The sequence below is a fragment of the Bos javanicus genome, chromosome 4 (assembly GCF_032452875.1).
Source record: "Bos javanicus breed banteng chromosome 4, ARS-OSU_banteng_1.0, whole genome shotgun sequence".
Taxonomy (NCBI): Eukaryota; Metazoa; Chordata; class Mammalia; order Artiodactyla; family Bovidae; genus Bos; species Bos javanicus.
In genome coordinates, this window is record NC_083871.1 from 107987691 (window position 1) to 108059779 (window position 72089).

The 72089-nt window shown below is 40.5% G+C and overlaps 4 protein-coding genes and 1 non-coding gene across 5 annotated transcripts; all 5 read left to right on the plus strand.

The window, feature by feature from the left end:
• Positions 1-653: 653 nt before the first annotated feature.
• Positions 654-1586, plus strand: LOC133246867 (olfactory receptor 2A12). The gene has a single exon (XM_061415444.1). The coding sequence runs from the start codon at positions 654-656 to the stop codon at positions 1584-1586; it is 933 nt and encodes a 310-aa protein (XP_061271428.1).
• A 19795-nt stretch (positions 1587-21381) lies between these two features.
• Positions 21382-21454, plus strand: TRNAG-UCC (transfer RNA glycine (anticodon UCC)). Its single transcript has one exon. It is a non-coding gene; the product is annotated as a tRNA-Gly (tRNA).
• Positions 21455-31284: 9830 nt separating this feature from the next.
• On the plus strand, positions 31285-32563 carry LOC133246868 (olfactory receptor 2A12-like). The gene has a single exon (XM_061415445.1). It carries the CDS (start codon positions 31383-31385, stop codon positions 32415-32417), a length of 1035 nt encoding a protein of 344 aa, XP_061271429.1. The 5' UTR covers positions 31285-31382; the 3' UTR covers positions 32418-32563.
• Positions 32564-43855: 11292 nt separating this feature from the next.
• LOC133246869 (olfactory receptor 2A14-like) lies at positions 43856-44834 on the plus strand. Its single transcript, XM_061415446.1, has one exon. The coding sequence runs from the start codon at positions 43902-43904 to the stop codon at positions 44832-44834; it is 933 nt and encodes a 310-aa protein (XP_061271430.1). The 5' UTR covers positions 43856-43901.
• A 14310-nt stretch (positions 44835-59144) lies between these two features.
• On the plus strand, positions 59145-60503 carry LOC133246870 (olfactory receptor 2A2-like). Its single transcript, XM_061415447.1, has one exon. It carries the CDS (start codon positions 59145-59147, stop codon positions 60072-60074), a length of 930 nt encoding a protein of 309 aa, XP_061271431.1. The 3' UTR covers positions 60075-60503.
• The last annotated feature ends 11586 nt before the right edge of the window (positions 60504-72089 follow it).

Below are 72089 nucleotides of genomic sequence, written 5' to 3' on the forward strand. Positions count from 1 at the left end.
CCACATACCAGGTGAGTTCCAGGTATGATTCTCTGATTTCATACTTGGACCATATCATGTTTCTGATTAATTTCTGTTTGAAGAATTGTCTCACTTTAAACTCTGGTTGTGTATTTGGGGGGGTTGTCATTTTATATTTTATTTCTATGTGTTTGAAGTACAGGAGAACCTAAGAACTCATCTTGAGGATGAATATTTACTTTCTCCTTAATAAAATATAAATCAATAGTTTAAGTATACTGATAAAATTGTTCAGCATCATTAAACTTCATTTTCTGTGAGAAAATAGAGATTAGTGAAAATAGTGGTAAATGAAACAATCTGCCACCATCTTCTCATTAGCTTCAGCTATCAAATTTTAAGAAATGACAAATATTTTATTTTTTGAAAAAAAGACAGAGATCCCAATTTTTATGCAAAATCTACTAATTTAAAAAATTGATCAATAACTAAAATTTTAAAAATTTCAATAAAGGCAAATTATCTAATCAATACCACAGGACTTTGGGCTGATTGGATATAGGAATTACTGATTTGTGGCCTCTGGCATAAATTCTCACTTTGTATGAGTATATCAACTTTTTTCCTTCTCTGCCCCTTAGCTCTAAAATTTCTGTCCCAAGTGCAGCATTTTATTTATCTGTCAAAAGAGCATGGGAAGCAATCAGACATGGATCTCAGAAGTCATCCTGCTGGGATTCCAAGTTGACCCAGAACTTGAAGTTTTCCTCTTTGGCCTCTTCTTGTTATTCTACAGCCTCACGCTGCTGGGGAATGGGGTCATCCTGGGGCTCATCTGCCTGGACTCCAGACTGCACACCCCGATGTACTTCTTCCTGTCACACCTGGCCATCGTTGACATGGCCTATGCCTCAAGCACTGTCCCTAAGATGCTGGCGAATCTTATACTGCAGAAGAAAACCATCTCTTTTGCTCCATGCATACTTCAGACTTTTCTGTATTTGGCATTTGCAGTCACAGAGTGTCTGAGTCTGGTGGTGATGTCCTACGATCGGTACGTGGCCATCTGCCACCCCCTGTACTACTCGGTCCTCATGAGCTGGAGAGTGTGCACAGTCCTGGCTGCCACATGCTGGATTTTCAGCTTCCTCTTGGCTCTGGTCCATATTTCTCTCATTCTGAGGCTACCCTTTTGTGGACCACAAAAAATAAACCACTTTTTCTGTCAAATCATATCAGTATTCAAATTGGCCTGTGCCGACACCAGACTCAACCAAATCGTCCTCTTTGTAGGCTCCGTGTTTGTCTTAGTCGGGCCCCTCTGCCTGGTGCTGGGCTCCTATGTGCGCATCCTGGCCGCCATCCTGAGGATCCAGTCCCCTGAGGGCCGCAGGAAGGCCTTCTCCACCTGCTCCTCCCACCTCTGCGTGGTCGGGCTCTTCTTTGGCACTGCCATCGTCATGTACTTGGCGCCCAAGTCCAGCCATTCTCAAGAACAAAGGAAGATTCTGTCATTGTTTTACAGTCTTTTCAACCCTATGCTGAATCCCTTAATCTACAGTTTGAGGAATGCAGAGGTGAAGGGTGCCCTGAGGAGATTTCTGGAGAAGAAGAAATCCTTGTGAGAGATGGTTTGAAGTATGGTGTGTGAGCCTGTCCTTGTGACTCTGAACCTTGAATGTCTTTTTGAGTCCTTTAACAAACCCTGTACTCTTTATTTTTGGAATTCTTATAAAATGAGAAAATAAGTATCTTTACTGTTTAAGCTCTTGATAGTAGCCCTGAATTAAACAGTATGAAATAGAAAACACAGTCTAATCCTATTCATGAATACAAATGCAAATATCTTAAAATATTAGTAAAACAAGTCCATAAAAAGTAAATTATGATAAAGTTTTTATCCTGAAAAGTAAATAATTGTTTAACTTTCAATGAAAAAAAAATTGTCACATTAACAAAATATACAATGAAGAAATTGACAAAATTTAACATCAGTTAATGGTAAAACTCTTTTCAAACTAAAGATTTACCGCCAAAATATAAATAAAACAATCAGAATAATAAATTAACTTATTAATGTAATCCATAGTTAAAATGAAATTTTATAAAATGTCACCATAAGTAACAAATTTAAAATGCTTAGAAATAAATCTAACAAAAGATGTACAAAAGTATAAAGAGACAATTAGAAAAATTATTGAGGCCCTATGGTAACTAAATATACATATATATGATATGAGATATATCAGGCTCTTGAATTGAGAGACATAATATTGTAAATATTTAGTGTCTCCAAATTGATGAATATATTCAGTGTAATTCTAATAAATATCTTACAATATCTCAGAAATGTGTGGGTATCTGCAGAACTTGAAAAGCTGATTCTAAAATATGAAGAGCAACAGCTAGACCAAGCACCATTAAAAAGGATGAAGTACAAGGTGGGAGGATTTTATAACAAAATGTACTATAAAGTGCAAATAAGTAAAACAGTGTAGTCTTTATCCAGGGATTCACCAATAAACAAACTGGAAAAAAAAAAGTAAGGAAGCTGACTCATGACTTTATAAACAGTTGCTATATGAGTCCATATATGACATAGAATATCACTGGGGAAAGGAAGGGCTTTGCAGGAAATACTTCTGGTACTATTGACTAACCATTAGATGCTCAAGCATGCTAAAAAACCATTCCTAGCATTTTCAAGTCCTAAGTGTCAAAGGCAAAACTATAAAGCTTTTAAAGTTAAAAAAAAAAAAGTATGAAAGGGAAGGATTTTTAAACCAATATACAAATGAGCCACCAGAGAAAACATTGATAAATTTGACTAGACTGGAATTAAAAATATCTATTAATCAGCAAAAAGCTTAAAAAGACTGAGAAGACAAGACGGAGATTCCTATTTTACTGGATCTTCTAATTCATCAGGTCTCAAACATCATAGACTTCAAATTTCTTCCTCACAGACCAGCATATTTCAGAGTCCCACTTGTCAGAACTAGGTGAGTTTCTATCACATATCTCTGAAGTGTCTCTTTTTCATGACATTTTTAAGTATCTGAAGTTTTCCTCCTTTGTATTTGCTCATAGGTTTATTTACAGTTTACAGTCTCTAACATACAAAATCACTATCACCATAAGTATCCCCTTTGTCTTCCTCATAGCTGTGTCTGTAGTAACTAGAGCAGAACAAGACACAGAGAAAGTCCTCCTTAAATCTCTGTAGACAAACTGACCAATAGGCATCCCCATGTTTTCTTCTTAAAACCAAGGAGCACTCAAGTTAGGGGAGAGACAAATACATTTTTATTTTAAACTTTTAAATCTCATTTTTTAAACATGAGAAGACCAAGGAATAGAGAGGCTGAGTAATTTATCCAGAGTCATTGTTGAGGTAGCATATGAAAAAGTTGGTGCTAATGTTGTAGCCATGTGTTCTGGGAAACAAACTCACTCAGAAGGACAGTGCAGATAGTGGAGTGCAGTTTATTACACTGGTGGGCCCAAGGCAGAGTCTCCTCTTAGCCAAGGACCCTGACCAACTTTTGTGAAATCCTTAAGTGTACTGCTGAAGCCCACATCCCCACATTCCTTGAACCTAGCCTGGAAAGTGTTAAAGGGAGATACAATCAGATTACAGCCATGATTCCTAATCAGAAGGGTCAGCTGGTTATACACTGTAGCCTACACCAGTGGGTGCCATAAAGATTACAAAGGTGATTGACTACGTTTGGGATTACTAGATTCTTTTTGGCAATGGGAATTCTTGGTATGGAATCTGGTGTTTATCAGCCTGGGAGGCCGGTTTGGCCGTAGGTATGTTATCCCCATGGCTACCAGGCACATGGTCCAAAGCTCACTGAAAGTGCAAGATAGAGTTTCCTTCTTTTCCAAGATGGAATCAGCTCAGCCTGTTCCTTTCCTCCCTCATTCCCCACCCTCTTGATGCTCCCAACTTCCAGTGTGAGCATCACTCATCAGGATGTACTGCATTTTAGGTTTCTTGCTATATATTTGGGTAAATGAATTTAGCCTCCGTGATACAAAGTCAACAACACATTGGAGAATACAAGGTCCACATAACAGAATAAACAGAACAACTATAACAATGGTTAATATAGTTTTCACCAATCACCCTTTACCCATGATAGAATAGAAGTCCAAAAAGGAAGATTATCATCAGACATAGCTTTTACCTGACCTTTCATGTCATCTAGGGTGGCTGATATATAGCCAGATAAATCAGGAATATATACACAGCATTCAACTTTAATTATACCACAGGTCCCTCCTTGTGCTGAAACTATGGTTAATCTCAAGATGATACCAGCAAGTCCTTGTAGCAGCGGTTGATTGCAGAGCTTTATCTCTTCTTCTTTAAGATGATCTTGGTTTCATGGGGATCAGTGGGGTCCTTTTGTGTAGTCCATTCAGTGTCCTCTGAGTCTGTGTGGCATGCTTTCTTCAGCCTTATCTGTGGATCCAGGGAGTGACACCTGTAACTTTAACTGCTATAGGGCTGGTTAGAACAACAGTACATGGACCCTTCCAATGTGGGGCCAAGGAGTCATGTTTCCAGTCCTTGACCTACACCTGAGCCCCAGGCACAAATTCGTGAATCTGTTCCCCAAAGGGGAATGGCACCTTTTCTTGTACAAACTTAGTTACCTGATTTATTATCTTACCCAGTTGTTCCATCTGCTGTGAAATCTCATCTCCCCTTACCTGAGGCAAATTTGTTGACACCTGTTTTACAATGGGAGGGGGCCTCCCAGACACAATTTTGTATGGAGAATAGCCATGGAACCATGGGTCATCTTGAGTCTGGGCAGAGCCTTTGGAAGCAAGTCCACCGGGGAGCAGTCAGTCTCTATGATCCACTTGGAAAGTGTTTCTTTGAAGTGTCTGGTTGGTTCGTTCCACCATCCCAGAACTATGGGGCCTATATGCCATATGTAATTTCCACTTGATATTTAGAGCTTTACATACCTGTTGAATTAAGTCAGCTACAAAGGCAGGGCGTTGTCTGATCCTATACTGGTTGGAAACCCAATCTGGGGATTATTTCTCAAAGCAGACAGTGAGCCACTTCATTTGCTTTTTCAGTTGGGGTGGGGAAGGCCTCCACCCATCCTGAGAAGGTACATACCATGAGTGTCAGCAGGGTTTACAGTCCACTTAGAGTGCCTTTTAACTGTATTCCTGGAGGTTTTTGTTCATGTCCCGGGGCAGCATTGCCCTTTTTCATTTTTGGTGGCCCTTTCTGCTTCAGCCAGCTGGTCTTGGGCCAGGGTATACTGTGGGAGAGTTAAAGTTAACTCAGGCATTTTTGAGAGTACAAAGGTTCTGAAAGATGCCTCCCCCCCTCCACCCACCAGCAGGCCCAGATTTCTCAGCCACGTGTTTTACGGCTTTATCTGCTAGTCGGTTTCCCCTCGTTTGTGGGGTGTCTTCCTTTTGGTGACCCCAACAATGCATCACTGCTACCTTTTCAAGTTCCCATACAGCACCTAATGGAGTTGAGATTTCTTCGTTTTTAATGTCCTTTCTGTTGGCTGTCAGAGGACCTTGCTCTTTATATAAAGCCCCGTGTACATGTAAAGTAGCAAAAGCATACCTGGAGTCTGTGTAAATGTTTGTCTTCTTGCCTTTTGAGAGCTGGAGGGCCCGGATTAGACACATATTTCGGCCCGTTGAGCAGACCAGTGTGATGGCAGAGAGCGAGCCTCAACGATGGCTTCTTCCGTGACTACTGCGTATCCCAACAGTCGTCGTCCTTGTTTCGCCAGGCTGGTGCCTTTGTGTACAGGACCCACTCTGGGTCCGGGATTGGCTGGTATCTCAAGTCAGGTCTGCTGGCATAAACTTCTTCTAGGATTTCCTTGCAATCATGTGAGGGCCCACCTTCTCCCACAGGAAGGAGAGTGGCTGGATTCAGGGCCTGACAAGGCTCAATAGTAACGTGGGGCTTCTCACATAACAGTCCCTGGTATTGAGTAATCTGGGATGTCGACAGCCATTTAGGGGGGTCCCCTCACAGGAGAGTGTTGACCTCATGTGGGACTTTTACGATCAAATCTTGGCCTGAAGTCAGCTTGGTTGCCTCCTGGACCAGTAAGGCAACCATAGCAACTGTCCGTAAGCATCCCGGCCATCCAGGGGCAACATTGTCCAGCCAATTTGAGAGATAAGCCACGGGTCTGTCCTGTGTCCCCATAGTCTGGGACAACACTCCCGTAGCCACCTTGTCCTTTTCAGTCATGTAAAGAGTCAGCAGCTTAGCAAGGTCTGGCAGGCCCAAGGCGGGTGTGGATGTAATTGTACCGGGTTTGAGGGTTTGAGTTCTATTACCAGTGGGACTTGTTTTGCAAGCCTGGGTGGGGGGCGGGGGGGGTGGTGGTGGTGGTTGTCTTCCGCCCAGACCTCAGGGAATTGTTGAGTTAACTCTCTCTCTCAACTGGTCAGCTTGTTCAGTTTCCCTTCTGGGAGATCGTGCAATCTCCATTCATCTTGAGGGGTTACTGAGAGGAAGAGTAAATAGGTGGTTGAGCCCACTTGAAGAGTGGGTATTTCGTGGGGGGGGGAAGGTCACTCGTGCCCCCAATTTAGACAGCAAGTCTCTTCCAAACTAAGGTACTGGGCATTCAGGGATGTATAAAAATTCATGAGTTGCCAGTCAGAATCGCTGCGATCCAAAAGTCTACAAGCAATAAATGCTGGAGAGGGTGTGGAGAAAAGGGAACCCTCTTACACTGTTGGTGGGAATGCAAACTAGTATAGCCACTATGGAGAACAGTGTGGAGATTCCTTAAAAAACTGGAAATAGAACTGCCTTATGATCCAGCAATCCCACTGCTGGGCATACACACTGAGGAAACCAGAATTGAAAGAGACACGTGTACCCCAATGTTCATCGCAGCACTGTAAATAATAGCCAGGACATGGAAGCAACCTAGATGTCCATCAGCAGATGAATGGATAAGAAAGCAGTAGTACATATACACAATGGAGTATTACTCAGCCATTAAAAAGAATGCATTTGAATCAGTTCTAATGAGGTGGATGAAACTGGAGCCTATTATACAGAATGAAGTAAGCCAGAAAGAAAAACACCAATACAGTATACTAACGCATATATATGGAATTTAGAAAGATGGTAACAATACCCCTGTGTACGAGACAGCAAAAGAGACACTGATGTACAGAACAGTCTTTTGGACTCTGTGGGAGGGGGAGAGGGTGGAATGATTTGGGAGAATGGCATTGAAATACATATAATATCATATATGGAATGAGTCGCCAGTCCAGGTTCAATGCACGATACTGGATGCTTGGGGCTGCTGCACTGGGATGACCCAGAGGGATGGTATGGGGAGGGAGGATGGAGGAGGGTTCAGGATGGGGAATACATGTATACCTGTGGCGGATTCATTTTGATATTTGGCAAAACCAATACAATATTGTAAAGTTTAAAAATGAAATAAAATTTTAAAAAAATTCATGAGTCCCTTGGTGTCCCCCGATCTGACATTTTCGGGGTAGGCTAGAGACACAAAGGCTGCATTTATCACCACCTGAGACCCAGCAGGCTCTGGATCTATAAAGTCTATAGGTCTCGCACAGTCTTTTATAGAACTCAGAGGGTGATTCACTTTCCCTTTGAATCACTTCAGAGGGTTTTACCATATTCATAGGTTTTTGGGCCCCGCTCTTGAGACCTTGTAAAATGGCTGCCTGATATCTCTCCAGGTGGCCCCTCCCTTCCTCTGTGTTACAGTCCCAGCTGGGCCTCTCATCGCGGGTGGCTCGTTCTGCCTACCGCTGCGGGTTTGCAGTACCCTCAGGTGCCATTTCTCTTAACCATTTTCTGGCCTCTGTTAGGATCCTGTGTCTTTCCTTAGTGCTGAAAAGGGAGACTAGTAGTTGGATTATGTCATCCCATGTAGGGTGGTGGGCTTGAAAAATAGTCTCCATTAGCCTAATCATGGCTTGTGGCTCCCCGGAGTACAGTGGAGCATGTCTCTGCCAGTTTAATATATCTGTAGAGGAAAATGGCTGGCAATACTAGGCTACAGGGGGCTGATGGTAGCGCCCCCATGCATCCTGAACTGGAGGCTGTTGTAGCTCTCTGAGGGGCATCTGTATTGGTGTTCTTTCCCCCTGTTCCTTGGTGGAGTGCAGCCTCTGTCTAATTCCTGTGTTTTCTTCCCCCTTCCCATCAGTACTCTCCAGGAGAGGTGGATACAATCTAGGTGATCCGGTTGAGGTGGAATCCTGGGGGCGTTGACCAGAAGTCTCCATTGCTGGGATAGGAGCCTGCTGAAATGGTGGCTCTGCGATCTCTGGGAGAGCTGGTGGAGGAGCAGGGGCTGCTGCAGGAACTTCACCTGGCCCTGGATCGGTCAGCAAGGCAGCCTCCGGTCCTGGTGGTGCGCTGGGCAGTGGGCATGTCATCGTCCAGTATGGGGTAGGTCATCCCCATCCAAATCCTCTAGAATTTCTTTTTTATCGTCAGTCAATTTTTGTGCCATTAATATTTTTCCCTTTCCCTTCTGGATACAAAACCTCATCCAAGGAGGAGGGTCTTGAGCTAACCCTAGCCATGAGTCAATATATGGATATTGATCCGGGTGTCCCAGCTCTCCTGTGACTACTGTGTAGACTGCTTCCACTATTTTTAAGTTCACAGTGTCCTCTGGTGGCCATCCTACTCCCACAGGGGGCCATTCAACCTCACAGAGTATGTGGAGGTGGTTAGGTGCCATCTTCACCCCATAGTCTCCTCTAAATCCCTTCTTTAAATTTTTCATCATGCACTCCAATACAGTTGCCTTAGATTCATTTCCTCCCATCTTGCTTACCTTCTCGGACCTTCTTCTACTTTTCCTTCTCGTCTGTCTATGAAGTTCTCAGTACCCTATGTTCTTCTGATATTTCCACTCAATGAAACACTTAAATTGCCATTCCACCTCCTTCGTAATTGGGGTGAGAAGAGCCTTACCTGCCAGACCCCAGAGAGAGAAGGGGAATCGGCATGTCTTCACCTGCCGGTTGGCATGGTCAAACCAGAACACCACGTGATCCAAGACTGTTTCTCCCTTAGCTTTTAAAGTATGTTCTGCCTTGGTGGGCTTGATCAGGTGTGGATGAAAAGACAGACGGGTTAAATAGCCCACGTCCCAGGCTGTCTCTGGAAAAGCCAATTCATACCCACTTATGTATCCCCCTTCCCTCCTTCTAGCCTGACAATTCTGAGGGGCTCAAGAATTTCACGGCAGATGGGACACTTCCTAGGGGAGGGAATAATACAAGCATACAAAGACCAAGTTTCTTCTCCTAACAATCCCCTGGCGATTGCTTGGTAATAATTTTCCCCAAGATGGCATGGACACCACCTTCTAAATGACATTCACAAATTCCCTTCCTAAGCCCTAAAACACTCATCAACCTGTGTACCAAGCAATTGTCTCCACCTGCCTATTCCAGTCTCTTGCAGGTCCTTGCCCCTTCTAGTCCCTCCCAGGGGGGTGATTAGGCCCCTTCTTCCACCCTACTGGGTGAGTTCATCCTCACCTGAGCACTAAATTCCCCTGCTGTCGTCCACTAACTGCTAACTTGAAAGGTCTGGGTGTTGAGAAGCAGAATCCTTCCAGAAGGGCAAGGTGCCTTCCCCCGTCTAGAAGATTTGAGTCGCAAGGCCTTGGAGTAGTCCCAAATGGGACTTGTCTCCTCAAAGTGAGGAGTTTTCTGGTCAATGCACCAAAAGTTGTAGCCACGCGTTCCAGGAGACAAATTCACTCAGAGGGACAATGCAGATAGTGGAGTGCAGCTTATTACACTGGTGGGCCCAAGGCAGAGTCTCCTCTTAGCCAAGGACCCCGACTGACTTTTGTGAAAACCTTATATACCTTAAGTGTACTGCTTAAGCCCACATCCCCAAATTCCTTAAACCTAGCCTGGAAAGTGTTAAAGGGGGATACAATCAGGTTACAGCCATGATTCCTAATCAGAAGGATCAGCTGGTTATACATTGTAGCCTACACCAATGGGTGCCATAAAGATTACAAAGGTGATTTACTACATAGGGGATTATTGCATTCTTTTTGGTGATGGGAAATCTTGGTATGGCATCTGATTTTTATCAGTCCAGGAGGCCAGTTCAGCTACAGGTATGTTATCCCCATGGCTACCAGGCACATGGTCTAAAGCTCACTGAAAGTGCAAGAGGGAGTTTCCTTCTTTTTCAAGATGGAATTAGCTCAGCCTGTTCCTTTCCTCCCTCACTAAAACATGGGTAATCTAGATCCAGACCCTGTATTCTTAATCTAAATATATATGAAAGTGTGCTACTGCTGCTAAGTCGCTTCAGTCGTGTCCGACTCTGTGCGACCCCATAGACGGCAGCCCACCAGGTTCCCCCGTCCCTGGGATTCTCCAGGCAAGAACACTGGAGTGGGTTGCCATTTCCTTCTCCAATGCATGAAAGTGAAAAGTGAAAGTGAAGTCGCTAAGTCGTGCCTGACTCTTAGTGACCCCATGGACTGATATGCAAGTGTAGTTTACACCAAGAATCCAATGATTCCACACGATACATAGATATTTCTCTCTTCTGTCCCAAGGAGAAAGAGTTAGCAAAAATTACCAAAGGAGAATAAAGATAAGACAAAAGTAGAAAGAAAATAAGATATTTAATTCCCAAAACAATCTTCAAGAAAGAAAGCAGTATGAATATATTTATGGGAGCAATGTGGTTGATAAACTATATTCAGATGTTTTGGTGGTAGAACTTTTCTGGCATAACAATATTTAAAATTTATAAAGAAGCAAAGAGAAAGAAAGAAATAGAGGAAAACAGTAGAATGGGAAAGACTAGAGATCTCCTCAAGAAAATTAGAGATACCAAGGGAACATTTCATACAAAGATGGGCACTATAAAGGACATAAATGGTATGGACCTAGAAGAAGCAGAAGATATTAAGAAGAGGTGGCAAGAATACACAGAAGAACTATACAAAAAACATCTTCATGATTCAGATAACCATGATGGTGTGATCACTTACCTAGAGCCAGACATACCGGAATATAAAGTCAAGCGGGCCTTAGGAAGTTCAGTTCAGTTCAGTCACTCAGTCGTGTCTGACTCTTTGCGACCCCATGAATCGCAGCATGCCAGGCTTCCCTGTCCATCACCAACTCCTGGAGTTCACCCAGACTCACGTCCATTGAGTTAGTGATGCCATCCAGCCATCTCATCCTCTGTAGTCCCCTTCTCCTCTTGCCCCCAATCCCTCCCAGCATCAGAGTCTTTTCCAATGAGTCAACTCTTCGCATGAGGTGGCCAAAGTACTGGAGTTTCAGCTTTAGCATCATTCCTTCCAAAGAAATCCCAGGGCTGATCTCCTTCAGAATGGACTGGTTGGATCTCCTTGCAGTCCAAGGGACTCTCAAGAGTCTTCTCCAACACCACAGTTCAAAAGCATCAATTCTTCGGCACACAGCCTTCTTCACATTAGGAAGCATGACCACAAACAAAGTTAGTGGAGCTGATGGAATTCCAGTTGAGGTATTTCAAATGCCAAAAGATGATGCTGTTAAAGTGCTACACTCAATATGTCAGCAAATTTGGAAAACTCAGCAGTGGCCACAGGACTGGAAAAGGTCAGTTTTCATTCCAATCCCAAAGAAAGGCAATACCAAAGAATGTTCAAACTACCGCACAATTAAACTCATCTCACAGACTAACAAAGTAATGCTCAAAATTCTCCAGGCCAGGCTTCAACAGTGTATAAACCGTTAACTTTCAGATGTTCAATCTGGATTTATAAAATGCAGAGGAACCAGAGATCAAATTGCCAACATCCATTGGATCATCAAAAAAGCAAGAGAGTTCCAAGAAAACATCTACTTTTGCTTTATTGACTACACCAAAGCCTTTAACTGTGTGGATCACAACAAACTGTGGAAAATTCTGAAAGAGATGGGAATACCAGACCACCTTACCTGCCTCCTGAGAAATCTGTATGCAGGTCAAGAAGCAACAGTTAGAACCAGACATGGAACAACAGACTGGCTCCAAATTGGGAAAAGAGTACATCAGGGCAGTATATTGTCACCCTGCTTATTAAACTTCTATGCAGAGTACACCATGTGAAATGCTGGGCTGGATGAAGCACAAGCTGAAATCAAGATTGCCAGGGGAAATATCAATAACTTCAGATATGCAGATGACACTACCCTTGTGGTAGAAAGTGAAGAGGAAATGAAGAGCCTCTTGATGAAAGTGAAAGAGGAGAGTGGAAAACCTAGCTTAAAACTCAACATTCAAAAAACTAAGATCATGGCATCTGGTCCCATCACTTCATGGCAAATAGATGGGGAAACAATGGAAACAGTGATAGAGTATTTTGGGGGGCTCAAAAATCACTGCAGATGGTGACTGCAGCCATGAAATTAAAAGATACTTCCTCCTTGGAAGAAAAGCTATGACCAACCTAGACATTATACTTAAAAGCAGAGACATCACTTGGCTGACAAAGTTCTGTCTAGTCAAAGCAATGGTTTTTCCAGTAGTCACGTATTGATGTGAGAGTTGAACTATAAAGAAAGCTGAGTGCCAAAGAATTGATGCTTTTGAATGGTGGTGTTGGACAAGACTCTTGAGAGTCCCTTGGACTTCAAGGAAATCCAACCAGTCCATCCTAAAGGAAATCAGTCCTGAAAATTCATTGGAAGAACTGATGTTGAAGCTGAAGCTCCAATACTTTGGCCACCTGATGTGAAGAACTGACTCCTTGGAAAAGACCCTGATGCTGGAAAAGATTGAAGGTAGAAGGAAAAGGGGATGACAGAGAATGAGATGGTTGGATGTCATCAGCGACTCAATAGACATGAGTTTGAGCAAGCTCTGGGAGTTGGTGATGGATAGGAAAGCCTGGCATGCTCCAGTCCATGGGGTTCCAGAATCAGACACAACTGAGTGACTGAACTGAATTGAAAGAGAAAGTCTTTTTGTATGTCTTTCTCTTCTCATCAGGAAAGAATTTTCCAGAACTGTTTCTTCTCAGCAGATTTTTCGTTGTATTCCATTGGCCAAATTGGGTCAAATAGCTATCTCTAAACAAACACTGAAAAAGAGGATGAAATTGAGAGCTTAGTTTATATCAGTTCCCTGTGACTCGGGGGTTTCCTTGGTGGCTCAGATGGTAAAGAATCCGCCTGCAATGCAGGAGACCTGGCTTCAATCCCTGGGTCGGGAAGCTCCCCTGGAAAAGGAAATGGCAACCCACTCCAGTATTCTTGCCTGGAGAATCCCATGGACAGAGGGAACTTGGTGGGCTACAGTCCACGGGGTTGCAGTGTCAGACACGACTTAATGACAAAGCACAGGCAGGCTTGTGACTCATTGAGGCCCCTTTCTCTGATAACTTCACCACCGAATACCTGAAGATCATTGCTAGGACAGCAAAAAGGGATAATTGCCATAGGGCAGACAACTGGCAGTATCTGCTAACCAGTTTCAGTTCTGAAGCAAACTTTCTTAAATCTTGAGTAGAAAATTGAAATGTGCTAATGTTCTCATCTTTCAGTTTTAGAGATCTAGTTGATACTCTCTCAAAATAAGGCAGTATGGTTAGAGACCTAACGGCTACAATCTAAATACAATGAAGAATTATACTTATATCAAGAAGATTGATTTAAGAATTTTTGTAGTAAATTAAGCATTTTAGTTTCATAATAGATATTTTTGTAGTAAATTAAGCATTTTAGTTTCATAACAGATATTTTTGTAGTAAATTAAGCATTTTAGTTTCATAATAGATATTTTTGTAGTAAATTAAGCATTTTAGTTTCATAATAGATATTTTTCCTTCTGCTATATTAAATATATATATACATGCAAGGGGAGCCTGGTGGGCTGCCATGTATGGGGTTGCACAGAGTTGGACACGACTAAAATGACTTAGCAGCAGCAGCAGCAGCAGCAGCATGCATATATATTAAAAAAGTATGAGGAACATGAACCAATTTTTATAAAAATAATTTCTCATTATCTGTTTACCTTTTTCTGTTTATATTTTTCTAAGACCAAAAGAAATGTAGGATTCTAGTAACCAAATGTGTGACTGATATGGTTGTAATTCTCTAAATTGCTTATTTTCATATTCAGAAAATATTCCCTTTACACATAAAAATGTCAAATTACTGTTCTAAAATATCCTATGATTATATGGTGTTAAATTATTCATCCATCTGTCCTATTAGCCTGGAGTCTGTACATATTCATGAAGAAATCACTGAGATGCTGAGCTGTTAATCCTAATGGCTAGTTTAGGTGATCTGATATGGAACACTTTTAGATTTTTCCTTAGAACTTTTCAGAATTGCTTTATTTTGTATTATGGAGCTTATGTCCTTTTTACAATAAAAACATTACATTTTTTTCCCCTAAAAGTGGGTGGAGAGAGAGAAAGGTAAAGAATGGTGGAGAATTTAAAGAAAGAAGGCAAGGTGAATGCAACCTTCCTGTTTACTCCTAGGATGTGAGTCAGAGGAATGCAGGTTTTGGCTCTCTGGATCAGTGATGTCCCTTAATGCCTTAACCTAAAGGGTGCCTGATGTTAATGGTACATGATAAACACTTGATAAGGGTTAGCACCAACTCTGCAGCTTCTGAGTAAAGTGCAACATGGTGTGTGTTCCCATTAATCAGCCCAATGAAGGAGGAGAAATCCCTGAAGACATCCATGGTTGTTAGAGCACCATGCTCTAACATGGGGGTTGAAGTGGGGGTTGAAGCAGCACCCTCACTTGAAGCCCATTCACCCACAGCACATCAGCCATGACAGCAAATTTGACTAGAAAACCTTTTATTAAGCAATATTTTCTGTCACATGATTTTCTAAGCAAGAAGTATGGAGGGATTAAAGGCTTACAGCTGCAAGTAATAAAAGTGATGTTAACCAGTTCCCTACTTTTTCCCCCCTCTGCTTGGATTCTTTGTGCCAATGGCTAAGACTTTCCACACTTTACCACCCTCCTCAGCCACCTCTGATAATATACCCATCTCTGCAGAGATTCTATTTTCCTTCTGTCTGGATTGGATGCTTTCTAGGCACTTCATCTGCCTTTATTATGTATTGTACTCCTTAGTATTTTAATCTCATATATTTCTCTTTCCTGGTTTATTCCTTTGTTTTCATGGAGCACATCCTACAATAGCTTCCTCTGGTTAAAAAGGTGTTGCATGACAGAAGTTATGGTAAAGAGAGTCATCAACACTTATAATTTCTCATCATTTCTTATAACATTTATCTTTCTTCAAATACCCCATTGAAACAGTACATGCTAAAAGGACTTTAAAAATAAGAAAGAACTCAATCTTGTGTAGGGAGAATTTCTGTCTCAGAGATAGCAGAACAATAAAATGATATTTAGGTGCAGCTGTAGATATGTATTTAACTGTAATCTGAAAACAGTTTTATCTCTAAATTGACTTTCATTTAATAGGTGTCCATTAATGGGTGTTCTTTAGAAGGAATGATGCTAAAGGTGAAACTCCAGTACTTTGGCCGCCTCATGCGAAGAGTTGACTCATTGGAAAAGACTCTGATAATGGGAGGGATTGGGGGCAGGAGGAGAAGGGGACGACAGAGGATGAGATGGCTGGATCACTGACTCAATGGACATGAGTCTGAGTGAAGTCTGGGAGTTGGTGATGGACAGGGAGGCCTGGGGTACTGCAATTCATGGGGTCGCAAAGAGTCAGACATGACTGAGCGACTGAACTCAACTGAACTGAACTGAATGACTGAGCCAATTATGCTTTATAATATTTATTCTTACTAAAATATAAAATATTGATGAATATGCTGCTGCTGCTGCTGCTAAGTCACTTCAGTCGTGTCCAACTCTGTGTGACCCCATAGACAGCAGCCCACCAGGCTTCCCCGTCCCTGGGATTCTCCAGGCAAGAACACTGGAGTGGGTTGCCATTTCCTTCTCCAATGCATGAAAGTGAAAAGTGAAAGTGAAGTCTCTCAGTATGTCTGACTCTAGCGACCCCATGGACTGCAGCCTACCAGGCTCCTCTGTCCACAGGATTTTCCAGGCAAAAGTATTGGAGTGGGATGCCACTGCCTCCTCCAATTGATGAATATAAATATTAAATAAATACATGAAGTCTAAGACTTTTCAGAATAAATATTTTTGCCCTAGCCAATTCAAATATTAAGTAAAAAAAAAAAAATGGAGACAGATGGTTATACCTTTTTGTATCCACAAAGCTACAATAACTGTCACCATACTGTCTTCATCAAAATAAATAACATTATAATTGTGCTCAGTCATGTCCAACTTTTTGCAACCCTATGGACTGTAGCCCACCAGGTTCCTCTTGTCCATGTTATTTTTCAGGCAAGAATACTGGAGCGGGTTGCCATTTCCCTCCTCCAGGGGATCTTCCCAACCTATTGATTCAAACCCATGTCTCGTTGTCTCCTGTATTGGCAGGCAGATTCTATACCACTAGCGCCACCTGGGAGGCTCTAAATTCAGAGGCTCTATCTGACTGTTGGTGAAGAAAGTTTGTTTTTCTGTAATAATCTGGCTTCCTTATAAAATATAGGAAAGATAGTAAAATTACTAAAATGTAAAAAGAAATTAAACATAACCTTAAAGGATGCAATCAGTGTTTTTAGTAGACCAGAAAAAGGGAGTCCAATTTGGTCTGAGATAGTTGAAGAGGCTTCATGAGTGTTTTGAAGGATTAGTATTGTGTTTGGAGTCAAGTGGGTAATACAAGGATAAAATTGACTTGAAACAAGGAATAAGAATTTGAGAGCAGAAGTACTGGGGAATTTCCTGGGGCTTCCTTGGTGGCTCAGATAGTAAAGAATCTGCCTGCAATGCAGGAGACTGGGGTTCAATTCCTGGGTCAGGAAAATCCCCTGGAGTAGGAGATGGCAACCCGCTCTGGTATTCTTGCCTGGAGAATCCATGGACAGAGGAGCCTGAAAGTCTACAGACCATGGGTTCACAAAAAGTCAGACACAACTGAGTGACTAACACTTTCACTTTCACTGGGGAGAAGTGCTTGAATGGATAGAGTGTGCATTAGAGAATAAGGAAGTAAGTAGACTGAGGCTCTACTGGACACACAAGATTACCAGAAGAAAAAAAAGATAACCCCAATTTGCCTCCTCTTAAATATGTTTTTGTCTGCTCTCTAATACATTAAATATATCTTTTATGTTAAAGTGCTCCATCCAATCCAGTTTAAGAACTAAGACCCTCTAGAAAACTGAATTAAGATCAAAACCTAGAAAGTTAGGTCTGTAAGAGCTTTGTAATCATCAAACAGTATCACTTAGTGCATCAGAAGGAGAACAATTGAGAGAGACAGAGAGATTAAAAGAAAAGTGTATGTTTCAACTGTATGGCCTTAATCTGCAATGAAGAGATAAAAATGTAGCTCTAAAATCTAGAGATGTTTGAAAAGGAGGGCCAATTAAAGAAGGTTAAGGAGAGGTATAGCTAAGCTGCCAAGTCAAATATTTGAAAGTGATAAAAGTGCAGTGATTACTTGGCAATATTTTCTACATTGGGGATGACTGTCTCCCTGAGATGATGTCTTAACAGGGTCCATAGCACCCCTCCCATGAGAGATCGAGAAATCACAGCTTCTCCTTTACGAACAGGAGGAGTTAGAGGTAGAACTACTTTGAGTTTAACAACATAAGCATTGAGACAAATTAATGTATGACATGATCTTGACTTTTTTTTTTTTTTAATTTTCTGAGCCGAGTCCAACATAGTAGAGTGACATCTGGGCCTCACTCAATCTCAGGAAAACACAAATACACACAAACAAACAAATGCCAAACAAGACCCATGATAATTCCAATGGCATCCTTAAAGAACGAAATGAATAAACACGGGAAATGCTTTCACTGGCTCACTCACTGATGGGAAAGCAGCAGACACTTTAATTCTCTCCAGGGAGGACATGAGTAGAGCTGAAACACAGGCTTCTGTCCCCTGATCATTTTTCCTGTCTTTAGGGAAGGGGTTGGGTCCAAATGATAGAAAAAGCCTTCACTTGCAGGAGCACGTCTATCATACAGGTCTGTGTCTGGGCTTCACCTCTCTAGGAGGCCCCCGTGGAGGAGAACAATCCTAGCCTACCCTCCGTGTGAAGTCTCCTCTCAACCAGAGGCCACGTTGAAGAGGACAGCACAGATTCCACATGGTAAGAGGGTTCATTAGTCATGAGAAAGCTTGGCAGGTGGAAACAGGAAAGGGAGAGTGAATGAAATCACTGCCTTCAGGAGTCAGAGACTCAAAGCCTTCCCCATGTCCTAAGCCTAACTTTAGACTGTGGTGCTGAGGGTATTTCTAGGGACCCCCACCTAGTGCCATTGCGCTTCCTTTGTGCTCAGCTGGTAAAGAATCCGCCCACAATGCAGGAGACCTGGGTTCGATCCCTGGGTTGGGAAGATGCCCTGGAGAAGGGAAAGGTTCCCCACTCCAGTATTCTGGCCTGGAGAATTCCATGGACTGAATAGTCCACAGGGTTGCAAAGAGTCGGACACGACTGAGCAACTTTCACTTTCGCTCATGTTACCTAGCACCATGCTGTGGCCTTGATGCCTCTGACCTTCCAGGATGCCTGTCCATGTCCCTTCATCATCCTTCTGAGGCAGCTCCTGGGTTTGTCACGACCGTGTCAGACAAGAGGGGTAGGCTCCATGTAGGACAGGATCTGGCTAAAGGGCTACAGAGGGCATCGGAGGACACATGGCCCATGCGCCTCTTCTCCGCAGAAAACACCCTGAAGGCAGAGGCCAGTGGTTCGCTTACCCAGTGTCTCCTGGAATATAGATTCTGTTCCTTATTTCAGCAGGGAAGTGTTATGATCTCTAACCTGCCTCTTTATGAAATTAGATCCAGAATTCACTCTCCAATATTGACTTCCACTCCTTATAGTAAATATTTAAATGCTAAGGTGGCTTATGTGAGTTAACTCATTTAACTTTTCAAACATCCTATGAGTTAAGGTTTATCTACCCCAATTTGCAGCTGCAGAAATGAAAGGACAGAGAGGAACAAAGAGATCACCAACCTAGCCTACCACAAAGCCAGGACTTGAACCCATGCAGTCAGGACTGGAGTCCGTGTCTGCCTTTTTTTTTTTTTTTTTAAACTAGCTACCCATGAAGATTAAGCTGTGTTGACATTACTAACAGAGAGAGTAACTAATATCTGAGTAATTGTGAAAATTGGACAAATCTCTACTTCCTCAGTGCTTCGGCTTTGACAACCCCAAGGCACATATTCTGAGAGAGTGATCTACAGAAACATTTAATTTGAGTCAGTGTGGTATTCTAAATTAAGATTTACTTTCTTTCACATTGGTATTTTGGCATAGCAGAACTGCAGTTTAACTATTAAAACCCTCATTTTCTTCTTCAATCCAGAAGTGAGGTTACTTTCAAGGATTCTTCTATTTTTTTAAATCTATTCTAAGTTTAATTATAAAACTCATAATATAAAAAATTAATAGAAATAAGAGTAAAGTGGTGTGTTTTCTATTTAAAATAAAAAATAACCCAAACAAGCAAGATAAATATGAAAGAATGTACATACCATAATTTTGTTGCCTCTTTATATTTAATTTATATTCCCAGTGATTTTATATTCTCTTGGAATTGTGGTCCCTTTAATACAATTAGTAAAAGCTAACATTTATTTCTGGCTTCCCTGGTGACTCAGTGGGTAAGAATCCACCTGCAATGCAGGAGACACATGTTCGATCCCTGGGTCGGGAAGATCCCCTGGAGAAGGAAACGGTAACCCACTCCAGTATCCTTGCATGGCAAATACCCCCACTCCAGTATTCTTGCATGGCAAATACCAAGGCTAAGGGAGCCTGGTCAGCTACAGTCCTTGAGGTCACGAAAGAATCAGACATGACTTAACAACTAAACCGCCATCACCCAACATTTATTTAACTCCTACTGTGTACCTGCTTAACAGTATTTATTCTTATATCAGTCCCTTAGACCTTGCTGTCACCATCTTCCAGATGAAAACAATGATGCTGAGAATCAGTGACTCAGGCTCAGTGGTCCCCCTGCAGAGAGGGCAGTGGTGGGCTGACCAGTGCCGCTGGCCCTGCTCTTTTCACCCCTTTTCAGGGATTTTGCTCTTTTCAGTTCCTGCTGATTTTCATGCTATGGAAGAACAGAGCGATGTATCCATGAGACTTTTTGTATCATTCTGTGCATTGACGACTTTTCCTTAAGGGACAGCAAGATGGACACTTTTTAAAGGCATCTTCATTTCAGGTGTTTGTATCTCTATTTTATCTGTCACAGGCTTTCTCTCACAGGAAAAAAACTCTATAGATTCTTGAACTGTGAAATTCAAAATGCAAAACCATACCAATATTTAAAGGGAGAAAAATCAATTTCACCTTATGCTACATTTTTCTGCTTTTCTTGTCCTGACAAACGAGTTGATCAACAACTATTGTGTGTAGACAGCCACCATGGCAGTGCTGTTGCCTCTTGACTTTGCTATAAAACTGTGAGAAGCGCACTTGACATCGGTGGTTTGTCTAAATTTCACACCTGATGAAAAATGTTGTGTCATAATTCGTTCTATTTGTCTCCTTATTTGTTGCTGCCTCTTGAAAATAGGTTTCTTCTAAGATAATAATTTCTTTAAAATTTCTCTTGCCAAAAATATTGCATGTACAAGTGTAATTTCAGATTGTTTGAATTACCAGCTTGGATTCGTCCAACAATTCTAATCATTTGGGAAAGGGAGGCTCATGACTTGCCTATCCCTGTGTCTGCTACCTTAGGTCCCTGGTCTGGGTACAGTAGGAGCACAGATGCTCACAGCACAGCTGAGCCCGCTGGGCTTTTCCCCTGTTGCTCTCCCAGGACCCATCATACTCACAGCACAGCTGAGCCCGCTGGGCTTTTCCCCTGTTGCTCTCCCAGGACCCATCTCAGGCCCACACAGGCTTCCCTGGCCCAGAGCCTGACTCAGCCTGTCTGTCCTTCAGGTTCTTACTCACACTTCCCCTGCCATAGGCCTCCCATGACTCATTCAAACACTCTCCTTGGAAAGAAATACACAGTTTCCTGTGTATTTATTAGCCCTAACACCTGAATATGAGACTATTTCTGAAGTAATTTTTAAAATTTTGATTATTACTTTTGTTCCTTCTTATTCAAAATGAACCTTAAAAAAAAATATCACAAGAAGTTCATCCTGCAGGCGTCCCAGAGACTAAGAGCTCTGAAACCCTCCTCTTCAGCTTGAATCAGTGAGAGCAATCCGCACAGTACTTGGTGTCTCCCCAAAGTGCCATACTCCATCCTGTCATTACATTTGTATTGTCCAGGGACTTCCCTGGCAGTCCAGTGGTTAAGACTCTGCATTTCCACTGCAGGGGGCCCAGGTTCAATCCCTAGTCAGGGAACTAAGATACCACATCCTGCAATGCTGCACAGAGCAGTCCAAAGATTTTTTAAATTTGTATTGTCCTGGAAATTGGCAGTTTCCCATTTCATATTTCCTAATGGGACTTGGACTGTGAAGAAAGTTGAGTGCCAAAGAATTGATGCTTTTGAATTGTGGTGTTGGAGAAGACTCTTGAGAGTCCCTTGGATTGCAAGGAGATCCAACCAGTCCATTCTAAAGGAGATCAGTCCTGGGTGTTCTTTGGAAGGAATGATGCTAAAGCTGAAACTCCAATACTTTGGCCACCTCATGTGAAGAGTTGACTCATTGGAAAAGACTCTGATGCTGGGAGGGATTGGGGGCAGGAGGAGAAGGGGATGACAGAGGATGAGATGGCTGGATGGCATCACCAACTCGATGGACGTGAGTTTGAGTGAACTCCGGGAGTTGGTGACGGACAGGGACGCCTGGCATGCTGTGATTCATGGGATTGCAAAGAGTTGGACATGACTGAGCTACTGAACTGAACTGAACTGAATGGGACTAATTCAACTAGAATATATATCCTTTGATTATGCTCTGTATGTGTGAATTTTAAAATAAATCTGTTAAGAAGAAGCCAAACAATTTCTATCAGCTCAAATAAGATCAATTCCATAACAGCTCAATGACTTGGTAAGATATTTTATTGACTATAATTTGCTGCTATTTGGGAAACTCGAGTGAAGTGAATACTCATAACTTTGGAAATTAGTGTAAGAGAAACACCAAATCTGTGTAGGCGTAGACACAGAAGTTCACATGCAGGAGGGTAAATGTCTCTGAAATTTGCAATTTTATAGCACTCTGATCAAATGTGTCTTCTAGTGAGCATATTGGTTAATCCCAGGAATATAAATAAGAGGCGTTCACAGAGGCAAACCCTGGCCTGTGTCATTCGAGTGGTATGCAGGGAAAGTGGAGGCTTTCATGAGTCCATCTGAAATACATGGTCCCTCTAGCAAGCAGTTTGATACTAAGTGACTTTTTCTAAGTAATTGATATAAAAATTCCTGGACTAGAGGACTGCTAAATTCCCTGTAACTTCTCATTCTGAATTTACATGTATTGGTTTTATTATTGTTTTCAATGTTTTGGTTTCTAAATCTGAAATCCCCAGAAGTTACCTTACAGATGAAAAAGGGCATTGAAATCTACTTTGCATGACAAAGGTCACTTTCTTTGATCTGTGCAACAACAAAACTTAGCCTTGTCTGTGCTCCTCCTCATAATTGGTTGATGTTGCAATAATTTTCAAGCTGATTTATAATCTATTTCTCCTTTTATTCAATAGAAGATCTTGATCTTTTTCTGTATTTGGACAATTCAGGAAAAAAAAATCTCTAAAGAAAAATGAGATTGAGGTTTTCAATTTCCCCTTTCTTGCCAAAAGTTAACTATATCATAATGTTATGACTTATTCCTCCCTTTTGAAGCTCTAAGAAAATCTACTCAAACTTGAGATTTTGGTTATACTTGGTATTAGCTGTTTTCAGCAGGAATAATGTACAACTTTAGCCTTATATTGTTATTGTTGTTGTTCAGTCACTAAGTCATGTCTGACTCTTTGTGACCCCATGGACCACACCACGCCAGGCTCCTCTGTGTTCATTGTCTTCCAGAGTTTGCTCAAATTCATGTTCATTGCATTGGTGATGCTATCTATCTCATCCTCTGCTGCTTTCTTTTCCTTTTCCTTCAGTCTTTCTAGCATCAGGATCTTTTCCAATGAGTAAGTTCTTCACATCAGGTGGGCAGAGAGTTAGAGCTTCGGCTTCAGCATCAGTTCTTCCAAAGAATATTCAGGGATGATTTCCTTTAGGATGGACTGGTTTGATTCCCTTGCTGTCCAAGGGACTCTCAAGAGTCTTCTCCAGCACCACAGTTCAAAAGCATCCATTCTTCAGCACTCAGCCTTCTTTTTGATCCAACTCTCACATTCATACATGACTACTGGAAAAACTATAGCTTTGACTATACCGATCTATATTGGCAAAGTGATATATTTGCTTTTTAATACATTGTCTAAATTTGTCATAGCTTTCCTTCCAAGGAGCAATCAATTGTCTTTTAACTTCATGGCTGCAGTCACCATCTGCAGAGATTTTGGAGCCCAAGAAGAGAAAATCTGTCACTGCTCCCACTTTTTCCCCTTCTACTTGCCATAAAGTGATGAGACCAAATGCCTTGATCTTAGTTTTTTGAGTGTTGAGCTTTAAGCCAGCTTTTTCACTCTCCTCATTTACCCTCATAAAGAAGCTTTTTAGTTTCTCTTCACTTTCTGTCTTCAGAGTGATATCATCTGCATATCTGAACTTGTTGATATTTCTCCCAGAAATCTTATTTCCAGCTTGTGAGTCATCGAGCCTGGCATTTCACCTGATGTATTCCTCATAGATGTTAAATAAGCAAGACAGAATATATAGCCTTGATGTACTCCTTTCCCAATTTTGAATCAGTCAGTTGATCCATGTAAGGTTCTAACTGTTGCTTCTTGACCCACATTCAGGTTAATCAGGAGACAGGTAAGATGGTCTGGGAACCTGGGAACATGTCTTTAAGAACTTTCCACAGTTTGTTGTGATCCAGATAGTCAAAGGCATTCAGTTCAGTTCAGTTCAGTCGCTCAGTCATGTCCAACTATTTGCGACCCCATGAATTACAGCATGCCAGGCCTCCTGTCCATCACCACCTCCTGGAGTTTACTGAAACTCATGTGCTTCGAGTCGGTGATGCCATCCAGCCATCTCATCCTCTGTTGTCCCCTTCTCCTCCTGCCCCCAATCCCTCCCAGCATCAGGGTCTGTTCCAATGAGTCAACTCTTTGCATGAGATGGCCAAAGTACTGGAGTTTCAGCTTTAGCATCATTCCTTCCAAAGAAATCCCAGGGCTGATCTCCTTCAGAATGGACTGGTTGGATCTCCTTACAATCCAAGGGACTCTCAAGAGTCTTCTCCAACACCACAGTTCAAAAGCATCAATTCTTCAGTGCTCAGCTTTCTTCGAGTCCAACTCACATCCATACATGATCACTGGAAAAACCATAGCCTTGACTAGATGGACTTTTGTTGGCAAAGTAATGTCTCTGCTTTTTATATGCTATCTAGGTTGGTCATAACTTTCCTTCCAAGGAGTAAGCATCTTTTAATTGTATGGCTGCAATCACCATCTGCAGTGATTTTGGAGCTAATAAAAATAAAGTCTGACACTGTTTCCACTGTTTCCCCATCTATTTCCTGTAAAGAGATGGGACTAGATGCCATGATCTTAGTTTTCTGAATGTTGAGCTTTAAGCCAACTTTTTCACTCTCCTCTTTCACTTTCATCAAGAGGCTTTTTGGTACCTCTTCACTTTCTGCCATAAGGGTGGTGTCATCTGCATATCTGAGATTATTGATATTTCTCCTGGCAATCTTGATTCCAGCTTGTGCTTCCTCCAGCCCAGCATTTTTCATGATGTACTCTGCATATAAGTTAAATGAGCAAGATGACAATATACAGCTTTGACATACTCCTTTTCCTATTTGGAACCAGTCTGTTGTTCCATGTCCAGTTCTAACTGTTGCTTCCTGACCTGCATACAGGTTTCTCAAGAGGCAGGTCAGGTAGTCTGGTATTCCCATCTCTTTCAGAATTTTCCACAGTTTATTGTGATCCACACAGTCAAAGGCTTTGGCATAGTCAATAAAGCAGAAATAGATGTTTTTCTGGAACTCCCTTGCTTTTTCGATAATCCAGTGGATGTTGGCAATTTGGTCTCTGGTTCCTCTGCCTTTTCTAAAACCAGCTTGAACATCTGGAAGTTCACAGTTCATGTATTGCTGAAGCCTGGCTTGGAGAATTTTGAGCATTACTTTACTAGCGTGTGAGATGAGTGCAGTTGTGCGGTAGTTTGAGCATTCTTTGGCATTGCCTTTCTTTGGGATTGGAATGAAAACTGACCTCTTCCAGTCCTGTGGCCACTGCTGAATTTTCCAGGTTTGCTGTCATATTGAGTGCAGCACTTTCACAGCATCATCTTTTAGGATTTGAAATAGCTCAACTGGGATTCCATCACCTCCACTAGTTTTGTTTGTAGTGATGCTTTCTAAGGCCCACTTGACTTCACATTCCAGGATGTCTGGCTCTAGGTGAGTGATCAAACCATCATGATTATCTGGGTCATGAAGATCTTTTTTGTACAGTTCTTCTGTGTATTCTTGCCACCTCTTCTCAATATCTTCTGCTTCTGTTAGGTCCATACCATTTCTGTCTTTTATCGAGCCCATCTTTGCATGAAATATTCCCTTGGTATCTCTAATTTTCTTGAAGAGATCTCTAGTCTTTCCCATTCTGTTGTTTTCCTCTATTTCTTTGCATTGATCGCTGAGGAAGGCTTTCCTATCTTTTCTTGTTATTCTTTGGAACTCTGCATTCAGATGCTTATATCTTTCCTTTTCTCCTTTGCTTTTTGCTTCTCTTCTTTTCACAGCTATTTGTAAGGCCTCCTCACACAGCCATTTTGCTTTTTTGCATTTCATTTTCATGGGGATGGTCTTGATCCCTGTCTCCTGTACAATGTCACGAGCCTCCGTCCATAGTTCATTGGGCACTCTGTCTATCAGATCTAGTCCCTTAAATCTATTTCTCACTTCCACTGTATAGTCATAAGGGATTTGATTTAGGTCATACCTGAAGGGTCTAGTGGTTTTCCCTACTTTCTTCAATTTAAGTCTGAATTTGGCAATAAGGAGTTCATGATCTGAGCCACAGTCAGCTCTAGTTCTTGTTTTTGCTGACTGTATGGAGCTTCTCCATCTTTGGCTGCAAAGAATATAATCAATCTGATTTCAGTGTTGACCATCTGGTTATGTCCATGTGTAAGAGTCTTCTCTTGTGTTGTTGGAAGAGAGTGTTTGCTATGACTAGTGTGTTCTCTTGGCAAAACTCTATTAGCCATTGCCATGCTTCATTCCATACTCCAAGGCCAAATTTGCCTGTTACTCCAGGTGTTTCTTGACTTCCTACTTTTGCATTCAAGTCCCCTGTAATGAAAAGGACATCTTTTTGGGTGTTAGTTTTAAAAGGTCTTGTAGGTCTTCATAGAATCGTTCAACTTCAGCTTCTTCAGTGTTACTGGTTGGGGCATAGGCTTGGATTACTGTGATATTGAATGGTTTGCCTTGGAAACGAACAGAGATCATTCTGTCATTTTTGAGATTGCATCCAAGTACTGCATTTTGGACTCTTTTGTTGACCATGATGGCTACTCTGTTTCTTCTATGGGATTCCTGCGCACAGTAGTAGATATAATGGTCATCTGAGTTAAATTCACCCATTCCAGTCCATTTTAGTTCACTGATTCCTAGAATGTTGACGTTCACTCTTGCCATCTCCTGTTTGACCACTTCCAATTTGCCTTGATTCATGGACCTGACATTCCAGGTTCCTATGCAATATTGCTCTTTACAGCATTGGACCTTGTTTCTATCACCAGTCACATCCATAACTGGGTATTCTTTTTGCTTTGGCTCCATCCCTTCATTCTTTCTGGAGTTATTTCTTCACTGATCTCCAGTAGCATATTGGGCACCTACTGACCTGGGGAGTTCCTCTTTAAGTATCCTATCATTTTGCCTTTTCATACTGTTCATGGGGTTCTCAAGGCAAGAATACTGAAGTGGTTTGCCATTCCCTTTTCCAGTGCACCATATTCTGTCAGACCTCTCCACCATGACCTTTCCATCTTGGGTGGCCCCACACAGCATGGCTTAGTTTCACTGAGTTAGACCAGGCTGTAGTCCGTGTGATCAGATTGGCTAGTTTTCTGTGATTATGGCGCAGAAGTGCACCGACCATGACGGACCGTGCAGAAGCATGGCCAAGATGAGCTACCCCTCACGCAAGGTCAGGGGTGGCGGCCGAGAGGAGCAACCCCACGTCCAAGGAGTGGCGGCTGCGCGGGCGCAGGACGGCCAAGAGGAGCTACTCCACATTCAAGGTCAGGAGGGGCGGTCATGAGGAGATACCCCTCGTCCAAGGTAAAGAGCAGTGGCTGCGCTTTGCTGGAGCAGCCATGAAGAGATACCCTACGTCCAAGGTAAGAGAAACCCAAGTAAGATGGTAGGTGTTGCCAGAGGGCATCAGAGGGCAGTCACACTGAAACCATACTCACAGAAACCTAGCCAAAGGCATTAGCGTAGTCAATAAAGCAGAAGTAGATGTTCTTGTGAAATTCCCTTGCTTTTTCTATGATCCAGCAAATGTTGGCAATTTGATCTCTGGTTCCTCTGCCTTTTCTAAATCCAGCTTGTATATCTGGAATTTCTCAGTTTGCATATTGCTGAAGCCTAGCTTGAAGGATTTTGAGCATAACCTTGCTAGCATGTGAAATGAGCGCAATTGTTTGGTAATGGGAACATTCTCTGGCATTGCCCTTCTTTAGGATTGGAGTGAAAACTGACCTCTTCTAGTCCTGTGGCCACTGCTGAATTTTCCAAATTTGCTGACCTATTAAGTACAGCACTTTAACAGCATCATCTTTTAGGATTTGAAATAGTTCAACTGGAATTCCATTACTTTGTTTGTAGTGATGCTTCTTAAGGCCCACTTGACTTCACATTCCAGGATGTCTGATTTTAGGTTAGTGACTATACCATCATGGTTTTCCAGGTCATTAAGACCTTTTTTGTATAGTTTTGTGTATTCTTTCCACCTCTTCTTAATATCTTCTGCTTCTGATAAGTCTTTACTGTTTCTGTCCTTTATCTTGCCTGTCCTTGCATGAAATGTTCCCTTGATAACTCCAGTTTTCTTGAAGAGATCTCTAGTCATTCCCATTCTATTGTTTTCCTCTATTTTTTTGCATTGTCCATTTAAGGTCTTCACACCTCTCTCTGCTATGCTCTGGAACTGTGCATTCAGTTGAGTAGATCTTTCCCTTTCTCCCTTGCTTTTCATTTCTCTTCTTTTCTCGGCTGTTTGTAAAGCCTCATCAGACAACCATATTGCCTTCTTGCGTTTTTTTTCCCTTTGGTATGGTTTGGTTACTTCCTCCTGTATAATGTTACAAACCTCTGTCCGTAGTTCTTCAGGCACTCTGTCTACCAAATTTAATCCCTTGAATCTATTATTCATCACCTCCACTGTATAATCATAAAGGATTTATTCAAGTCATACCTGAATGGCCTAGTGGTTTCCCCTACTTTCTTCAATTTAAACCTGAATTTTGCCATAAAGAGCTCATGGTCTGAGCCTCAGTCAGCTCCAGTTCTTATTTTTGCTGACTGTGTAGAGCTTCTCCATCTTGGGCTGCAAATAATATAATCGATCTAATTTCAATGTTGACCTTTTGGTGATATCCATGTGTAGCGTCCCCTCTTGAATTGTTGGAAAATGTTGTTTACTATGATCAGTGTGTTCTCTTGACAAAACTCTGTTAGCCTTTGCCCTGCTTCATTTTGTACTCCAAGGCCAAACTTGCCTGTTACTCCAGGTTTCCCCAGATATCCGACTTTTTGTATTTTAACCCTCTGTGATGAAAAGGACGTCTTTTTGGTGCCAGTTCTAGAAGATCTTGTAGGTCTTTATAGAACCAGTCAACTTACATTAAATGATAGATTTTAAAAAAATGAATGTCTTATTTTATCCTGTGATAATGCACAGGTTTATTAAAAAACAAACAAACTACAGTAAACAAACAATACATACAAAATGTAAGACCCTCCATAATGCTATTCTCTAGAGTTAATTAATTGAGATTTCATGTGTAACTTAAAGAATCTTCCTACATATATCTGAAGAGGCCCTAAAGACATATTATGTATAGATATGTTTGTATTTTAAAATATAAATAGAATCATATTACACATACATCCTTTGACTTTATGTGGAAAAAATTTCATTCCACCCTATAAAGATCTGTATTATCCTTTTTAATGCATGAGAGGATGAGATTGTTGGATAGCGTCCCCAGTTCAATGGACTTGAACTTGGGCAAGCTCCAGGAGATAGTGAGGGACAGAAAAGCCTGGCATGCTGCAGTTCATGGGGTCACAAAGAGTCAGACATGATTTAGTGATTAACCAACAGCCATGGTATTATATATCATACAATTTGCCAAAATTTCAGTTCATCTCCAGCTTTCAAACTTTATATCAATTCTAAATTTTCGAAACTATAAACTGGATAACAGTGAATAATTCCAACCTCTTGGTTCACTACGTTTCGTGTACATTAGACTGTTTTCTGTTTCCATTACTCACCAAGTCCTTCCTACCCAACACTTCGCCTTTACTATTCCCCGTGCAGGAAGCAGTCCACTTTGGCTGTTGTCAGGCGGCACTTCCTTTACCACTTAGACTCTACCCATGTGTCTCCTCTTTAAGAAGCGTTCTCCTGACAATCCCAGCTAAAGGAGCCTCTCCAAGCCAAGTCACTTGCTACTAGTTTTCCCTGTTCTTTTTCTTTCATAATGCCTTTTCATCAACACCTATTTTATGTTTTTTGTACTTTTGGTGTTTTAAGGGTGGTGATTAACCACGACATCTCTTTGCTCCATGTCAGGCTGTCTCTGGAAAAAATGTGAGGAAATGTAAAGAGACAGCACCTGTTTACAAGGCTTCTCAGTGTAATGTTGCCATCCATCCCTTTCATGACCATGCTCCTGTGGATAGACCTAGGCACTGCCCAGGACGAGCTCCCTAGAGAGAACTAACCAATGGATGCTCCAGCTGATCCTACTCCCTGTGACTGACTCAGAATCCAAAAGAACAGCAGTAGGTGGTCAGCATGGTAACAGGTGATGAGGAAGGGATTCAGGAGATATCATGGCAATAATACTGCAACAACTAAAGATTCTTTTCACAACAGAATCTCAAATTTGCCTCTGTATTACATTATAAAGGGAAAAGAGAAAAGAGGTGAATAATATGTAATTAAAAAGCAGGGGTCAAAATGAATTGGTGTTTTTCCTTCTGGCTTACTTCACTCTGTATAATAGGCTCCAGTTTCATCCACCTCATTAGAACTGATTCAAATGTATTCTTTGTGATGGATTCATTTTGATATTTGGCAAAACTAATACAATTATGTAAAGTTTAAAAATAAAATTAAAATTACAAAAAAAAAAAAAAAAAGCAGGGGTCATCTTTAAACACACCCACAGAGAATGTAAATTCATTTTCACCTTTTGAATTTCATACTTAGGCTGCAGAAATGTCGCCATGCTTAACTGAATTTAAGACAATATGTGTGCCTGTGTTCATCTACTCTGATAATTTTTCACTTATGCTTAAATTTCAGGATCAGGTGCTGATAAAAAAATAAATAAGACAGTACAAATAAAATTGCAAACTCTGGAGATGGGAAAGAAATGGCAGAAGATGCTTCTATGGAATAATTAGTCCACTGTTGAGAGGAGTTTTATGCAAAGTTTGAAATACTACAAAATTTAGAGGTTATTTAATAAGGGAATTCAAATCTGAAATAAGTGGATAGAAAAGCATATGAGAAGGTAAGTGGAAAAATAAGCAACATGTAAATAACAAAGTATCATAAACACTTTATTTCTTGAACCAAGAAGATAAGCAAGATTAGGAAATGAAACTACCTCTTACTACATATGGACTGTCAGGGTTGTCTCTCTTCTAAGCACATTAATAATCAACACTCACACCTTTGAAGGGAAGCCAGGATACTTGAATTTTACTAAACAGTGCACGTCTGTATTTGTGTGTATACTATTACACAGAGTATATAATAATGCATTTATCATGTTATCATATATTTTATTATCTGTATTTTACATATCTTAGTATCCATTGGTAAAAGGGGAATTTGTTTCTGATTTGTATGATCACACCAAGTTTGTGTATATAGTGTATCTAAAAATAAGTTATAGAAAACCCACTCAAAGTAATACATCCAAATGCTCATTTTGTTACACTCAGAAGGTATTTTGTGTCTTGATTTCCCTACAACTCTGACTGTCCTATTGAAGCCTTGGGCTTCTCTGTTTCTAGCCAGGAGCATGGGAAGCAACCAGACATGGATCACAGAAGTCACCCTCCTGGGATTCCAGGTCGATTCAGCACTGGAGTTTTTCCTCTTTGGACTTTTCTCTCTCTTCTACACCCTCACCCTTCTGGGGAATGGAGTCATCCTGGGGCTTATCTGCTTAGACTCAAGACTTCACACCCCCATGTACTTCTTTCTCTCACACTTGGCCATCATTGACATATCCTATGCCTCCAACAATGTCCCCAAGATGCTGGCAAATCTTGTGAGTCAGAAAACAACCATCTCCTTTGTTCCTTGCATTATGCAGACATTTTTGTATCTGGCTTTTGCTGCTGCAGAGTGCCTGATTTTGGTGGTGATGTCCTATGACAGGTATGTGGCCATCTGCCACCCCCTCCATTACACTTTCATCATGAGCTGGAGAGTATGCACTGTCCTGACCAGCGCTTCCTGGGCATTTAGCTTTCTCTGGGATCTTGTGCATTTAGTTCTCATCCTGAAGCTGCCCTTCTGTGGGCCTCATGAAATCAACCACTTCTTTTGTGAAATCCTGTCTGTCCTCAAGTTGGCTTGTGCCGATACTTGGCTGAACCAAATTATCATCGTTGCATCCTGTGTTTGCATTTTAGTCGGGCCCCTCTGCCTGGTGCTGGGCTCCTATGTGCAGATCCTGGCCGCCATCCTGAGGATCCAGTCCGCTGAGGGCCGCAGGAAGGCCTTCTCCACCTGCTCCTCCCACCTCTGTGTGGTCGGGCTCTTCTTTGGCAGTGCCATCGTCTTGTACATGACCCCCAGATCCAGCCATTCTCAGGAACAAAGGAAGATTCTGTCATTGTTTTACAGCCTTTTCAACCCTATGTTGAATCCCTTAATCTACAGTTTGAGGAATGCAGAGGTGAAGGGTGCCCTGAGAAAAATTCTGGGGAAGAAGAGGTCAGTGTGAGGGATGGTTTGGAGTGTCCTGTGTGAGTCTGTCTTCATGACTCTGGACCTTTGAATGCTCTTTTGAAACCATTAATTTAACAAATTAGCACCCTTTATCTTCAACATTTTTAAAAACTGAGAAAATAAATACTCATATTTAGTCATTGATAGCAAACCTGAAGTAAACATCATAAATAAGAAAGTTATAATCTAATCCTATTCTTTAACACAGGTGCAAGTATCTTAAAATATTAGTCAATCAAGTAATAAAAAGATACTAAATTATGATACAATTTTTATCTCTAAAATGCAAAAATTGCGTAACTTTCAAAGCAAGAAAAAAATTGGCCCATTAACAAATTAAAGTATCCATTGTCAGTAGATCAAAGCAAGTGTTTGACAAAATTTAACATCAGTTCATGATAAAGCTCTTTACAACCTAGCATAACAATAAACATTCCTAGAAAAAGATTTATCAAAAAACCCCAGTACCATAAACATTCACATATCAGACATTATACTTAATGGTAAAATGCTAGTATCTTTCTCCATAAAATAAAAAATAAATAAAATAAGATGTACACCATCACCACTTGTTTTTCTTATTTTTCAGATTTTTGTTAGAGATATTGATGTGTACAGTTAAACAAAAAGAAGAGATATATATGTATGTGGGTATCTGTCATGTGAGGTACCCACATGAGAAGGAGTAAGTAAATTATGTTGTTTTTGTTGTGTGGCTAAGTTATGTCTAACTCTTTTGTGACCTCATGGACTGTAGCCCTCCAGGCTCCTCTGTCCATGGGATTTCCCAGGGAAGAATACTGGAGTGGATTGCCATTTTCTTCTCCAGGGGATCTTCTTGACCCAGCGATTGAACCTGGATCTCCTGCATTGACAGGTGGATTGTTTACCACCGAGGCACCAGGAAGTCCAAATGAATTGTGATCATATGCAAATAGTGTAATGGCATTTGTAGGAAATCCAAACGAATCTTTTTGTATATTAGTGAAATTATGAGAAATTTAAACAAGAAAACTTGATATAAGATCAATATAAACATCTATTATAGATTTATATAACAAATAATTAAAATGAATTTTTTCCAAAATGCTACCATTAAAAGCAGGACTTAATTTTTAAATGTTTAGGACTATATCTAAGAGTGCATGCTTAGTCACTCAGTCATGTCCAACTCTTTGCGACCCTGTGGACAATAGCCCACCAGGCTCCTCTCTTCATGGGCATTCTCCAGGCAAGACTACTGGAGTGGGTTGCCATGCCCTCCTCCAGGGGGTCTTCCCAACCCAGGGATTAAACCCAGGTCTCCCGCATTGGTGGCAGATTCTTTACCATCTGAGTACTAAATCTATAAAGAGACAATTAGAAAAATTTATTGAGGCACTGTGCTAACTAAACAGATATGAAATGTGAGATATGCCAAGTTTTCAGATTGAGAAACGTAATGTTTAAACGATTCAAGCTCCCCAAGCTGATTAACATATTTAATGTTGCTGCTGCTGCTGCTAAGTCACTTCAGTCGTGTCCAACTCTGTGTGACCCCAGGGATGGCAGCCCACCAGGCTCCCCCGTCCCTGGGATTCTCTAGGCAAGAACACTGGAGTGGGTTGCCATTTCCTTCTCCAATGCAGGAAAGTGAAAAGTGAAAGTGAAGTCGCTCAGTCGTATCCGATTCTTCGAGACCCCATGGGCTGCAGCCTACCAGGCTCGTCCGTCCATGGGATTTTCCAGGCAAGAGTACTGGAGTGGGGTGCCATTGCCAATGTTAGTGTCTTACAATAGCCCAGTGGAGCATGTGAGTATGAGCAGAACACTTTAGAATTCGACAAGCTGATTCTAACATACTTGCTGCCATGGCTAGTCCAAACACATTTAAAAAAGACTAAGTATAAGGTGAGAGGATTGATTCTCCAGATCACAGTATCTGCTACAGAGAGCCAATAAGTAAAATAGTGCGGTCTTCATCCTCGGGTTGACAAATAAACAAACTGAAAAGAGCACAGATGCTGATGTCTATGATTGGAAACTGGCTGTATGAACCGTGTGGCATGGTAGACCACTGGGGAAAGGGAGGGGTGTTGCAGAAAACAGCTCTGGCACCACTGAGTAACCATGCGGATATTCAGTCATGCATGAAAAAACTCAGTCCCAGTGTTTTTAAGACCTAAGTGGCAAAGGCAAATTTATAAAGCTTTTAGGAAATATGGAAGGGAAAGATTTTTAAATTAATATACAAAGTTGTTAGTCTCCAGAGAAACACTAATACATTTGAATTGATTGATTTAAATAGATGAAGAATGCATGTTAATCAACAAGGAGCATAAAAAGAATGAGAAGACATGGAATTGTCTTCAACCAGACTTCTGATTTATCAGGTCTCAAACATCACTTCCTCAAAAACCAGTGTATTTCAGAGTCTTACTTGTCTTGACCAGGTAATTTTCCATGGTAGCTCAGCTGGTAAAGAATCCACCGGCAATGCAGGAGACCCTGGTTCGATCCCTAGATCAAGAACATCCCCTGGAGAAGGAAACAGCTACTTACTCCAGTATTCTTCTTGCCTGGAGAATACCATGGACAGAGGATCCTGGCAGGCCCCAGTCCATGGGTTGCAAAGAGCTGGACACAACTGAACATCTAATTTTTCAGTCCAATATGTCTTTTTTCCATAGCATTATACGTTAACTGAGGTTATCCTCCCTGTAAAGTTACTATTTTTAACATGAAAGATCACTGTCAGCATTAAATTTGCCTTCCTCATTGCTGTGTTCATCATATCTAGAGCAAAACTAAGCACAGACAAGGCTCTCAGGAAATCTTTGTTGACTAACTGACCAATAGCCATCACCAGAAAAGTGTAAGCACATCCTTTGTCTCCTATATTTTTTATATTAAAAAAAATTTTATATTGGAGTATAGTTTTTAAAATTTTTTAAAATTTTTAATTGAAGGATAATTGCTTTACAGTATTGTGTTCAGTTCAGTCTCTCAGTTGTGTCCGACTCTTTGTGCCCCATGAATTGCAGCACACCAGGCCTCCCTGTCCATCACCAGCTCCTGGAGTTCACTCAAACTCACGTCCATTGAGTCAGTGATGCCATCCAGCCATCTCATCCTCTGCCGTCCCCTTCTCCTCCTGCCCCCAATCCCTCCCAGCATCAGGGTCTGCTCCAATGAGTCAACTCTTTACATGAGGTGGCCAAGGTATTAGAGTTTCAGCTTTAGCATCAGTCCTTCCAAAGAACATCCAGGACTGATCTCCTTCAGAATGGACTGGTTGGATCTCCTTGCAGTCCAAGGGACTCTCAAGAGTCTTCTCCAACACCACAGTTTAAAGCATCAATTCTTCAGCACTCAGCTTTCTTCACAGTCCAACTCTCACATACATACATGACTACTGGAAAAACCTTGGCCTTGACTAGATGGACATTAGTTGGCAAAGTAATGTCTCTGCTTTTGAATATGCTATCTAGGTTGGTCATAACTTTCCTTCCAAGGAATAAGCGTCTTTTAATTTCATGGCTGCAATCACCATCTGCAGAGATTTTGGAGCCCAAAGAAATAAAGTCTGACACTGTTTCCACTGTTTTTCCATCTATTTCCCATGAAGTGATGGGACCGGATGCCATGATCTTCATTTTCTGAATGTTGAGCTTTAAGCCAACTTTTTCACTTTCCTCTTTCACTTTCATCAAGAGGCTTTTTGGTACCTCTTCACTTTCTGCCATAAGGGTGGTGTCATCTGCATATCTGAGGTTATTGATATTTCTCCCGGCAATCTTGATTCCAGCTTGTGCTTCTTCCAGCCCAGCGTTTCTTTGGATGTACTCTGCATATAAGTTAAATAAGCAGGGTGACAATATACAGCCTTGACGTCCTCCTTTTCCTATTTGGAATCAGTCTGTTGTTCCATGTCCAGTTCTAGCTGTGGCTTCCTGACCTGCATATAGGTTTCTCAAGAGGCAGATCAGGTGGTCTGGTATTCCCATCTCTTTCAGAATTTTCCACAGTTTATTGTGATCCACACAGTCAAAGGCTTTGGCATAGTCAATAAAGCAGAAATAGATGTTTTTCTGGAACTCTCTTGCTTTTTCCATGATCCAGCGGATGTTGGCAATTTGATCTCTGGTTCCTCTGCCTTTTCTCAAACCAGCCTGAACATCTGGAAGTTCACGGTTCATGTATTGCTGAAGCCTGGCTTGGAGAATTTTGAGCATTACTTTGCTAGCGTGTGAGATGAGTGCAATTGTGATGTAGTTTGAGCATTCTTTGGCATTACCTTTCTTTGGGATTGGAATGAAAACTGACCTTTTCCAGTCCTGTGGCCACTGTTGAGTTTTCCAAATTTGTTGACATAAATATTGAGTGCAGCACTTTCACAGCATCATCTTTCAGGATTTGAAATAGCTCACTTGGAATTCCATCACCTCCACTAGCTTTGTTCGTAGTGATGCTTTCTAAGGCCCACTTGACTTCACATTCCAGGATGTCTGGCTCTAGGTGAGTGGTCACACCATCATGATTATCTTGGTTGTGAAGATCTTTTTTGTACAGTTCTTCTGTGTATTCTTGCCACCTCTTCTTAATATCGTCTGCTTCTGTTAGGTCCATACCATTTCTGTCCTTTATCGAGCCCATCTTTGCATGAAAAGTTCCCTTGGTATCTCTAATTTTCTTGAAGAGATCTCTAGTCTTTCCCATTCTGTTGTTTTCCTCTATGTCTTTGCATTGATCGCTGAGGAAGGCTTTCTTATCTCTTCTTGCTATTCTTTTGGTTTCTACCAAATATCAACATGAATCAGTCATAGGTTTACCCATGGAGTATAGCTGATGAACAATGTTGTGTTAGCTTCAGGTGTGCAGCAAAGTGATTCAGTTACACATATACTTGTATTGTTGTTGTTGCTGTTCACTAACTCCCGACCAACTCCTTGGCACACCAAGGTCTGAAGCTCACTAGGCTACCCTGTCCTTCACTGTCTCCCAGTGTTTGTTCAAATTCATGTTCATTAAGTCAGTGATGCTATGTAACTATCTCATCTTCTGCCACCCCTTTCTCCTTTTACCTTCAGTCTTTTCCAGCATCAGGATCTTTTCCAGAGTCAGCTCTATGAATCAGGTGTCCAAAATATTGGAGCTTAAGCTTCAGCATCAGTCCTTCCAATGAATATTGAGGGATGATTTCCTTTAGGATTGATTGCTTTGAACTCCTTGCTATCCAAGGGACTCTCAAGAGTCTTCTCTGGCACCACAATTCAAAAGCATCAATTCTCTGGTGCTCAGCCTGCTTTATGGTCCAATTCTCACATCCATCTATGACTACTGTAAAACCAGAGCTTTGACTATATGGACCTTTGCCTGCAAAATGATGTCTCTGCTTTTTAACATGCTGTCTATGTTTGGCATAGCTTGTCTTTCAAGGAGCAACTGTCTTTTAATTTTATGGCCACAGTCATTGTCCACAGTTACTTTGGAGCCCAAGAAAATAAAATCTGTCACTTTTTCCCCATCTATTTACCATGACATGATGGGACATGATGCCATGATCTTAGTTTTTTGAATGTTGAGTTTTAAGCCATCTTTTTCACTCTCTTCTTTCACCTTCATCAAGAGCCTCTTTAGTTCCTCTTCACTTTTTGCCATTAGAGTGGTATTGAAAGAAATCAAGTTATAACATGAAATTGAATCTTCTAGTTTCTTTGCCAGAGTGTTATACAGTTCAGAGAAATCACGATTCACCCAATTCCAAACACAAACACACACAAATCCCAAGCAATTGGACACAACAATTCCCATGGTATCCTGAAAGAACTTAATGAATAAAAATGGGAAATGCATTCCTTGGTTCACTTACAGATAGGAAAACCACGCTTTACCCTCTGAGCCACCAGGGAAGCCCCGATAGGAAAAAACAAACACTAAACTCTCCAGGGAGAGGATCAGTAGAGGTGATATACACAGTTCTGTACCCTGATCGTGACTTATGTCTGCAGAAAAAGGTTGGATTCAAACGAAGGTAAAAGCCCTGGCAAGTCTATCATAAACTTCTCTGCTGAGAGTTGTGTGTCTGGGCTTCACCTCCTGATGAGGTCCCTGTGGAAGAGAATCTATCCTAGTCTTCCAAGGCCATGCTGAAGAGAAGAACACAGATTCCACTTTTGAGTTCTAGAGAGTTCTAGACTAGAGAGTTCATTAGTCGTGAAAAGGGTTTTCAGGTGGAAATGAGAAAGGAGGAGGAATGAAATGACTGGTCCCGGTATAAGGGTCTGAATGCCTTATGTGTACCCTAAGCCTTTCTTTACAAGATCCTCTGGGCATTTCTAAGGACCCCTACCTCTCCCCATGGTGTGGCCTTGACTCCTCTGACCTCCAAGACCCGTGTCTGTGTCCCCTTCATCATCCTGCTATGATGTCTCTTGGTTTTCCTCATGACTGTTTCAGAGAAGAGGGATCAGCTAGTCATCCATGCCGTGCATGATCTGGCTCAAGGGCTACAATGAACTTCACAGACATGTGACTCAAATGCCTTTTCTACAAATGAAACAATCCTGAAGGCAGAGGTAAGTGGTTTGCTGGCCAGTAGCTTTGTCTTCCTTTCCCATGTATTGACTGCCTGCCCTTGTGGACTTTCAAAAATATTTTCTGGCCAAACAGGCCCCATTTCTCATGTATTCAGGCAAGAGATGACATTTCTTACTGGAAAAGCCCAGTATCTGTTGCTGTACACACTCTCTGTTCCTTATTTTAATAGGATATTAATGTTTCATTATGATGACTGGATCCAAAAGTTACTCTCCAATAATGGCTTTCAAATCTCTCATGATATATGCTTAAACTCTTGTTAAGTGTCTTGTTTGAGTTAATTCATTTAAATTTTCAACTCTCCTATGAGATGGGGGAATTGACGAATGGAGAGATACAGAGAGGTACAAGATTTGCCTGCCAAAGTTTTGAGTAGGTCCCAGATAGTCAGGCCGAGAATCCAAGTTTTTTTTTTTTTTTTTTTTTTTACATTATGCTACTCATGAGGATCAAGCTGAGTGGTGAAGTAAGTAATTCAGATGGTAAGTAATTTCTGAGTAAGTCAGAAGACTTACATAATCTGTCCTGCCCCAGAGCTTTGACTTTGTCAGCCCCAGGGCACTCACTCTGAGAGAGTGATCAATAAAAACTTTTACTTCAGGTCGATGCAAAATATCCTAAGCATGGCCCCCTTTCATTTCATAGGGTTTACTCTCTGTCTCACGTTGGTATATTTGGTATAGCTGAACTGCATTTTGAGTTTTAAAACCTGTATTTTCTCCTTCACTCCAAGAGTGAGGCTACTTTAAAGATTCTTCTATTTCTTTAAAATCCTTTTTAACTTAAAAATCAGCATATAAAACATCAATACAAATGAAATTAAAATCATATGTTTTCTTACTTAAACATAACCAAAAAGGAAAGCAAGTGTGGAGGACTTTACAATATCATGATTGATATTAATTACCAATCCCAATAATTTAGATTCTCCTTGAATTTTGTGCTGTCTTTAATACTATTAGTATCTGCTGACATCTGGTAAACTCCTACTGTGTACCAGCTAGTGCTATTTATTCTTCACATCAGCCCCTTAGACCCTGCTCTCACCAGCTTCCAGATGAAAACAATGAGGCTGAGAATCAGTGACTCAGGGTCACCTGGTTCCCCTGCAGAGTGGAGATGGGCGCGATGGTCTGCCTTCATCCTTATTTAGGGACCCTGGTCTTTTCAGTCCCTGCTGATTTTCCTGCTATGGGAGAACAAAGTGATGTATCCATGATATGTTTTCCCTCATTCTGTGCAGGACAGCGCACTTTCCTTAAGGTGCAGCAGGGTGGACCCTTAAAGGCATCTTCATTTCCCGTGTCTCTCTTTCTGCCACAGGAGTTTTCTCAGAGGAAAGAAAAATCTGACTTCTTGAACTATCATTTTAAAAATGCAAGAAATCATTGCATATTTAAAGGGGAGAAAATTGCTTTCTTTATTCTATTTTTTCTATCTTGTTCTCACAAAGGTCCCGATCATTAATAGTTTAAGCAGACAGCCACCACTGTAGAGCTGTCTCCTCACAACCTTTCTACACCCAGTGTTACATATGGTTTGTCTGGAGCTCATAACTGATGGAGGAAGCATTTCCACTAAGAAATATTTGCCTTATTAATTATTCCTGACATTTGAAAATAAAAATTTTTTTCTAGGCTACTGGTTTCATTCAAAAATATTTAACCAAAATATTATATGTAAAACTCTATAATTGCTGCTGCTGCTGCTAAGTCACATCAGTCGTGTCCGACTCTGTGTGACCCATAGATGGCAGCCCACCAGGCTCCCCCACCCCTGGGATTCTCCAGGCAAGAACACTGGAATGGGTTGCCATTTCCTTCTTCAATGCATGAAAGTGAAAAGTGAAAGTCAAGTTGCTCAGTTGTGTCCAACTCTTAGCGACCCCATGGACTGCAGCCTACCAGACTCCTCCGTCCATGGGATTTTCCAGGCAAGAGTACTGGAGTGGGGTGCCATCGCCTTCTCTGCTCTATAATTGCAGATTATTTCAATTATGAACTCAAACAATTCTAATCATTTGGGGAAAGGAGGCTACTGACTTGCGTATTTGATACTGAAGCATCCCTGTGCCTGCTTCCCGAGGCCCCTTTTAGGTGCAGCAGGAACCCAGACATCACATCACAGCTGAGCCCACTGGGCTCTGCCTTGGTTGCTCCCCCAGGATCCATCTCAGGTCCTGATTCAGCCTGCTCTTCCTTCCTCTTCAAGCTCTTACCTACCTTCCCTTTCTGGAGATCTCCCATAACTCCTTTAAACATTCTCTTTGGAAAGAAATTTAGTTTTTCCAGCTTTCTGTGTGGTTATTAGCTCTTGCTGTTAAATCGTGTAGGACTCTTTGCAACCCCATGCACTGCAGCACACCAGGCTTCCTGTCCTTTGCCATCTCCTGGAGCTTGCTCAGACTCATGTCCATTGAGTCTGTGATGCCATCTCACATCACATGAGTCTGTGATGAGAACTCAACCATCTCATCCTCTGTCATCCTGTCCTCTTCTCCCCCTGCCATCAATCTTTCACAGCATCCGGGTCTTTTCCAGTGAATTATTTCTTTGCATCAAGGGCCACAGTAAAGACAAGCATATGAGACTTTTTCTGAAGTTCATTATATAATTTTCTGTTAATGCTTTTGTTCCTTGCTCTCCTTGATGACAGAAACTGCTTACTCAAAAAGAGTCTTAAAGATTTACAAAATATCCATAATTCTGGAAGTCTCAGGTATTAAGAGCTCCCTGAGCCTTCCTATTTAGCCTGAGTCTTAGACCTATTAATACAATATTTGATATGTTCCTAAAGTGCCAAATTCTATTCTGTCATTAAATTTGTACCATCCAGAAAATTAGACAGTTTCCCATTTTGTATCTGCTAATTAGAAATTTGATACATATCCTGTAACTATGCTCTGTTTGCACGAATTTTAAAATAAATCAATTAATAAAAGCTAAAAATATATCAGCTAAAAATTAGTTAATAACATTTGAGTGACTTGGTGAGATACTTACTGACCATAATTTGCTGCCATTTCTTCAGAGATCCAGTAAAGTGTTGACCCTAGACTTTGGAATTAGTGTAATAGACCACCTCCTTCTAAAAGAAACACCAGATTCATGTGGGATGAGACACAGAACTCATAGGCAGAGGACAAATGTCTTTGGAATTTGCAATTTCATGTCACTGATCGATTATGTCAATATTTTTCTCCTGTGCAACTTCAAAACAGTTCTTTTCTCGTGCTCCTTTTCACATTTAGGTGGATGTTGAAGTAATTTTCAACTTGATTTGAAATCTTTTTCTACTTTGACTCAATGGAAGATCATATTTATCAGGACAATTCAGAAAAAATATCTCAGTAAACAAAAATGAGATTGAAATTTTTAATTTCCTCTTTCCTGTCATATGTTAACTATTTTTCAGTTAACGTAACATGGTGACTCATTTCCTCCATTTAAACCTTTAAGAATCTGCTCAGGTTTGACATTCCTGTTACAACTTCCTGAGTACTACTTTTGAATAAGCAAGAAAAATGTGCAACTTTGCTTCTGTATTACACAGCAGATTTTTTAAATGTCTTTTTTTGGTAATGCACATTTATTAAAAAACAAACAGTGACCATATAATATATTCAAAAGGTAAGTTCCCATATAATCCTACTCTCTAGAGATAATCAATGTAAAGAGTTTCGTGTTTAAATTACAGAGTTTTCCTTCATGTATGCAAATAGATCCCAAATACATTTATGTATGCTAAGTCGCTTCAGTCATGTCCGACTCTGTGCGACCCCATAGACTGCAGCCCACCAGGCTCCGCCGTCCCTGGGATTCTCCAGGCAAGAATACTGGAGTGGGTTGCCATTTCCTTCTCCAACGCATGAAAGAGAAAAGTGAAAGTGAAGTCGCTCAGTCGTGTCTGACTCTTAGCAACCCCATGGACTTCAGCCTACCAGGCTCCTCTGTCCATGGATTTTCCAGGCAAGAGTACTGGAGTGGGGTGCCATTGCCTTCTCCGCATGCTTTGACTTTATGTGGAAAAATTTTTATCACAATAGAAAAGTCTATATTATCCTTTTAAATGGCTATATAATATTCTATTATAGAAATAACCAAATATTTAAATGCATTCCAACTTACAAATTTTGTGTCAGTTTGAAATTGTTTAAAATATCAGTAAGATAACAATGAGTATTTACAGCCTCTTTGTCACTATGATTCAGGAATATTGGACTTTTTTTTTCTGTACCTAGAACTCAACAAATCCTTTTTGCTCAAGATTTTGCCTTTACTTATTCCTGTGCAAGGAACAATTTGTTTTAAGAAGTTATCAAATATTTCTAAGGACTTCAAATCTGAAGCTAGTGGATAGAAAAGCAAATGAGAAGTAAAGGGATATGTAAACCAAAGCAACATGTAAAGAACAGGGGACCCTAATAACTTCATATCTTGGACCAAGAAGACAGGCAAGCCTAGAAAACAAAACTCTCTCTTTTTAGAGATGGTTTGTCAGGGTTCTCTTTCTTCTAACTGCATTAATAATCAAGACTCATAGCCTTGAAGGGAAGCCAGAAAACTTGAATTCTCCCAAACTTTGTATGTGTGCATGCAAATGTGCATTCTGTTAGGTAGAGTATATAATAATACATCCTATTACATTTTATTATCTATAATAAATGTTACATATATATGCTATTATTTCTTTGATACAAGGATAACTTTTTCTGATAAATATGAGCACACAGAATTAGTTTTAACACTATATCTAACAATAAATTGTAGGAAATCCATCCAAAGTAATACATTTCCAAATGCTCACTTTGTTACACTCAGAAGGTATTTTGTGTCTTGATTTCCCTGCAGCTCTGACCTTCCTGTCCCAGAGGGCAGCTTCTCTGTCTCTACCCAGGAGCATGGGAGGCAATCAGACATGGATCACAGAAGTCACCCTCCTGGGATTCCAGGTCGATTCAGCACTGGAGTTTTTCCTCTTTGGACTTTTCTCTCTCTTCTACACCCTCACCCTTCTGGGGAATGGAGTCATCCTGGGGCTTATCTGCTTAGACTCAAGACTGCACACCCCCATGTACTTCTTTCTCTCACACTTGGCCATCATCGACATATCCTATGCCTCCAACAATGTCCCCAAGATGCTGGCAAATCTTGTGAGTCAGAAAAGAACCATCTCTTTTGTTCCCTGCATTATGCAGACATTTCTGTATCTAGCTTTTGCTCACACAGAGTGCTTGATTTTGGTGGTGATGTCCTATGACAGGTATGTGGCCATCTGCCACCCCCTCCATTATGTTATCACCATGAGCTGGAGAGTGTGCACTGTCTTGGCCATCACATCCTGGGTGTTAAGCTTCCTCTTGGCCCTGGTCCACTTAGTTCTCTTTCTGAGGCTGCCCTTCTGTGGGCCTCATGAAATCAACCACTTCTTCTGTGAAATCCTGTCTGTCCTCAAGCTGGCCTGTGCTGACACCTGGCTCAACCAAGTTGTCATCTTTTTGGCCTGTGTTTTTATCTTACTGGGGCCCCTCTGCCTGGTGCTGGGCTCCTATGTGCGCATCCTGGCCGCCATCCTGAGGATCCAGTCCCCTGAGGGCCGCAGGAAGGCCTTCTCCACCTGCTCCTCCCACCTCTGCGTGGTTGGGCTCTTCTTTGGCAGTGCCATCATCATGTACATGGCCCCCAAGTCCCACCACCCTGAGGAGCAGCAGAAGGTCCTTTCCCTGTTCTACAGTCTTTTCAACCCCATGCTGAACCCGCTGATCTACAGCTTGAGGAGCAAAGAGGTCAAAGCTGCCTTTAGGAGAGTGCTGTGGAAGGACAGGCTAATGTGAAGAATATCAAAGGGCAACATGCAGGAGGAACTTTGTTCTCTCTGAAGTATGGTGAATGCACACTAAGTTGCTTTAGTTGTGTCTGACTCTGTGCAACCCTATGGACTATAGTCCGCCAGGCTCCTCTGTCCATGAGATTCTCCAGGCAAGAATACTGGAATGGGTTGCAATGACTTCCTTCAGGGGATCTTCCCAATTCAGGGATCAAACCCGTCTCTTATGTCTCCTGCTTTGGCAGGTGGGTTCTTTACCACTAGCGCCACCTGTTAAGCCCCTGAAATATGGTAGGGGCATTTTTTGCCTTTAGCTGTAATGCTACAATATTATAGCATATTATAGATCTAACTGGACTTCCCTTGTGGCTCAGCTGGTAAATCTGCCTGCAATGTGGAAGACCTGGGTTTGATCCCTGGGTTGGGAAGATCTCCTGGAGAAGTGAAAGCCTACCCACTCCAGTATTCTGGCCTGGAGAAGTCCACGGACTATATATTCCATGGGGTTGCAAAGAGTCAGACATGACTGAATGACTTTCATTTACTTACTTACTTATAGACCTAATTGGCGCTTCTGAATTGTGGTGCTAGAGAAGACTCTTGGGAGTCCCCTGGACAGCAAGGAGATCAAACCAGTCAATTATAAAGAAATCAACCTTGAATATTCATTGGGAGGACTGATGCTAAAGCTGAAGCTCCAATACTCTGGCCACCTGATGTGAAGAGCTGACTCACTAGAAAACACCCTGATGCTGGGAAAGATTGAAGGCAGGAGGAGGAGGGGGTTACAGAGAATGAGATGGTTGGATGGCATCATTGACTCAATGGACATGGGTTTGAGCAAGCTCTGGGAGTTGGTGATGGACAGGGAAGCCTGGTGTGTTGCAGTTCATGGGTTTGCATAGAGTCAGACATGACTTAGCCACTGAAAAACAACAACAATAGACCTAAACATATAATCAGAGGCTATATAGACCTTAGAAAATAAAATAGATAACTATTCATGACCCTGGATAGGCATAGGTTCTTAGAGATGATCCAAAAAGTACAAGACATAAAATTTGAAAAATTGGTAAATATTGGATTTTTTGAAAATTAATTATTCTACTTGTCAAAGTCATGATTGAAAAAAAAAAGAAATACAAATTACAGACCATGTACTTTTTGAAAATGTTAGTCTGATCACAGGAGGGGACAAAAGAAAGGCTTAGACAAAAGCAAGGTTTATTATACATTTAGGTCGGGGACAGGAGACATGGCCCACCATGTGGGGTCACATGGGGGACACAGCTGGTGGTCAGGAGGCAGAAGACAGCATAAGGAGGAAGGTTAAACTACTGCCTTTATTGGCATTTCTGCAGGAAACCCTGAAGTAAGCGGTTTATATGAGTAAGTTGGAGTTCTTATAATAGATAAATCTTAACCATGTAAAGAAGGAAATCAGGTAGACTGAATGCACAGGAGAATTCTCAAGGCAAGAATTCTCTAATATTTTGAACCCACGCTATCTTACTTTCAGTAATCTCATTTTAAGTCTTTCTGGCCTCTCTTCTTTCTTGAAATAACAAGTGCTATACAGTAGTATGCTTTATTGTTTTCTTGTTGCTTTCTTGGTTTTCCTCAGTTTGAAAATTAACATCCCCATTTCTGAATTGCATACAACTAAGTGCAGTTTTTCTCTCAGTTTTTAACAATTCCCTGGTATTAAAATATTCCCCTGACAAATTGATCTGCAATTTGATTTGAAATATCTTTCGCTATCTTCTCACAAAAAGAACTGGACATTTCTGACTTGCATTTGTCTTACTTAAAACATATATTAAAGAAGAAATATATGAAGTTATCTGAAAAAAGAAAGAATAGTTTTCAGTTGCAAACTTCATGCTCATGAAATGATGAATCTCTGATCTATAAGGCAAAATAAAAAAAAATTTTACCCAAAAGAAAACATTTTAAGTTAATGACTGTAGTGCTTTTCTTCATATAAGAAGATGCAAGAGTCTGGGCTCATTGTAATCATTCCTTGGTTTTGCATCTTAAGTATATAGAGCCAGTATCTTGTTCTTCTCCATCCTGAGCTCCCCTCAGGACGCACCACCAGCTGTAGAGCTTGTGGCTAGTTGATGACAACATTTTTGGAGTTGTCTGACAGATTGCCTTCCTCAGGCTATAGTCCTCAGAAATGTCCCCACATAAAACAGAACTTGCACCATTTAGGTTGTATGTTTTTTAAGAGAGAGGCTCACAGCTGGAGGGTGATGTTGTCTCTTAACACAATTATGCCAGATGCACAAAAATGGGAAGTCATATGTTTGCCAACACCAACCCTACTTTTGGAATTTAACAAGGTCAGATGGAAGCATGCAATCCATGAGCACCATTGTACTGGCTGGTCTTATGATTTGAGATAAGATGTTGGTCTTGTGATATGATGATAAACTGGATCCATTGTTGGTGACTGAATGGAACTCTAGTTGTGTAGCAGTAACTTTTGATTCTCATTCTTCAGGTTGCTTCTATTAGAAAAGATTTCACTGGGAAGAAAATTTCTGAGACCCATTCTCCTTGTGGCCGTTAGACCATGTAACACAATTTTCAGCTGATCAATCACTGTGTTAACTATAAACGTTGATGATCAAATGCTTAGAAAGGTCCTTGGTTATAGTGGACAAAGTATATTAGTTTCATTCCTAGCAGACCACGGTATACTATGCACAGATACTCATCACCTCCATTTTTGTGGATGGAAAGCTGTTAAAACAGAAGAGGAGAGACAATGGGCTTCCGACAGGAATAAACTATAGACTTCACATGGCAGGTGTGAATTTCTTGAGAAATAGCCCCACCCTGAAAAGAGGAAAATTTTTGAAGGCCTTGAAGCATGTTCAGACTAAATTACATTTAGGTAGGCTAGCAAGCCCTATATGGAGGACCCAATATTTTGGGGGTAGCAAAACATACTTGTAACTGTACTCATGTTATTAATACACAGTGATAACCACAGCATGGTGGATTGTCCCACAAAACCAAAGAATGGCTTTAAAAGAGAAAGGTGGCCATCTAGGCATCACTGAACATGCTGAATTCACTTTTAATGAGGTGTGACAGCCAGTTGAAAAAAATATATATATTTTTAACTAGAATGAGAAGATTAGAGGGAATTCTCTTCTAGGAAAAAAGTAAGGGATAAGAGTCAGCCTGGAAATAGAATGAGACCTTAGTGAAATGGATCAGACAGACTCAGCAAATATAGCTGGATACTGCTAGCACTCAGCCCTTACTCAAGACCTCTTGACAGTTTTGATCCAGATGGAGACTAAAGTAACCATGAGACAAAGCCCTTCCATTCTAGTTGCTGGAGCCAAAGGAACACAGTTATGGGGATCTTACAGACCTTGGAACTTAGTTCCTCTGGCAGTGTTTGTAATTTTCGCTGAAACATAATGAGTGTATGCTCAACTGTGAAGAGTAGATCAGAAGAAGGCATACCTGTAGTACAGTTAGTCTGAATATCACTGTGTCCTCCTCCTCATGGTGGGGCAGGCAGAGAAGCAGGCCCCACTATATAACAGCCTACAAAAGAAGCTAGCTTTAGTACAAGCCTCTAAATTGAGACAGGGTAACTGGCTTTGTCCCCTACTGACTTGGAACCCAGAAATAAGTGAGTCATGGCTAACTGTAATGACACTTGTCCATAATGCTAATCTGGTATATGGACAAGTGCCAGATCTGTTGGAGAGGCAAAGACCTCTGATTGTTACTGATAGGTTCTGAAATGAAAACTGAATTGTACCATGACAGTAATATGGTTTAGCATTGGCTGATTACTAAGATTCAAATATATATATGCTCAGATACTCAGACGTGTCTGGCTCTTTGTGACCCCATGGACTGTATCCCACCAGGCTCCTCTGTCCATGGGATTTTTTCAAGCAAGAATACTGGAGTGGGTTGCTATTTCCTTCTCCAGGGGATCTTCCCCACCCAGGGATCGAACCTGAGTCTCATGCATTGCAGGGAGATTCTTTACCAACTGATCCACCAGGGAAATCGCAAAGATTTGACTACCTTATATAAATAGGTAGTCATTGATATTGATACTGATGATCAAATGTATTGGGAGATTAGGTTAAAGCCACCTCAGAATCTAATACCAATGGAAAATGGCTGGCCTGAAGAAGAACTTTATTTAGCTAGCCATCAGCTCAATTCTATGCCAAATAATTTTGCATAAACTTATAAGCTCAAAGGGGAAAAAATAGTCAAAATAGTACAAAAATGTGAAAATGTGTATCATGACTTTATAGGATATGCATGTTCCTTTGAGGTTACTCTTATCCTACACTCATTCCTCCAAATGTTTGGCATTGTGAAATGAAATATTTCCTGCCATACTGGTAAACAAGAATGTCACAGTCATCAGCGATTTGGGGCCTTCAAATGTGAGTTTCTGAGCCCAGGGAGGAAACCCAAAAGGAAGAACAACACCTGCTTTATAACAGCCATCAGACTGTAGCCCCTCCCTACAGTGAGCCCTGAGGAAAGGAAGTTCAGGATGTGAAAACAGGATAGTGGCCCCAGATAGATTAGGTGCATATGAAAGAAATTATTTCAGTAAGCCCAGCTTCCATCTTCTCATACACAGAAAAGCACTAAATTCCCTGAGATATCTGGTTTTCTTTGATTAACAATCAAGCACTAATCTGGGTACTGCTGAGAAGGGATTTTACAAACCGATTGATGTGAAGCATGGAGGCTATCTTTTAGCACTGACAGTCAGATACAACTTAGTGACTAAACAACAAAAAATGGAAGTTATCCTGGGGCCTGCCCCAGTCAGGCAGAAAATGAAGAAGAACTTATGGCAGAAAGTGAAGAACTAAAGAGCCTCTTGATGAAAGTGAAAGAGGAGAGTGAAAAATTGGCTTCAAATTCAACATTCAGAAAACTAAGATCATGGCATCTGGTCCTATCACTTCATAGTGAATAGATGGGGAAACAATGGAAAAAGTGACAGATTTTATTTTGGAGGGCTCCAAAATCATGGCAGATGGTGAGTGCAGCCATAAAATTAAAAGATGCTTGCTCCTTGAAAGAGAAGTTATGATCAACCTAGACAGCATGTTAAAAAGCAGAGACATTACTTTGCCAACAAAGGTCCATCTAGTCAAGGCTATGGTTTTTCCAGTGGTCATGTATGGATGTGAGAGTTGGACCATAAAGAAAGCTGAGTGCCAAAGAATTGAGGCTTTTGAACTGTAGTGTTAGAGAAGACTCTTGTGAGTCCCTTGGACTGCAAGGAGATCAAACCAGTCGATCCTAAAGGAAATCAGTCTTGAATATTCATTGGAAGAACTGATGTTGAAGCTGTAACTCCAATATTTTGGCCACCTGATGCGAAGAACTGACTCACTGGAAAAGACCCTAATGCTAGGAAAGATTGAAGGCAGGAAGAGAAGGGGACAACTGAAGATGAGATGGTTGGATGGCATCACCAACTCAATGGGCATGAGTTTGAGTAGGCTCCAGGAGTTGGTGATGGACAGGGAAGCCTGGTGTGCTGCAGGCCATCGGGTCGCAAAGAGTCAGACATGACTGAGTGACTGAACTGAACTTAACTGAACTGACCCAATCAGGTGAGCCTTCTAACACTCATAGCTCAGTTGGTAAAGAATCTGCCTGCAATGCAGGAGACCTGAGTTCAATCCCTGCGTTGGGAAGATCCTCTGGAGAAGAAAAGGCTACCCACTCCAGTATTCTGGCCTGGAGAATTCCATGGACTATATAATCCATGGGGTCACAAAGAGACAGACAAGACTGAGCAACTTTCACTTCACTTCTAACAGCAGAGAGTTTTCTACAACTTTCAGCAGTGGAGGAAGTCAGGGAGCTCTGGTGTGAAGATGAATCTCACCTCATGCAAGGACTTCACATGAGGATTCCAGATCCAGCCACACCCTCGATTTCAGCCTGTGCAGAGAATCCACCCGACCAGGGCCAGGATGGCTGACCAACGGAAACTGTGAGACAGTAGGTATGTTATTTTAAGCCATTAAACTTGTGTTAATTTGTTGCAGCAGGAATAGAAAACAAAAACATTTTGGTATCAGATAAAATTCTTTATTTTCCAACTCTGGCCATTGCTAATCTATCATTTAGTTCAATCTTTTTGATTGGGCATCAAAAAAGTTTGGGCATAAAACTTTTTGGTTGGGACCCCTTTGAACTCTTAAAAATTACTGATACAAACATTTATGTGGCTATCTTTGTTGATATATGTCATAATAGAAACTGAGAATTTGTTTAATATTTACTTTTAATTCATTTAGAACTATTTCCATTATATGATAATATACTGTATTTTTATGAAAAATATCTTTTACAAGACAAAAAAACAGTTAAAACAGTAGCTATATTTTACATTTTTGAAAAATGTCTAAATGTTTGGACATCTAGCTGTTATATCGTCTTCTACATTCTGTGTGTTGCACTATTATATGTCATGATGCTTCTGGGAAACTCTACTAACTGAGAGTGAAAAAGGCAAGAAGTGTCTAAATATTATTATAAAAATATTTTTGATCCCACAGACCCTTGGAAAAGTTCTCAGAGATTCCCACTTAAAGAATCAAAAACTTCCCTAAATAATTTATTTATCTAAGTATATATATAGTATATATTAATATATGCAATTATATTGATAATTTATATGTCTGTATATTATAATTTAACTTAAATTTATATTTAAACTTCAGTCTCCACATCAGTAAAAAGATAATGATGATATTAAACTATGTAGTTCCAGGTGGCATTAGAGGTAAAGAATCTGTCTGCCAATGCAGGAGATGCAAGAGATGCAGGTTCGATCCCTGGGTCAAGAAGATCCCCTGGAGAAGGGAATGGTAACCCACTCCTGTAGTCTAGCCTGGAAAAATCACATGGACAGAGGGGCCTGCCAGGCTACACTCCATGAGGTTGCAAAGAATACACAGTCTGATATAAAGCATCTGGCACATTTTCTTAAAACATAAGAAGGGTTTTATAATTATTGCTTTTGGCTGTTAGAATCCTTCCTCATTAATATCTATTCACCAGTACAGCAGACAAAGACACATCTTGGCATGGAGGATCTGTTCTGTCTCAGGGCTGTCATAACAGACTCCATGGAAAGTCATCTCTCAACCATCTAAATGTATACTTTCATGGGGATTGTAGAGAAGCATACGTTCTTAAAACCAATCACTTGAAGGGAGTTGGCAATGTAATTTATGATATCTGTCTCAGGTTTATAACTCTAGATATATTGAAAATGTGTGTAGAGACAGTATGATGCTAGTGTCTGCTCCGACTGTTTTCTAGAATTTTTCCTCCATGGGCAATTCCACACAATCTTAGCTCTTCTGCAGAGGGAAATTTTAGGGATCCCTCCCCCACTCCCCCTTAGAGAGAAGATAAAAATATGTTGTATCTTATGATCCTTCTGGGAATTTGAATTCTCAATAGAAACTCCAGAATGTTTTTAATTCATCTGATTCTAAAATAAAACCTATGCCTCTTGGGGTTCTTTGAAGAACCTTAACAAGTCCAATAAGCAATCCATCCTGTGTCTGGAATTCAATCCTCTGACAGCTGCTGAGGGAGCAGGACTCTGAACCATTTCAGAGGTACTGTGCTCACCCTTGTGGGGTTTTATTCTAGGTCAAAGAAGATTCTTATGAGAAATCCAGAGCTAGCATCTCCTTGAGTAGAAGAGATTGATTTATGCTGGGAGGTGATTTCCAGTACAGGTAGGTGAGATAGGACAAGTCAGCAGCAGACACCACCATGGCTCTGGGCACAAGAACGACATCCCTGGGTGATCTTTCCTCCCATTCATATTGTGCATCTTAGGTAGGAAAATAGACACGCATGTCTCCCTCCCTGACCTTAGGAAATTTCTGCCTACTGAGCTGTGTGTGTGTGTTTAGCATCCCTCTCAAAATCACCTCCCAGTGTAACTGAGTGGTGGAGGTTCAAGCTGGCCCCACTCTCAATGAGAAGGGGCTCAGACAATGAGAGGCTCTATATCCAGGCATTGTCTCTGAAACAGCCAAATTAATAAAATGACTTTATGTATCAGCTGGGCTTCCCTGGTGGCTCAGATGGTAAAGACTCTGCTTGCAGTGCAGGAGACCTAGGTTCAATCCCTGGGTCGGGAAGATCCCCTGGAGAAGGGAATGGCTACCCACTCCAGTATTCTTGCCTGGAGAACTCCATGGACAGAGGAGCCTGGAGGGCTACAGTCCATGATATCACAAAGAGTCAAACACGACTGAGCAACTAACAAAGATATTGATGTCCAGGGAAGCCTCCCTTAGAAAATAAAATTCTAATAACAATTACAGCAAATCTTTTCTTTGCTGAAATAATGTAAGAAATACGTTTTCCATATATCTAATCTTTTTTAGAACCATCCTTAGGGTATCACCCTGTTGTGATGATTATCAGATTTGAAATCACAGTATTTTATATAAATAACTTTCCTGTCATAAAGAAGATAGATTGAGTTCCAACACTTCCAATGAGAGGTGGAGAAATAAATAAAATCCATAGATCATGAAACTTTCTAACTTATAGGACTGGCCCAGTAGACAGAATTACTCATACTGACCATGCAAACCTTTTCTTATCTGAGCTGTTATTGTTTTATTTACTGTACTGGAAAGGCAAAGATTTGGGCATCACTTTTCTGACATTTTCTTGCTTCTTCCAGTACAGTATCTGCTTAAGAGTTTTAATCTTTATTCAATTTTATTTTTATGCTGTTTAATTTTAACAGAAAAATGATAATAATGGTAATGAAAAGGAAAAATTTAAAAATTATTAATTCAGGCACAAAATTAGCTAGACCAAAAGGTGATAAACGTACATTCCTACTGAATAGTAATAGACTGAGTTACCTTCAACAAATATTATGGTTCTTCATGTTCAGAGAGTAAATGTGTGCTTGTTGCTGTTGTTTAGTTGCTAAGTCATGTCCAACTCTTTGGGACCCCATGAATTGCAGCACGCCAGGCTTCTCTGTCCTTCACTATCTTCCAGAGTTTGCTCAAACTTGTGTCCATTGAATCAGTGATACGATCCAACCATCTCATCCCCTGTTTCCCCCTTCTCCTTTGGCCCTCAATTTTCCCCAGCATCATGGTCTTTTTCAATGAGTCAGATCTTCACATTAGGTGGCCAAAGTATAGGAATTTCAGCTGTGTCTAAGAATTTCTCAGTAGAGATGTTGCTATCTCCATTTTATGTAATATAGTTATGGTCTTTCATTGTAGCAAAAATCAATGTCACAAACTTAATACCATTTACACAGAACCCCGCCCCCCCCAAAAGCAATCACATTTACGGAAATGAAGAAACTGTAATTTTGTCTCTGTTTCATTTGCCAGTAATCAGATCCTAACTATGAACTTTTCTAACAAAATAGAAGCCATGTGTTGGTCAATTGAAGGTGGCAATAGAAGATATTAGAAATATGCATTTTTGAATTAAAATGAAAATCATCCATTTAACAAACATTTCCTGAGCTTGCTTCACCTAGAATCATATTAGTTATTATGAGACATAAAAATGTACATGACATGTTCAGTTCAATTCAGTCACTCAATTGTGTCTGACTCTCTACAACCCCATGGACTGCAGCACACCAGGCTTCCCTGTCCATCACCAACTCCCAGAGCTTACTCAAACTCATGTGCATTGAGTCGGTGATGCCATCCAACCATCTCATCCTCTGTCGTCCCCTTCTCCTCCTGCCCCCAATCCCTCCCAGCATCAGGGTCTTTTCCAATGAGTCAACTCTTCGCATGAGGTGGCCCAAGTACTGGAGTTTCAGCTTTAGCATCATTCCTTCCAAAGAAATCCCAGGGCTGATCTCCTTCAGAATGGACTGGTTGGATCTCCTTGCAGTCCAAGGGACTCTCAAGAGTCTTCTCCAACACCACAGTTCAAAAGCATCAATTCTTCAGAGCTCAGCTTTCTTTATAGTCCAGCTCTCACATCCGTACATGACTACTGGAAAAACCATAGCCTTGACTAGATGGACATTTGTTGACAAAGTAATGTCTCTGCTTTTTAATATGCTGTCTAGCTTATTAAACTAGTCAAACTAGTTATAACTAGTCATTAAACTGGTCATAACTTTCCTTCCAAGGAGTAAGCGTCTTTTAATTTCATGGCTGCAATCACCAACTGCAGTGATTTTGGAGCCCCCCAAAATAAAGTCAGCCACTGTTTCCACTGTTTCCACTGTTTCCCCATCTATTTGCCATGAAGTGATGGGGTTGAAGATATAACTCCTTTAACTTTCACTGTTGACAAAGCCTACACATTTAACAGGTGCCTGAGGAGTCTCCTCATATGAATCTACTCAAATCTCAACAGTAGAAAATAACCCTTTTATATGTCGTCTGAATACTAGCCTTAAAATGGGGTTAGAGACTGAATGACTAAATTCATCCTATACTTATAAGCATTAAAAAAATGTGTGAACTAAAATAATATCCACCATTTTAAGAGACAACTCATAATTACTTGGAGGGAATATATTGTCTTCTCTATTGACTTTTACTGTAAGCCATGTGTGATAAAATGCCATTATATTTTTGCAACATTTTAACAAGGTATGGTATTAATTGTATGAAAGTAATGTTAACTCCAAAAAATAATGTTAACCCCAAAATCACTGCGAATGGTGACTGCAACCATGAAATCAGAAGACGATTACTTCTTGGCAGGAAAGCAATGACAAACCTAGACAGTGTGTTGAAAAACAGAGACATTACTCTGCTAACAAAGCTGTATCGTTAGGCTGTGGTATTACCAATGGTCACCGACCACTGTGAGAGCCGCACTGTGAAGAAGGCAGACCACCAAAGAATTGATGCCTTCGAACTGTGGTGCTGGAGAACTCCTGAAAGTCCCTTAAGACAGCAAGGATATCAAACCAGTCAATCTTAAGGGAGATCAACCCTAAATATTCACTGGAAGGACTGATGCTGAAGGTGAAGCTCCAGTATTTTGGTCATCTGATGGGAACAGACAATCTTTGGAAAAGTCCCTGATGCTGGGAAAGATTGAGGGCAGAAAGGAAGAGGGCGTCAGAGAATGAGATGGCTGGACGGCATCACCGATAAAGTGAACATGAACTTGGGAGATGCTGAGGGACAGGGAGGCCTGGTGTGCTGCAGTTCATGGGGTTGCAAAGAGTCAGACATGACTGAGTGACTGAGCAACAACAACTTGTAATTATTTAACATGTATAAGCAAAAATCTTTCTTTTACTGTAATGAATCAAATAATTACCGTTGCCATCACATAGGAGAAACAGGAATCTCTCTCAAGTTAGAAACTGGAATTGAGAAGAAAACACTAGGTTAGATACAACATGAGAAATCTGTGTTTCTTTTTCTTAATAATATAGATGTAAAGCTATCCAGGACGGAAATATGAAGAGTGGTATCAGGGCAGTTTGTTTCATGTGGAACCTGGAGAGTAAAAACACAAATGAAAGTGTTATAACTTATGAACTTAATTAGGAGATAAAATATTAAAACATTTTTATTCAAGGAAACAGTATGCAGCCATTCAAAGTATGTTACAGAGAAATATTTAGACATGGAAAATCATTCCTGATGTTTATAAGTGAAATAAATAGGTAACTAACAACACTGACACACATATATATACGTATACATATAAATGGATGTACAGTAAAATGGTGTGACTATGTATACAGAACATTAACAATGATCATCTATGGTTGTATGTTTTAGAGTACTACCTCTTCAGTCTTTTAAATACAGTTTCACGATGTTTTCCTAAGAAGCTTTTGAAACAATGTCAAAAACTCATGCAAGGTAGGTACGACATTATTCACACCAGGAACCACACTCTTAATATGTTCAAAAATCTGTGGTTTTTTTGAATAGAAATAAAAGCAAGAAAATCGTATAAACATTGTCATTAACAGGCTACTAGTTACAAATACAGGGCTTACCAGGTGGTGCTAGTGGTAAAGAACCAGCTTGCCAATGCAGGAAATATAAGAGACTCAGGGTCAATACCTGGGTGGGGAAAATCCCCTGGAGGAGGGCATGGCAACCCACTCCAGTATTATTGCCTGGAGAATCACACAGACAGGGGAACCTTGTGGGCTACAATCCATAGGATCACAAAAAACATGACTAAAGTAACTTAGCACACATGCAGTTACAAATATATATATTAACTTAAAAAAGTACTGAATAATATCAAGACCATTTTCTTCAAAACTATTATTCAATTTAGTGAAATTGATTTGAGAGCATAAGGGAAGACAGGTAAGATATATTTTCAAAGTAATTAAAAGAATCAGTTATTCCCTATAACAATTTGTGCACATTCCCAAATTAAATGTTGATTCTTTTCAATGAGGACATAAAAATCTGGCAAATATCATGATAAAAGTAAAAATTATTAAAATTCAGATACTGCTTTATATGATTTGTTTTTACTAAAAGTAATCAGATCTCTTTGGAGAAATGACTGTGTCCATGGCTGAAGTGGAAAATGTAATAAAACAGCTTGAAACATCTTATCAGAAGTAAGAAAGTACTCAAAAATTATGGGAACACATTAAAATGCCAAAGGAGTGAACTTTGAGGTTCATATCTAGAACAGTTAAGGATGTAATGATAAATAAATAGTTGTAATCCATTGATAAAAAAAATCATGAGTCCATATTGACAGACAAAACAGAGAGAGAGAAGAGACAGATACAGATGCACTTGTTGTTGTTCAGTTGCTCAGTCATGTCAGACTCATTTTGACCCCAGGGATTGCAGCACACCAGACTTCCCTGTCCTTCACCACCTCCCGGAGCTTACTCAAACTCATGTCCATTGAGTCAGTGATGCCATCCAATCATCTCTTCCTCTGTTGTCCCCTTCTCCTCCTGCCTTCAATCTTTGCTAGCATCAGGGTCTCTCTGATGAGTTAGCTCTTCACATCAGGAGGCCAAAGTATTGAAGCTTCAGGTTCAACATCAGTCTTTCCAATGAATATTCAGACTTATTTCCGTTAGGAGTGACTGGTTTGATCTCCTTGCTGTCCAAGGGACTCTCAAGAGTGTTCTCCAGCACCACAGTTCAAAAGCATCAGTTCTTCAGTGCTCAGCCTTCTTTATGGTTCAACTCTCACATCCATACATGACTACTGGAAAAACCATAGCTTTGACAACGTGAACCTTTGTTGGCAAAGTAATGCCTCTGCTTTTTAATATGCTGTCTAGGTTTGTCATAGCTTTTCTTCCAAGGAGCAAGTGACTCATAGAGACAGATAGATAGATATAGGACTTTTCCATATACTAAACTTGACAACCCATATATATAAAAGCAATGAATGAGTTGGAATGCCACATTTTGTAAACATCATTACTAATAATTGAATCAGGCAAGTAATCGATAGATGCTCAAATGAGTTGCTGAAAGCTTTATGAGGAACAGAATATTTACATATTAATTTTAATGGATGCTCCATTAAATTACATTAGGGGAAAAAAAGAATGATTTTATAATGGAGATGGTTGTGATGAATCATCTTTACCAAGTGATCTGAGTTAGTGTCACCAACAATGGGACAAGTTAATATCATGCACCTACTCAGGGATGTTTTTTCTGAAGAGGGTGAATAATCTGAATCAAAAATGGGGAATTTTGTATCATTCCATTTGAGGAACACTCTACTAAAGAAGTACTCTTATTCCCTTAAAATATATCAGTGTCATGAAACCCAAAGAAAGATTGAGTATTCCAAATGAAGGAAAACTAAAGAGTGGGAGGACTAGTGAGAGAAAACTATGAATTAAAAAATCAGGTTAATATGAAATTGCCTGATTTTAATAATTGTATTGTGGTTAAGTTAAATAAGTATCTTTGCTCTTGGAGAAATAAATGAGGAATTTAAGGTAAATATGCATCGTGTCTCCAATGTAAACTGAAGGGGTTCAGAAAGAAAGAATATGTTATATATGGAGAGAAAAAGAGAATAAAAAGGCAAATATAAAAGAAATATTAAAATTCATTGTATCTGGGTTTTTGTATATGGGAGTTCTTTGTACAGTTCTTAACGCTTTTCTATCTTTAAATATGTCTCATATTCATCGATTTTGAGGAGTACGTAGGACAAGGACTCAACCTTTGTCTGAGTTCATTTTGAGATGAGTAACTCCAGTTTCCTTGATCCTCCACCTCTAACTCCTCTTATCACATTTCATTCCTTGACAAGCTGTCATTAAGGAATGGAAAGTAACCAGTCATGGGTCACAGAATTCATCTTGGTAGGCTTCCATCTCAGCGCAAAGATGGAAAAGCTTCTCTTCTGGATCTACTCCCTGTTTTACATCTTCAGTCTGCTGGCAAATGGTATGATCTTGGGACTCATCTGTCTGGACCTGAGACTGCACACCCCCATGTACTTCTTCCTCTCACATCTGGCCATCATCGACATGTCCTATGCTTCCAACAATGTCCCCAAGATGATGGCAAACTTAGCAAACAAGAATAGAACCATCTCCTTTGTCCCATGCATACTGCAGACTTTTTTGTATTTGGGGTTTGCTGCTACGGAGTGCCTGATTTTGATGGTGATGTCCTACGATAGGTTTGTGGCGATTTGTCATCCCCTCCAGTACACTGTCATCATGAACTGGAGAGCTTGCAGGGTCCTGGCTACCACTTCCTGGGCATGTGGATTTATTCTGGCTCTGGCCCATGCAGTTCTCCTCCTAAGATTGCCCTTCTGTGGGCCTTGGGAAGTGAACCACCTCTTTTGTGAAATTCTGTCTGTCCTCAAGCTGGCCTGTGTTGACACATGGATCAACCAAGTGGTCCTCCTTGCTGCTTCTATAGTTGTCTTAGTTGGGCCCCTGTGCTTAATGCTAGTCTCTTACATACGTATCCTCTGCGCTGTCCTGAAGATCCGGTCAAAGGAGGGCCGCAGAAAGGCTTTCTCCATCTGCTCCTCCCACCTCTGTGTGGTTGGACTCTTCTTTGGCATAGCCATGTTGGTTTATATGGTGCCAGACTCCAATCAACGAGAAGAGGAGGAGAAAATACTGTCCCTGTTTCACAGTCTCTTTAATCCATTCCTGAACCCTCTCATTTACAGCCTGAGGAATGCTCAGGTGAAGGGTGCCTTGTACAGAGCTCTGCAGAAGAGGTCCGTGTGAGGGGTACATACAGTGTTGTTTGGGGATTTTCTTTTAAAATGTGTGGCTTGCTGAAAGAAAAACTCAGAAAAATTTCCCGATGAGAAATTTGATATGAATATGGTAATTGTCCAAATTCTATAAGGCAAAGACTCTTGGAAATGAGCATCTTTTGTCCCTTTGTCTTTCAGTTCAGTTCAGTTGCTCAGTCGTGTCCGACTCTCTGCGACCCCATGAATCGCAGCATGCCAGGCTTCCCTGTCCATCACCAACTCCCGGAGTTAACCCAAACTCATGTCCATTGAGTCAGAGATGCCATCCAGCCATCTCATCCTCTGTCGTCCCCTTCTCCTCCTACCCCCAATCCCTTCCAGCATCAGGGTCTTTTCCAATGAGTCAACTCTTTGCATGAGGTGGCCAAAGTACTGGAGTTTCAGCTTCAGCATCAGTTCTTCCAATGAACACCCAGGATTGATCTCCTTTAGGATGGACTGATTGGACCACCCTTTGTCTTTAGGGACAGCTAAATTATCAGATTATTTAGTCTTTCTTAAAAAATACTGAACTCTATCTTTTAAAACTAGGAATATTAATGAATGAAGAAAAAATGTAGGAAAATTACATTCTTATATTTTTCTGGCTTATGTACTTAGACATACATGACTTCTTATCGCCTTCTAGTAGCTGGACACAGTACAGTAAAATTATGTCATAAGAGAAATCCTCCAAAGTAGAGCTGAAATTTCAATACAGAAAATACTGAAGTTAAATTATTCTCTCTCACCAATTTTAAGGCCAATGGATGAAGCAAGAGTTTAGATAATCTCTAAATTCCTTGTGGAATAATTTAGAAGTAGAGAGAAAAAGTTAGAGAAAGTATTAGTTCAATGAGAAACTCTGTAAACAAACATATAAAAGTTTAGGATTTGATCAAATGAAGAAAATTCATTAGTAATGTTTAAATTATACTGGAGGTATGGGTTTTGAGTACTGCTCAAACTTTATATTTACTCTTATATTATGATGATTTCTAATAAGACAAGATTTAATCAGTTGAAGTTCCTGAAATTTTCATCACCAATATTTTTGTAATTTTAACCAACCTGTCTGAAGATGGTTTAGGGTAGCACCAAGCAGAATGAGACAACTATGATATAACTGACATTATTTCTCATTCATGGTGGCAAAAGTTTCATGGACTTATGAAAACAGATTAAACAACTGTCTCCATGATGCTGATGGAAATTATTACGATTGGATGTTTGCATATATTGCAAAATGATCACCTAAATAAGTCTAGTTACATTCATCACCATAGGTAGTTACAAAAATGTTTTTCTTGTGATGAAAACTTCTAAAATCTACTATCTTAGCAACTTTCAAGTACATAATATAGTATTATTAATCATAGTCACTACTCTGTAATATGTCCCCTTGACTTATTTATTTTATAATTGAAAGTTTATCACTCTTGACCCCTTAACCGATTTTGCCCACCCTCCACCCCCTTCCTCTGCCTCTGGGAACCACCAATCTATTCTCTGTATCAATGAGCTCGGTTTTTGTTCTAATATTTGTTTTAGGTTACACATATAAGTGAGATTATATGCTATTTGTCTTTCTCCCTGACTTATTTTACTTATCATATGTCCTCAAGGCCCTTGCAATGTTGTTGCGAATGGCAAAATTTCCTTCCCCCATTATATATACAATTTATTCATTGAGGGACGCTTAGATTGCTTCCACATCTTGGCTATTGTAAATAATGCTGCAATGAACATGGGGGTACATATGTCTTTTTGAGTTGGTGTTTTTGTTCTTTTGGATAAATACTCAAAAGTGGAATTGCTGGAGCATTTGGTAATACTATATTTTGATGGAGAACCCTCCATACTGTTTTTCATAGTGGCTATACCAATTCGCATTACCACCAACAGTGCACAAAGGTTCTCTTTTCTCCCCATCCTTGTCAACACTTGTTATTTCTTGTTTTTTTTTTTTTTTTTTTTTAAAATAATAGATATTCTAATAGGTGTAAGATGGTATCTTATTGTGGTTTGTTTGTATTTCCCTAATGATTAGTGATATTGAACACCTTTCAATGTACCTATTGTCCATCTGTATGTCTTCTTTGGAAAAGTATTCAGATCCTCTGCCCACTTAAAAATTGGTTTCTCTCTCTCTCTCTCTCTCTTTTTTTGGCTGTTGAGTGTATGAGTTCTTTATATACTTTGGATACTAACCTCTTGTAAGACTTCCAAATATCTTCTCCCGTTTGATAGGTTGCCTTTTCATTTTGTTGATGGTTTCCTTTGCTGTGCAGACTCTTTTCAGTTTTATTATTAAATGCATCATAGTGACATTGATTATTCACTATTTTCTGACAGGTTATGAAAATTTTATTTACCTCAAGAGTTAAATTCTAGATTAAGTACAAAATTTACCATAATTAACTTACATTTAAAAAATATATAGTGTCCAAAGCATGAAATATACTATTCAACACTGTAAGTAGATATAATAGGCGTTAAAAAAGACAACCAGTCAAAAAGGTGAAGTCCAGATTACTAGTCTAGACATTACACATAAATAAACACATAGAGTTGCTTAGCCTGGCAGAAGATAATTAGTTTTACAAACTTTGTTGCAGGTTTCGATAATTATTTTTACAAATTTCTTTGTTGCAGGTTTTTTCCATAGTTATTTTATGCCTAAATTGTTCACATGCTGCCAATGTATAATTGTAATTATAATTTTAAAATAAAGGGAATACTTAAAATATAAACTGCTACCATTTTTAGAGTTAGAAGTTCTTCAAATAAAATAGTTCTAGAGAAGATCTAAATGTTTCAATTCAGTGCTCCCAGTGAGAATTTAAAAATTTGGTTAACTGTTGCCCAAAGTCAATACCTCAGATTCTAAAATGTCAGTCTATATATTTTGAACATGTTTAAGTATATTCAACAATATAAGCAACGCTTGTCAACTATAAAGTTATTCCAGTGATTCAAATGTTTATTTTCTCTGTATAATTGAAATAGGAAAAATCATCATATGGTTGTAATATTAAACATAATGCATTTTTAGGTAAAAGTATAAAGCATTTCTCCATTTTGTTATTTCTTTTAAAGAAAGAATGAATGAAAAAAAAAACAGAGTAAAATTCAATGCTCTTAAAATAAGGTAATAAAAAATAGCATCTCTAAACAATTATCTAGTTCAAAATTATTTTTAGAGTATAATTTTTTAGCATAATTTTATTTTCACACTTGTTCTTAGCTATACATTTTCCCTTCCATTCCTATAATACTGTCAAGATGTTAGAGCGATATTTTTGTTGTTCTGATGTAGCTGTGAATACTGTATTGTATGTTGCATTATAGGAAAGCTTATAGAACCTTTCGTTATAGGAGAGGGCCAGTATAGGAGCCTTCTGGTAATTGGAAGTTATGAAGTTTCTACTGAGTCGTAGTGGAGACAAATTCTACCCTGTATCCTGACTGAAAGCTTTCATCCTCACAAAAAAGGTCATGGAAGAGGGAACACACACACACACATTTGGACACAACACTGCCATTATACAAAACAATACAATGACCCAAATGTCAAGGATTCAGAGATACATCAGGTTAAAAGAGCAGACACTGCTAGGTTGGAGTCAGAGAGACAAGTGAATGAACCCCATTTTTCCCTACTTATTTTGTGGCTGGAGTCAGTACTTAAAATATAGGACCCTCATGGTGAAATAGGAACAATCTTATGTCATAGAAAATTAAGACCTGCCAATAAGATACTGCATCAGCACAGTGCTCGACACATAACATACACGGAGAAAATGCTGTTCTCGAGTACATAATATCTAGAGGCCAGCGGTCAAGCCTGAAGCCTGAGGGTTGTCCCCAGTTGTGGACACGATATGAAGAGTCATGTGTCCAGCTGCCCAGAAGTAAGGCTCTCTCCACTTGAGCTCTGCCTCCAAAAGCAGGGTCCTGCTCTGGGGCCTCTCACAGCTGAACAAGTAGTTGTGTTGGCAGCAGTTGCATACTTACTAGTTATCGCTATTATGCCAGATCAGTGTTGTTCATTCGCCTTTAGAGTCTTCAGAGATCTCTGGTTTCTTATCCCCAGCAAGGATCCTTTCATTCTTCTACTATTTGAGAAAGCAATATCTTTTATGGCCACAAGACAATGTCAGGGGCTCTGAAAAGTCAAGGGAGTAATATCTTCTATCCAAGTATGGTACCTTTTCCTTAAGAATAATGTAAAGAACCTGTTAGGTGACCAGCAGCATTGACAATTGATCCTTAAACAACATGGGCTTTTGAAAATCCATGTATAACTTATAGCTGGCCCTCCATACAGGTGGATCTTCTGTTTGTGTGGATTCAGTCAACCACAGATTGTGTAGCACCATAGCATTTACTTTTGAACAAATTTGCATATAAGTGGGTCCATGCAGTTCAATCCCCATGCTGTTCAAGTGCTAACTCTACATGGGTAGGGGGCTCTAATTTCTTGAAAGAGGTGCTTCTCAGTCACTTTCTCTACCATTTTCTCAAATAAAGACTAATCTCAGTGCCTATGGTGTAGAACAGCAGTCCCCAATCTATTTGGCACCAGGAATCAGTTTCATGGAAGACGATTTTTCCACAGACACGGTTGGAGGGATGGTTTGGGGATGATTCAAGCATGTTACATTTATTTTGCTTTCATTTATTTTACTTTATTTCAAGGGCTTCCCTTGTGGCTCAGCTGGTAAAGAATCCAGCTGCAATGCAGGAGACCTGGGTTTGATCCCTGGGTTGGGAAGATCTCTTGGAGAAGGAAAAGGCTACCCACTCTGGTATTCTGGCCTGGAGAATTCCATGGACTGTATAGTCCATGGGGTTGCAAAGAGTTGGACATAATTGAGCAACTTTCACTTTCACTTTCTTATTTCTATTATTACTACATTAGCTCTACCTCAGAACGCCAGGCATTAGACCTCAGATGTTGGGGACCCCTGGTGATAGAAGGTTCAATCCAGGGACAGATGACAAATATAAGTACACAAGAATCAGAGCAGGTAGTGGGAAATACAATTCAATAGAAGAAAATGATGTAGGCTTTAATTAGAAGCCCCAGTGGCTCTAGAGGTAAAGAACACGTCTGCCAATGCAGGAGACACAGGAGACATGGGTTTGATCCCTGGATAGGGAGGATCCCCTAGAGAAGGAAATCACAACCCACTCCAGTGTTCTTGCCTGGGAAATTCCACGGACAGAAAAGCCTGTCTGGCCACAGTCCATGGGATTGGAGCCCCATGGAGTCTAGAGCCTGCCAGGCTACAGTCCAAAGCTGGCTACAGTCCAGCTTTAATTACCTGGACCAGGTGGTTCATTCCTTTCTGCTGGGGTTCTCTAAAGTTTAACTTATTTATGATTATCTGTCACTGTTTCATCCCTGACAAGGCACAACCTGATTAGTGGTGAATCAAGCAATGGGACAGGATATCAATTAGTAACCATTTATTGAGCACAGTCATTGAATGCAGATTCCTGAGTTCAAATCCAAGCTCTGGTACTTACCAGACACTGTGTCTGGGCTGGTTATTTAAACAGTGTCTCAGTCTCCATCTCTGACTCAGTTCTATCATCTGTAAAATGGGAAGAATTGCACTTGGCTTATAGGGTAATCATGCAGATTGAGTTAACTTTTTAACTTCATAGGGCATGCATAAACATAGCAGGGACTGTGCGTTTCACTGGTAAATCACATAGAATAAATAAATCTACCATAGCTTGGCATTGTGGTAGGATCAGAAGCCAAGAATAGAAAACTTTCCCCTTTAATGTATCTTCCTGACCCAGGGATCGAACCCAGATCTCCCACACTGTGGGCATACGCTTTACCCTCTGAGCGGCCAGGGAAGCCCAGAGTTTGATTAGTCAGTCATAGACCTTGGAAGACTCTAAAGAGGTAGTTGTGTTTTTCTAGCCTTATTCTTTCATTTGGGGAAGAAATTATTTCCCCCACTTTATAGATGAAGCAATCAGGAATATTCAGGAAGTTTAAATTACTTATCAAAAGTGAAAAAAGTAAAAAAGAACTCAATGAGAAGAGAGGAACTAGAAACTGAGGAAGGAGTTGTCTTAAACCTGTAGTGAGACAGGCCTTTTTGGAAGAGGCAATTCACAGCTCCTGCTGAAAGTGCTTAGAATTCTGATAAAATTTCAACAGTTTTCTAAGACACTGATAATCTTTCAAGATCCTTTCTGGGAATGTAGGGTTGCCCACTCAGCTGACTATCAGTTTTGGAACCTACTTACATTTTAGTCCATTTTGAGACTAATCTGATCATCTTTAACCAGACATTTCTTAATGGTTATTGCCTCCCTCTTTTCCTACAAAATGCTCTTACCAGCAAGGGGCATCTTTGAGTGAGGCTTATAGCACTTATAGCACTTATAGCACTTATAGCACTCAGTGCTGTCCAAGTCTGCAACACCATGGGCTGTAGCCTGCCAGGCTCCTCTGTCCATGGGATTCTCCAGGCAAGAACACTGGAGAAGGTTGCCATTTCCTTCTCCAGGGGATCTTCTCGACCAGGAATCAAACCTAGGCCTCCTGTATTGACAAGAAGATTCTTTACCGTCTAAACCATCAGGGAAGCCCAGCAACTTCTCATTTACCAGCATATTTGAAATGAAACTGTGATGTGGGCCCCAAATTATTTTATCTGAGAAGTTGTCTTTAAATATATATGTATTTCCCGACTTAATACAGCATTCCTTTCTATATTCTTAATGATTCTTACTCCTTGCTGCTTCTCATTAATCCTAAAACTCATGGATTCATTGAATTGGAAGAAATACTAAGGATCAACTTGGCCAAATTTCTTCATTGAAAGCATAAGCATCTTCTCAACTGCAGCCATGGAGACTCAAAGAAATCTTTAAGCAAATATAAGTATCTTGAATAAGCTATGTTTATCTTTTATATGGGCAAACTTTTTTTTTTCTATTTTCAGTGGATTTATTTATTATTTATTTATTGTCTTTCCCTTTCCCATAGAGGTTCCAGACAAGAGTAAAAGTAAGTCCTCTTCTTTCTCTCTCTCTCTTTCAAAGGATAAGACAAGAGAAGACATGAGACAACAGTGGTTCTCAAACCTGAGTTTTTTACCAGAACCACTTGGAGGATTTTTAAAACTCTGATTGCTGGCCTCCAATCTGTGGTCTCTGATTCCGTAAATTTAGAGTGAGGTCCAAAATTTTGCATTTTCAACAAATTTCGAGGTTATGAAGATGGTGCCAGTCAAGGAATAGCCCATAAGATAAGCTACCTCAAAGGAAAATCCTTCTTTGATCATCCCTGAGAGAGGGGGTGGACTGAGAGAGATGTATAATCCAAAGGCATGATGTTGGGAGACTCTCGGACTGGAGGGAAAGGTGCCGAGTAGATGGAGGGTTAAAGGATGTGATGGGAGAGGGTGTCAGGAAGATTCCTGGAGGGCCTTGATGGGACGTTCCATATGGTAGTCAGGTTCTCACCCTAAGAAGCCGCTTCTGATTCTCTACCATTTGACACTCTTTGTAAGGACTGGAGTGTATCAATGTAAACTGGGAAAAGAACTGGTTGAAGGTATTTTGAAACTGCCTTAGGAAAAGGTCAAGACTCCTCTTTTGAGCTCACCACAAGCGAAGTGGTGGTGAGGCAGATCCACTCTTCAGTTCAGTTCAGTTCAGTCACTCAGTTGTGTCCAACTCTTTGCAACCCCATGGACTGCAGCATGCCAGGCTTCCCTATCCATCACCAACTCCTGGAGCTTACTCAAACTCATGTCCATTGAATTGGTGATGCCATCCAACCATCTCATCCTCTGCCGTCCCCTTCTCCTCCCACCTTCAATCTTTCCCAGCATCAGGGTCTTTTCAAATGAGGCAGTTCTTCGCATCAGGTGGCCAAAGTATTGGAGTTTCAGCTTCAGCATCATTCCTTCCAATGAATATTCAGGACTGATTGCCTTTAGGATAGACTGGTTGGATTTCCTTGCAGGGGAAAGTATCTTTGTTGGTTCCTCATATCCAGAATCCGCCCCAAAGGCCTTGTTCAATAGGACAAAGGAGTGGGGAAAACGAATGCAACTTGATTGTAATGTGGATTCCTTCTCTGCCTTCTAATTTCCTGCAGGTGGGATAGATCTAAGAAAGGCCAGGTTCTCTTAATCAAAACGATCCTCCCTAATGTTCTCCTATTTAAAGGTTATTTGGGGAACAGAATAAAATTTGGATTATTTTACAAAAACATCGCTCCCCGCCCGCACCCCCAACATCTATTAACATCTTTGGAGGTATTTTAACCAGTGTTCCCAGCGTGACCGTTGTCACCACATCACACAGGGAGCCTGACAAACTAGCCGGCCAGGACTCTACCCCAGACCCTCGTCTTCAGAATGAGGACGCTGTAGTCTGGCATCTGAATTGTTAAAAGTTCCCAGGTGATTTTGATGTGCCCTTTAAGGGTCCAAAAAAAAAAAACAAAACAAAAAAAACAAACAACAATCCGCCCCTCTCCAAAACCCAGTAGCTAGTCACTGCTCTCTGAAGCCTTTAATCCGGGTAGGGAAGAAACGCTGTAACCACCGGCCCGGCCCCGTTTAGGCGGAGGAAAAGCTGCAGGAGGCGCTGAGCTTAGGGAAAAAGAAAGAAGACGGTAAGTGGGAGAGTGCTTCTGAAAAGGAGCCGCCATTCCTGACCAAGGAACTTTGGCAGAAACATCCAGAATTGTACTAAAATTTGCTGCTGAAAGTCACCAGAGTCTTTAATCAACTGTGGTCTTTGAGAAACACAACAAAGAAAATTTCAGTTTTCCCAAGTCCACCGAGTTTCCGTTCCAGCTCTGAAGCTGCAGTGAGTGAGGGAGAGACTGAAGATAAGGGCCTGAAACTTGTACCTCCATTCTTTCTTTACTTAAAGGCCTAGTTTTCCGTTATTCAAAGGGCTACCCTAATTATGGCTTCTTTATAACTGGCAGACCGCTCTCGGGGCGCTTAAGGGCATCAGCGCTTGGAGGATGCCCGAAAAAGGGAACAGTGGTTATTCCATGTGACATAAGGTGTTTGTTTGTTTGTTTAAGCTTTGCTAAGAGTTGTGGTTTGAATTTGTCTTGGAGGGAAATGGGATGCATTGATAATAACTTTGTAACTCATGTCTCTTACCTGGTGAATAGAACATAAATCTGAAATATTTGGTTAAAGTCTCTGCTTATTCAAGAATTTAAAGAAATAAATTTCACTGATTCACATTGTAAATGAACTCCACATCCTTAACTGTAGAAGAAGCTATTTCTTTTCTAATGCTTTTCTCTTGTGTAGCTGTTTTTGACTAGTTGACTCAAAGAATCTGGATAAAATGTCTTGAAAAATGAGCTTCTATGGATAACATGTAATGCTTAAGTATTTTTCTTAATCTGTACAAACTCTTCATCCCTGGAGATAGCTTTGTGTTTTCCACTAATTATGATGGCAGAATTTTCCCTCCATATCTGGTATTCAGAAATTCTGTGTGTGTGTGTGTGTGTGTGTGTGTGTGTGTATACATGTGTGTTTTCCTCAAAGGCTTAAATGCTTGGAAGTTTTTTTCTCCCCCTTCCTATAAAGAACATGTGGGATTCCCTGATAGTTCAGTTGGTAAAGAATCTGCCTGCAATGCAGGAGACCCCAGTTCGATTCCTGGGTTAGGAAGATCCGCTGGAAAAGGGATTGGCTACCCACTTCGGTATTCTTGGGCTTCCTTTGTGGCTCAGCTGGTAAACAACCCATTACAGTGTGGGAGACCTGGGTTCTTCCCTGGGTTGGGAAGATCCCCTGGAGAAGGGAAATGCTACCCACTCCAGTATTCTGGCCTGGAGAATTCCATGGACTGTATAGTCCATGGGGTCACAGAGTCAGACACAGCTGAGTGACTTTCACAAAGAACATGTGGATTCTCAAGATCAGAATTATTTTTTTAAATTTTATTTTATTTTTAAACTTTACAAATTGTGTTAGTTTTGCCAAATATCAAAATGAATCCGCCACAGGTATACATGTGTTCCCTATCCTGAACCCTCCTCCCTCCTCCCTCCCCATACCATCCCTCTGGGTCGTCCCAGTGCACTAGCCCCAAGCATCCAGTATTGTGCATCGAACCTGGACTGGCAACTCGTTTCATACATGATATTATACATGTTTCAATGCCATTCTCCCAAATCTTCCCACCCTCTCCCTCTGCAACAGAGTCCATAAGACTGTTCTATACATCAGTGTCTCTTTTGCTGTCTCGTATACAGGGTTATTGTTAGCATCTTTCTAAATTCCATATATATGCATTAGTATACTGTATTGGTGTTTTTCTTTCTGGCTTACTTCACTCTGTATAATAGGCTCCAGTTTCATCCACCTCATTAGAACCGATTCAAATGTATTCTTTTTAATGGCTGAGTAATACTCCATTGTGTATATGTACCACTGCTTTCTTATCCATTCATCTGCTGATGGACATCTAGGTTGCTTCCATGTCCTGGCTATTATTTACAGTGCTGCGATGAACGTTGGGGTATACGTGTCTCTTTCCCTTCTGGTTTCCTCAGTGTGTATGCCCAGCAGTGGGATTGCTGGATCATAAGGCAGTTCTATTTCCAGTTTTTTAAGGAATCTCCACACTCTTCTCCATAGTGGCTGTACTAGTTTGCATTCCCACCAACAGTGTAAGAGGGTTCCCTTTTCTCCACACCCTCTCCAGCATTTATTGCTTGTAGACTTTTGGATTGTAGCCATTCTGACTGGTGTGAAATGGTACCTCATAGTGGTTTTGATTTGCATTTCTCTGATAATGAGTGATGTTGAGCATCTTTTCATATGTTTGTTAGCCATCTGTATGTCTTCTTTGGAGAAATGTCTACTTAGTTCTTTGGCCCGTTTTTTGATTGGGTCATTTATTTTTCTGGAGTTGAGCTGTAGGAGTTGCTTGTATATTTTTGAGATTAGTTGTTTGTCAGTTGCTTCATTTGCTATTATTTTCTCCCATTCTGAAGGCTGCCTTTTCACCTTGCTAATAGTTTCCTTTGATGTGCAGAAGCTTTTAAGTTTAATTAGGTCCCATTTGTTTATTTTTGCTTTTATTTCCAATATTCTGGGAGGTGGGTCATAGAGGATCCTGCTATGATGTATGTCGGAGAGTGTTTTACCTATGTTCTCCTCTAGGAGTTTTATAGTTTCTGGTCTTACATTTAGATCTTTAATCCATTTTGAGTTTATTTTTGTGTATGGTGTTAGAAAGTGTTCTAGTTTCATTCTTTTACAAGTGGTTGACCAGATTTCCCAGCACCACTTGTTAAAGAGATTGTCTTTAATCCATTGCATATTCTTGCCTCCTTTGTCAAAGATAAGGTGTCCATATGTGCGCGGCTTTCTATTTTGTTCCATTGATCTATATTTCTGTCTTTGTGCCAGTACCATACTGTCTTGATAACTGTGGCTTTGTAGTAGAGCCTGAAGTCAGGTAGGTTGATTCCTCCAGTTCCATTCTTCTTTCACAAGATAGCTTTGGCTATTCGAGGTTTTTTGTATTTCCATACAAATTGTGAAATTATTTGTTCTAGCTCTTTCAAGAATACCGTTGGTAGCTTGATAGGGATTGCATTGAATCTATAAATTGCTTTGGGTAGTTGCAGAGGAAGGTAAACTTCCAAACTCATTCTATCACCACTATCACCCTAATACCAAAACCTGACAAAGATCCCCAAAATAAAGAAAACTACAGGCCAATATCACTGATGAACATAGATGCAAAAATCCTTAACAAAAGTCTAGCAATTAGAATCCAACAACACATTAAAAAGATCATACACCATGACCAAGTGGGCTTTATCCCAGGGATGCAAGGATTCTTCAATATCTGCAAATCAATCAATGTAATACACCACATTAACAAATTGAAAAATAAAAACCATATGATTATCTCAGTAGATGCAGAGAAAGCCTTTGACAAAATTCAACATCCATTTATGATAAAA

What these genes read in the sequence shown, in the direction of transcription:
- LOC133246867 (XM_061415444.1), top strand. Translation starts at nt 654, where the DNA reads ATGGGAAGCAATCAGACATGGATCTCAGAAGTCATCCTGCTGGGATTC.
- LOC133246868 (XM_061415445.1), top strand. Translation starts at nt 31,383, where the DNA reads ATGCTCATTTTGTTACACTCAGAAGGTATTTTGTGTCTTGATTTCCCT.
- LOC133246869 (XM_061415446.1), top strand. Translation starts at nt 43,902, where the DNA reads ATGGGAGGCAATCAGACATGGATCACAGAAGTCACCCTCCTGGGATTC.
- LOC133246870 (XM_061415447.1), top strand. Translation starts at nt 59,145, where the DNA reads ATGGAAAGTAACCAGTCATGGGTCACAGAATTCATCTTGGTAGGCTTC.